The sequence below is a fragment of the Oncorhynchus mykiss genome, chromosome 12 (genome assembly GCF_013265735.2).
Source record: "Oncorhynchus mykiss isolate Arlee chromosome 12, USDA_OmykA_1.1, whole genome shotgun sequence".
Classification (NCBI taxonomy): Eukaryota; Metazoa; Chordata; class Actinopteri; order Salmoniformes; family Salmonidae; genus Oncorhynchus; species Oncorhynchus mykiss.
This window is the reverse complement of record NC_048576.1, coordinates 36871744-36932691: the sequence shown is the minus strand read 5'-3', so window position 1 is coordinate 36932691 and position 60948 is coordinate 36871744. Positions and strand designations below refer to the sequence as shown.

At 41.8% G+C, this 60948-nt stretch overlaps 3 protein-coding genes across 6 annotated transcripts; 1 reads left to right on the top strand and 2 right to left on the bottom strand.

The window, feature by feature from the left end:
* Positions 1-7367: 7367 nt before the first annotated feature.
* On the bottom strand, positions 7368-10316 carry pgrmc1 (progesterone receptor membrane component 1; the record flags this gene model as incomplete). The annotated part of the gene is given in 3 exon segments (NM_001124444.1): positions 7368-8333; positions 8971-9126; positions 9995-10316. Coding segments are annotated over 3 exon segments (546 nt in total). The 3' UTR covers positions 7368-8238.
* A 1192-nt stretch (positions 10317-11508) lies between these two features.
* rab24 (ras-related protein Rab-24-like) lies at positions 11509-17881 on the top strand. 3 transcript variants are annotated; one of them, XM_036936706.1, is made up of 9 exons: positions 11509-11912; positions 12657-12843; positions 12983-13051; positions 13249-13327; positions 13813-13880; positions 13987-14086; positions 14285-14335; positions 14456-14515; positions 14688-17881. In XM_036936706.1, the coding sequence occupies exons 2-9, from the start codon at positions 12730-12732 to the stop codon at positions 14750-14752; spliced, it is 606 nt and encodes a 201-aa protein (XP_036792601.1). In that variant the 5' UTR covers positions 11509-11912; positions 12657-12729; the 3' UTR covers positions 14753-17881.
* A 1961-nt stretch (positions 17882-19842) lies between these two features.
* On the bottom strand, positions 19843-53520 carry nsd1b (nuclear receptor binding SET domain protein 1b). Of its 2 annotated transcripts, none has more exons than XM_021623636.2 (23): positions 53452-53520; positions 50500-51155; positions 47910-48051; positions 47519-47691; positions 45448-47386; positions 45101-45213; positions 44753-45008; positions 44455-44552; positions 41523-41568; positions 41139-41293; positions 40782-40919; positions 34750-34873; positions 34297-34497; positions 31567-31746; positions 31175-31331; positions 30667-30872; positions 30397-30509; positions 29015-29284; positions 28413-28529; positions 25553-25694; positions 24004-24110; positions 23562-23763; positions 19843-23285 (listed from the first exon to the last, which is right to left on the bottom strand). In XM_021623636.2, exons 2-23 carry the CDS (start codon positions 51136-51138, stop codon positions 22660-22662), a joined length of 6144 nt encoding a protein of 2047 aa, XP_021479311.2. In that variant the 5' UTR covers positions 51139-51155; positions 53452-53520; the 3' UTR covers positions 19843-22659. The 2 variants fall into 2 exon arrangements, with proteins under 2 accessions (XP_021479311.2, XP_021479310.2); XM_021623635.2 differs by lacking the exon at positions 53452-53520 and adding an exon at positions 51902-52372.
* Positions 53521-60948: the final 7428 nt, after the last annotated feature.

The window sequence follows — 60948 nt, the reverse complement described above, 5'->3', positions numbered from 1 at the left end:
CCAGGGGGGGAATATGGTAATAGTGAACCTTTACAACTTGTGTAAGAGACTAGATTTGCTGGCCCTTGGGAATGTAGAAGGTCAAGATAGGAGACGTGGGGATTTTAATGCTCATAGTACACTATGGGGAGGGTCACGGACTGATGTAAACGGACAAGTGTTGGAGGAACTACTGGATGAGAAAGGGCTTGTGAGTCTTAATGACGGCCGGGGAACCAGGATTGACCCAATAACTGGAAATGAATCTGCTCTGGATCTTACTCTGATCTCAAGTTCAATGGCAGGCGGAGGTAGATTCCTCCAATACCTCCCAACTACAGTGGGTAGTGATCACTATCCTATCATTTGTACTGTAGGAATGAGGGTGGAGGTTTCAGTAGGAAATGGATTGAGGAGATGGATTTTTGGGAAAGCGGAGTGGCGTCAGTTTCAGGAGTTGAGTGAACAGGAGCTGTCTCAAGTCAATGATGGAATAAGGTGATTCCTATGGGTACAGGGGAGAAAGAGTAACGCAGTCCCATGGTGAAGAGTGTAGGAACAGGGCTTTCAGAATGTTGAAAATGTCCCATAATTACCAGCACCTGATTCAATATAAACAAGCACAAGCAGTATTAAGGAGGATCATTAGGACAGCTAAGAGAGAGTGTGGGCGCCGATTCTGTGGAAACATCGGCAGGACTACTCCTGCAGGAGAAGTATGGGGGATTATTAAGAGGATGTGTGGGGTCAGAAGAGATTGGGATCTCCCTGTGCTGAAAAATGGGGAGATTGTTGCAGTGAGAGATACTGAGAAGGCAGCGATGTTAGCCCAGGCATTTGTGAAGGTGCACAGCTCAAATAATCTGACAGAAGAGGGGTAACGTGGGAGAGATGGGTCAGAGGAGAACATCCGGGGGTTGTGGATCAGAAAGAGATGGTGGGGGATACATTGAACGGCCCTTTTAAGTTGGCTGAGATGAAGAGAGCATTAGCTAAAGCTGGGGTAACATCTCCTCGGGAAGGATGAGATGTGTTACATCATGATGGCTCATCTCAAATCAAATCAAATCAAATCAAATTTTATTTGTCACATACACATGGTTAGCAGATGTTAATGCGAGTGTAGCGAAATGCTTGTGCTTCTAGTTCCGACAATGCAGTAATAACAAGTAATCTAACTAACAATTCCAAAACTACTGTCTTGTACACAGTGTAAGGGGATAAAGAATATGTACATAAGGATATATGAATGAGTGATGGTACAGAGCAGCATAGGCAAGATACAGTAGATGGTATCGGGTACAGTATGTACAAATGAGATGAGTATGTAAACAAAGTGGCATAGTATAGTATAAAGTGGCTAGTGATACATGTATTACATAAGGATACCGTCGATGATATAGAGTACAGTATATACGTATGCATATGAGATGAATAATGTAGGGTAAGTAACATTTATATAAGGTAGCATTGTTTAAAGTGGCTAGTGATATATTTACATCATTTCCCATCAATTCCCATTATTAAAGTGGCTGGAGTTGAGTCAGTGTCAGTGTGTTGGCAGCAGCCACTCAGTGTTAGTGGTGGCTGTTTAACAGTCTGATGGCCTTGAGATAGAAGCTGTTTTTCAGTCTCTCGGTCCCAGCTTTGATGCACCTGTACTGACCTCGCCTTCTGGATGATAGCGGGGTGAACAGGCAGTGGCTCGGGTGGTTGATGTCCTTGATGATCTTTATGGCCTTCCTGTGACATCGGGTGGTGTAGGTGTCCTGGAGGGCAGGTAGTTTGCCCCCGGTGATGCGTTGTGCAGACCTCACTACCCTCTGGAGAGCCTTACGGTTGAGGGCGGTGCAGTTGCCATACCAGGCGGTGATACAGCCCGCCAGGATGCTCTCGATTGTGCATCTGTAGAAGTTTGTGAGTGCTTTTGGTGACAAGCCAAATTTCTTCAGCCTCCTGAGGTTGAAGAGGCGCTGCTGCGCCTTCTTCACGATGCTGTCTGTGTGAGTGGACCAATTCAGTTTGTCTGTGATGTGTATGCCGAGGAACTTAAAACTTGCTACCCTCTCCACTACTGTTCCATCGATGTGGATAGGGGGGTGTTCCCTCTGCTGTTTCCTGAAGTCCACAATCATCTCCTTAGTTTTGTTGACGTTGAGTGTGAGGTTGTTTTCCTGACACCACACTCCGAGGGCCCTCACCTCCTCCCTGTAGGCCGTCTCATCGTTGTTGGTAATCAAGCCTACCACTGTTGTGTCGTCCGCAAACTTGATGATTGAGTTGGAGGCGTGCGTGGCCACGCAGTCGTGGGTGAACAGGGAGTACAGGAGAGGGCTCAGAACGCAACCTTGTGGGGCCCCAGTGTTGAGGATCAGCGGGGAGGAGATGTTGTTGCCTACCCTCACCACCTGGGGGCGGCCCGTCAGGAAGTCCAGTACCCAGTTGCACAGGGCGGGGTCGAGACCCAGGGTCTCGAGCTTGATGACGAGCTTGGAGGGTACTATGGTGTTGAATGCCGAGCTGTAGTCGATGAACAGCATTCTCACATAGGTATTCCTCTTGTCCAGATGGGTTAGGGCAGTGTGCAGTGTGGTTGAGATTGCATCGTCTGTGGACCTATTTGGGCGGTAAGCAAATTGGAGTGGGTCTAGGGTGTCAGGTAGGGTGGAGGTGATATGGTCCTTGACTAGTCTCTCAAAGCACTTCATGATGACGGATGTGAGTGCTACGGGGCGGTAGTCATTTAGCTCAGTTACCTTAGCTTTCTTGGGAACAGGAACAATGGTGGCCCTCTTGAAGCATGTGGGAACAGCAGACTGGTATAGGGATTGATTGAATATGTCCGTAAACACACCGGCCAGCTGGTCTGCGCATGCTCTGAGGGCGCGGCTGGGGATGCCATCTGGGCCTGCAGCCTTGCGAGGGTTAACACGTTTAAATGTCTTACTCACCTCGGCTGCAGTGAAGGAGAGACCGCTTGTTTTCGTTGCAGGCCGTGTCAGTGGCACTGTATTGTCCTCAAAGCGGGCAAAAAAGTTATTTAGTCTGCCTGGGAGCAAGACATCCTGGTCCGTGACTGGGCTGGGTTTCTTCCTGTAGTCCGTGATTGACTGTAGACCCTGCCACATGCCTCTTGTGTCTGAGCCGTTGAATTGAGATTCTACTTTGTCTCTGTACTGGCGCTTAGCTTGTTTGATAGCCTTGCGGAGGGAATAGCTGCACTGTTTGTATTCGGTCATGTTACCAGACACCTTGCCCTGATTAAAAGCAGTGGTTCGCGCTTTCAGTTTCACACGAATGCTGCCATCAATCCACGGTTTCTGGTTAGGGAATGTTTTAATCGTTGCTATGGGAACGACATCTTCAACGCACGTTCTAATGAACTCGCACACCGAATCAGCGTATTCGTCAATGTTGTTATCTGACGCAATACGAAACATCTCCCAGTCCACGTGATGGAAGCAGTCTTGGAGTGTGGAGTCAGCTTGGTCGGACCAGCGTTGGACAGACCTCAGCGTGGGAGCCTCTTGTTTTAGTTTCTGTCTGTAGGCAGGGATCAACAAAATGGAGTCGTGGTCAGCTTTTCCGAAAGGGGGGCGGGGCAGGGCCTTATATGCGTCGCGGAAGTTAGAGTAACAATGGTCCAAGGTCAGTGACATTGCAATTGGGAAAGTATTGGGCCTTTTCAATAAGGGGTGGCAGGAAGGGAAACTGCCTGGAAGTTGGAAGCAGGCAGTAGAGGAACCAATACATAAACCTGGGAAAAACCCCAATACTCCTTCAAGCTGTAGGCCGATAGTGTTGACATCTCACGAACAGTGCCTTGCGAAAGTATTCGGCCCCCTTGAACTTTGCGACCTTTTGAGGCTTCAAACATAAAGATATAAAACTGTATTTTTTTGTGAAGAATCAACAACAAGTGGGACACAATCATGAAGTGGAACGACATTTATTGGATATTTCAAACTTTTTTAACAAATCAAAAACTGAAAAATTGGGCGTGCAAGATTATTCAGCCCCTTTACTTTCAGTGCAGCAAAGTCTCTCCAGAAGTTCAGTGAGGATCTCTGAATGATCCAATGTTGACCTAAATGACTAATGATGATAAATACAATCCACCTGTGTGTAATCAAGTCTCCGTATAAATGCACCTGCACTGTGATAGTCTCAGAGATCCGTTAAAAGCGCAGAGAGCATCATGAAGAACAAGGAACACACCAGGCAGGTCCGAGATACTGTTGTGAAGAAGTTTAAAGCCGGATTTGGATACAAAAAGATTTCCCAAGCTTTAAACATCCCAAGGAGCACTGTGCAAGCGATAATATTGAAATGGAAGGAGTATCAGACCACTGCAAATCTACCAAGACCTGGCCGTCCCTCTAAACTTTCAGCTCATACAAGGAGAAGACTAATCAGAGATGCAGCCAAGAGGCCCATGATCACTCTGGATGAACTGCAGAGATCTACAGCTGAGGTGGGAGACTCTGTCCATAGGACAACAATCAGTCGTATATTGCACAAATCTGGCCTTTATGGAAGAGTGGCAAGAAGAAAGCCATTTCTTAAAGATATCCATAAAAAGTGTCGTTTAAAGTTTGCCACAAGCCACCTGGGAGACACACCAAACATGTGGAAGAAGGTGCTCTGGTCAGATGAAACCAAAATTGAACTTTTTGGCAACAATGCTAAACGTTATGTTTGGCGTAAAAGCAACACAGCTGAACACACCATCCCCACTGTCAAACATGGTGGTGGCAGCATCATGGTTTGGGCCTGCTTTTCTTCAGCAGGGACAGGGAAGATGGTTAAAATTGATGGGAAGATGGATGGAGCCAAATACAGGACCATTCTGGAAGAAAACCTGATGGAGTCTGCAAAAGACCTGAGACTGGGACGGAGATTTGTCTTCCAACAAGACAATGATCCAAAACATAAAGCAAAATCTACAATGGAATGGTTCAAAAATAAACAGATCCAGGTGTTAGAATGGCCAAGTCAAAGTCCAGACCTGAATCCAATCGAGAATCTGTGGAAAGAACTGAAAACTGCTGTTCACAAATGTTCTCCATCCAACCTCACTAAGCTCGAGCTGTTTTGCAAGGAGGAATGGGAAAAAATGTCAGTCTCTCGATGTGCAAAACTGATAGATACATACCCCAAGCGACTTACAGCTGTAATCGCAGCAAAAGGTGGCACTACAAAGTATTAACTTAAGGGGGCTGAATAATTTTGCACGCCCAATTTTTCAGTTTTTGATTTATTAAAAAAGTTTGAAATATCCAATAAATGTCGTTCCACTTCATGATTGTGTCCCACTTGTTGTTGATTCTTCACAAAAAATACAGTTTTATATCTTTATGTTTGAAGCCTGAAATGTGGCAAAAGGTCGCAAAGTTCAAGGGGGCCGAATGCTTTCGCAAGGCACTGTATATATATATATATATATATTTGTGATGTCCCTCTGTGCACCAGCTCATGTGGGAGTAGAGGGGAATGAGGAGGTGGATGTTATCGCCAAGCAGGCTCTTAAACATCCTAATGTTGAGATGGAATTGTCAATCAGTAAAGCAGAGGCCAAGGGATTAATAATAACAGTGGTTAAAAATAAGTAGCAAGAGTTGTGGAACAGGGAGAGTATGGGAAATACCTGTATAAGAGCCAGGAAAAGGTGGGGGCAGGGAGGTCCTCAGGCCGAGAGAGAAGGGAGGAAAGGGTATTCACTAGGCTGAGACTGGGACACACAAAGCTAAATAGTACATTGAAAGTGGTGGGGAAACATCTGACTGGGAGGTGTGATCTGTGATCATTGTCAGGAGGAGTTGGAGACAGTGGAGGATATTCTACTTCAGTCCCAGAAATATGTGAGAGAAAGGGAGCGATTGTTATTAGATTTGAGGAGTAATGGGGTTGAAGAGCCAGGATTACGTGAACTGCTGGGGAAATCTTCAGGTGATGTAGTATTTAATTATGGAGACCTTCACTGTCTCTGGTCCACACTCCAGTCCAGTTGTTGGCGGTAATGCACCTTAACGTTGGTTGCCAACCAATATATAAAATCCACAAGAAGTTTATGTTAGAGCAAAAACCAAGCCATTAGGTTGAAGGAATTGTGTCGAGGCACAGATCTGGGGAAGGGTACCAAAAAATGTCTGCAGCTTTGAAGGTCCCCAAGAACACAGTGGCCTCCATCATTCTTAACTGGAAGAAGTTTGAATCACAAAGACTCGTCCTAGAGCTGGCCGCCCGGCCAAACTGAGCAATTGGGGGAGAAGGGCCTTAGTCGGGGAGGTGACCAAGAACCCAATGGTCACTCTGACAGAGCTCCAGAGTTCCTCTGTGGAAATGGGATAAACTTCCAGGACAACTATCTCTGCAAAACTACATCAATCAGGCCTTTATGGTAGTGGCCAGAAGTCCTGATTAAAAGGCACATGACAGCCCCCTTGGAGTCAGAACATGAGAAACAAGATTTTCTGGTCTGATGAAACCAAGATGGAACTCCTTACGGTGAAGCATGGTGGTGGCAGCATCATGCTGTGTGGATGTTTTTCAGCCGCAGGGACTGGGAGATTAGTTAGGATTGAGGGAAATATGAGTGCAGCAAAGTACAGAGAGATCCTTGATGAAAACCTGCTCCAGAGCACTCAGGACATCAGACTGGGGATCAAACATGATCGAACATCTCTGGAGAGACCTGAAAATAGCTGTGCAGCTACGCTTCCCGTCCAACCTGACAAAGCTTGAGAGGATTTGCAGAGAATAATGGGAGAAGCTCCCCAAATACAGGTGTGCCAAGCTTGTAGCGTCATACCCAAGAAGACTTGAGGCTGTAATCACTGCAAAAGGTGCTTCAACAAAGTACTGAGTCAAGATTCTAAATACTTATGTAAATGTGATATTTTTTTATACATATGCTTAAATGTCAAAATGTGTTTTTGCTTTGTCATTATGGGATATTGTGTGCAGATTGAGGGGGAAAATCTATTTCAGAACAAGGTTGTAACGTAACAAAATGTGGAAAAAGTCAAGGGGTCTGAATACTTTCCGAATGCACTGTAAATATATTTAAAACCAAACACTTTTCGACTTTTACTCAAGTAGTATTTTACTGGATGATATTCACTTTTACTTTAGTGATTTTCTATTAAAGGTATCTTCACTTTCACTCAAGTATGACAATTGGAAAATACTTTCTCCACCACTGAGTAAATACTGTTCAGAATTATAGACTAAAAAAACACCTATTATTTCAGGTGGGCTCCATGCACACAATCATGCCCATCATCAATCCAGAGCTTCGTCACTAGTGTGTCCTGAATATATCATGCTCAGGCCCAACATTCATAAACACACATCAACAAAAAACACTGACAAACACCATACACAGGTTGATTAAACATTTGGGTAGATTTATTTATCATATCAAAATATCAGTGTCATGATCACACAAACTAGGACATTCCTTTGTAATGTATTTTGTAGAGTGTTTCCTGTGTTTACCAGTATTTGAGTCCAGATTCTGGCCAATTCCAGGGAGTATTTGCCATGGCATACATAATTGGTACAGGAAGCACCTTAGTTCACTCAACATTTTTTATATTTTGTGCTACAGTATGAGCATCCTAAAACATACTTCATCCAGTGCAAGCCCTACACTAGCAGTGTGTGGAATTATCAGACCAATTGTGTTATTATTACAAAGTTATGCTGAAAGTGAATGCTAAAGTGATTATATCAAGCACGATCTTCTCTAACGCATATGAGAAACTAACTGCAGTTCAGTCAGACCGAGTATGTGATATTTAGCTATGCTTAGTGATGGATAACTCAGAATTTTTTATAGATACTCTAACACCAGAGCCAAAAAACAAACACAATATTTCTGATGGAATGTTATCTGCTTGTGTTGAAAATCTGTGGTCATCTCATGATTACAAAAATGAAATACGTTCATCTCAATCTACAGTAATAGATCTTCCATCAGCATCTACATGACACCTAATAGTACCTATATAACTTTACAAAGACACCACAGAATTAAGGAATTATTCAAACCTTAACCAAAAATCCACTAGATTTTGGTAAATTAAGGTCTGTAGCATTTGAAATTAGCATAAGAGGCGATGGTCCATGAAAATGTGATAATACAAAAACCATACAGGAGAAAGCATTGCGTTCAAATGCAGCAACACAAGGCAATATCCATCACATTATCCTGAAAAAATTAAGGCATCTGAATTTCCCTTGTGTACTTGAGTTCTAGTCCTTCTTTTTGTCCTTGACCTCCTCGTCATCTGTGTACTCGGTAGGTTCTTCTCCAGCTTTCAGAAGTTTGCCGACGTAGTCATACTTTTCTGTGAAAGACAGGAAGAAGAAGAAAATTACATCGAGTCCCTCAGAGACCTTCACCAGACACAACATCAGAGCCATTATCAAGGACATGGTAATCACTGGGTGGAGATCAGCCTTGGCCCAGAAAGACTCCCATGTGTGGTTTTAAATTCACAGCACTACTCAATGGAATGTAGATAAAAGTGTATCAAAAGGAGTCATTTTGATGCAAAGTACTATTACATTATGCCCTGGCATGGCACTATACTATTGCTTGTGCGAACTCTTCTGTCGTTGCCAAGCCATTCAACTGAGGAACACAGAGGAGCTGACTAAAGCACAAAAAGACTGGATCACACAAACACTAGCTATGCCCTGAGGCACAATACAGAAATGGATTTTAAACACCAATCATTCTAAGCCATCAAAACTGTTCGGGGGCATGAAGAACTTCCACTGGGCCATCATTGTAAATAAGAATTTGTTCTTAACTGACTTGCCTAGTTAAATAAAAACATTTTGTTTTTAAAGACTGTTGAGTGGTGTGTGTGATGTTCACTGCAAGAGGTTCATTCCGCTTGAGATAGAAGTAGAAAATACAGTATCAGAATTTAAACCAGTGTTTTGTAGCAACTTCTATCAACTCCTGCATAAACTCACGAGTGAACTGGGTCTCCCATTCGTTGAGGCTCTCTTGCTGCATGGCGTTGAGGTCCGAGAGGTCGTCGTGGGTGTCTTTCAGGGCCTCCTTCTCCAGACAAAATGTGGCCAGGCCCCTGGAGGCATCTTTACCAGCAAACACTCCATAGGGACCCTCTGGAAACCATCACACAGACATAAAGGTTGATTTGAAATTCAGCCAAGTATTTTATGAACTAAAATGTGATTGTGAATAGACAGGTTCTAATAAACTATCAGTGTGTATACATTGGCCGATGACTACCATTTTCTGAAAGTATGCAGTTTTATAGTGTAAATTAAATTCCACAAGCTCTCCAACAGACATAGCTGACTGTATTCTATGACAGCTTCAGAGATAGCCCCAACAGTAACCCATTTTTTATAGATGTTGAGGCTGATAGAAGGGACAGTCTGAATCTGTGACATGAGAACTAGCATTGCTCTCTAATAGGCCTCAACAAGCCTAACTTTGTGCAACCATCTGGTCTGGCTGAATTTCATTTTAAACCTTTGTGCAAGGCATTCACCTGTGTCAAACTATTTATTTTAAAATGGAATGAAGGCAACTGAAACACAACATCATAAATAAACGAGGAGCAGCAATAAGGGACATAGACTATAATAGACTGAAAATACTGCAATTTATACATATTTTCAGAGAGGGCGTTCCTCAGGAGGGTTGCGTGACAGTGCAGGATCAATCAACTCGGTGAGAGGTTACATGCCAACTAGACTGACTACGTCACTAGCAGCTCGCGTGTTGTGAAATTCAAACCTGGGTAAATGATTCATGAATAAGAGAGAGGTGGAGTGGCGTTTTAGAATGGTCGCAGTTACAATGTAACAACTTAGTAATATACACACATACATATAAATAACACATTTAGTAATACAATCGAAAGACCAGCAAGCCACTTGGCTACAGTTGCGCCAACCATTATTCTAGGCGGAAATAGCCAAGTCCTTGCTCGACGGACAGCACATGAAAACAAACGTATTTTACCTGGCCCGTAGAATTTCTTTCCTCTGGTTACATCGAACACCTTAAAATTGACAGCCATGAGAATTCTTGGATTTTGCAGCCCATCGTACGGTTGCAGCTCAGTTAACGTGAAATCCCTTTTCTTGAGTTTAGGCAGAGGTTCCTCGACCTCGCCCATATCTGCAGGTTTGTCTCCGCGGAAGATTTTGTACAAAAGAAATATACAGAGGCCAAGCAGACTCAAATTCAACGGGGAAGTAAAAATTTCTTGCAAAATTCCTGGATAAATTTCCTCGGCTCCCTCTGTATCAGCCATGTTTGTTTCTCTCTGCTTGGTTGGGACTGTACTGGGACATGAGGCTTTTCGAGGGTGGGATCAATGCACCAATCACAGAGACCAAAAATACACTGTTATGCAGTTTTAACCAATGGGCTTCGTGTTGGAACTGTAGTTTTGAGAAATGTATTACTTAAGAAATAATACCTGAGAACCCGGGAATTATCGTGTGACAACTCACGAGTCCCAAAACAAACCATGATCTCATTAACTATGTACCATATGGACAAATAAGCAGAATGTTTTTATGTAGGCCTACTAATAGCAGAAACTCATTGCACTCGAACGTTGCGACAATGGATGTTCTGATTCCCGGCAGGACACAGCCCTTGGGAGGAGTTGTCACACGATAGATAATACCTGTGTTCGGGGGCATTCTTGCATTTATACACCGTTTTTGCCATTACAAAAAAAGATTAAAAGTGCAGTATCTGCAGTCGACTGTGATATTTTGGACGCAGTAATTGCAGAATAACTACAGTGTAGTTATTCTGCAATTACTGCGTCCTAGTTATTCTGAAATTACTGCGTCCAAAATACTTCACTGTAACTGCCGTTATACTGAAAATTACTGTAGTAAAAAACTGTTATTTTGGACGCAGTATTTACAACATAATGCAGTTAGACTGCACTTTAACTGCATTGTACTACAGTTATACTGCTCTCTGACTGCAGTCTTTTTTCGTAAGGGTGGTAGCAAACTCAGCCTGCACTATTTTAAAAGAGTGCTGGTCGTTAGTTATTTTCTCACGTTTTGAGCCAGTCCTTAATTCTAATCATTATATTCAATCGACGTTGCTATTCTAAGCTAATACTTGACATGTAGCAGAGGTTCAATGATGATGAGAGACAAGAACTACAATAAATAATGATCAATGGGCTTTGTGTTGGAACTGTAGTTTTGAGAAATGTACTACATCAATTTGATGCATATTTCACATATTCATCTATTTTATATAAAATGTTCAAAGCATAAATACATTCAAATCAGAATTTTGGGAGCAACTCATATGACCGTAATTGATTGAAGAATGCTCATCTTGCCTGGTGAGTTGGGCATGTTTTTTATATATTTTTTTATATCAAACAACATTTAACTGTAATTAAAATGATTTGAACCATTTTGTGTTAAAAAAGGGGGACTTTGAATATGACGTCATCGTAATGGTGATTAATGACATCACATCCTGTATATTTATTTATTTATTTAACCTTTATTTCTTCTGTAGAATGTCTCTCCTCTAAGTAGTTCCCCATAACAAAGCCTCTTGCAAGCTAACGAATGAGGTTGAGCCTGCCAGAAATGCATGTCGAGTAAGATTTGCCATACGGCATAGCAATGTCATAGACAATATACAGTACGTGTTAGGGATCTTTCTGTTGCTTGTAATTTTAGTTTGTAGTACAATTGACGTTGCGTAAGCTGACAACAACAAGAGCAACCTCGAGTGGCTCAAACACTGGCTAGCCAGCTAGTTAGATAGCTAACTTTAACTGTAACGAAATGTTCACATAAGAGCTAGCTATTACATTTAGTTTAGTATAATCCGACTCGGTTCTCATTCTTCAATTTGAACACATTTAGCTGAGTTTGCCAAGCAGGTAAGTGTTTTGGTTTTAGAAAACGTTACATAGCAAGTCATCATTAGCTAATGAAACGTTTGATGGCAAACGTTGGCTAGCTAGCTAATAATACTATTGCAACTGTCAAGCTAGCTAGCGAACAGTTAATTCGCATTTTGTGTTATCTTTCAGGTCTGCTAATTGTGTGTACCATTTTGTTGATTGTTGACCTCTCTAACGTTATCGTATTGGTAACATTACGTGTATTTTAACTATCTAGCTACACACCCATGCCCATTTGAACTTGGAAATTGTTGACAGGAGCCACAAATATAATGACATGAAATGTATGCTGCTCTCTTGGAACAAATTCTGCTTTCGCAATTTATGATACAGTTGGCGCGTTCACATACTACTCTGAACTAAGAAACTCGGAGATGTCCGACTGGCTAACTGGTTCAATGCGGCACGTGTATAACTACAACCTGTTAGTAAATCGGAAATGTCAGTTTCCTAGTTCCGACTAGCAGATTAACCCGTCATTCTGTTGGTGCGGTGGGTGGCAGCCACCCATTAAATTGAGTGTCACTTCAAAAAAAAAAAAAAAGTTATTTTCAATTGGAGATTACATTAGGGACCAAGCTTGAACAGACAGTTTAATACCACATTTTACAGCAGTTTTGTTTCTTCACGTAGCATGGGTTTACAGGCCCAACTTAATCTTACTAGCTACTTGTTGCTGAATAAAATACGAATTGTATTGTCTCTCTTTCTGTTGCACAGCTTTTCAGCATCCTGGTCTACCCCTCTCCTGCTCCTGCTCCTCCTCTCCTATCTCATCCTGGTCCTGTGCAGTATGACAATGCGTGTGGATGCCAAAGTAGTTATGCTTGGGAAGGAGAGTGTAGGTAAGACCAGCCTTGTAGAGAGATATGTCCACCATCGCTTTCTCGTCGGCCCCTACCAGAACGTGAGTATCAATTAATTTCCTAGGACAGTGTGTGATACCAACTGGATGTGTGGGAGGCTCTCTCTGCTTGTGTGTGAAGATTCTTTCTCAATATTTGACTGGCTACATTTTTTTCTTGCAATCTGTCTTTCTTCGATAGACTATTGGGGCTGCATTCGTTGCCAAACCAATCCAGGTGGGAGACAAGGTGGTTACCCTGGGAATATGGGTGAGTGACGATGACTGATGTCATCCTACGTAAAATACAATGGCAAATACATTTGCATGAGTCTCTATACGCTTTATGGCACTGTCATGTGAATTATAATCCCTGGAAAATAAATTAATGAATCCATCGTAGCTTGATATGGGGTAGCTACTGGCTATGTGTGGATCACTATAAGTGATTCCTTCTCTGCAACCCAGGACACGGCTGGATCAGAGCGCTACGAGGCTATGAGTAGAATCTACTACAGAGGAGCCAGGGCTGCCATTGTCTGCTATGGTAAATCCTAATCCCCATGGAATGACACTGTCAGTAGCACTCTGTCTAGGTTTATTATTGTTTACTTTTTTGTTATTGTCTACGTTTTATTTTTATTTTGCTACTATGGAGTTCTTATATCCAAAATGTTTCATTGAGGAAATTCTTGTTGAGAGCAATTAACATCTCTGCATGTTGTGAATTGTGCTCACGTGTCCTGCACTCATATAACCCTCATTGGGGGAATTTTCATGGTTTGGAAAATATCTGATGAGGCATTTACCACAGTTGATGACTCAATTTGTTCTGTTTCTTTTTTGGTTGTAGCTGGTTCTGTTTTTAGTGTGGTTTTTATGGGCTGATTTACATTGCAACAGTACTATCTAGTAATAGTAATACAGAATATTCTAGGTTGAATATACTTTTATTACTATGAAAACATATCATGTTTTAGTCAAGTTTTGTGTTTTCATTGATCTTTATTTGTGTGACTTTCCCTCCTGTAGATTTGACAGACACCAGCAGTTTCCAGCGAGCTAAATTCTGGGTGAAGGAGGTGCAAAACTGTGAAGAGGTTAGAGACCCTTTTATAAAAACACAACTCACTTTCCATGATGGGTATTGCCCTGTAAATTATCCTATGTAACTGCTCACAATTTCCTCTATGACCTCAATTGAAGCACTGCAAGATATACCTGTGTGGCACAAAGGTTGACCTGATTGAGAGTGACCGGGGCCTGCGGCAAGTAGACTACCATGACGTTCAGGACTTTGCTGATGGTAAATTGCTATGATAATCATCATCACTAACTCCCACTTAATCATGGAGTCTGAGTGTCTTACCAGACATCAAGCAATCAATCAATCAATCAATCAATCAAATCTATTTATAAAGCCCTTTTTACACTGGCAGATTAGTATAAGGACTGGCTGTTTTAGAGTAGTTTATGTTTATTCTTTCAACATTCTCATCTACAGAGATTGGGGCTCAGCATTTTGAAACATCCAGTAAAACAGGCAACAACGTGGGTAAGTGACACCTCATATGGCCAGTTCATTTCAAATCTAGTGTATAGTCTCATAAAACTACATTTCCCAAAAATATTCATTGCAGCAGTAGACTCATATTCTCTTTTAACCACATTCCAGATGAGCTGTTCCAAAAAGTTGCAGAGGACTTTAATAGCATCTCCTTCCAATTCATGACCGGTGAGACTTTGTCTCTCTTCTTAGATATTGCTTCTATAGTTTAGCTGTCAGTGCACATTTAGTCTGCAATGGTAGTATTACTGTCATGAATTATCATTCTCAATCTCTACTGTGGTGAATAATTGCTCTCCTGAATAGGTCTGGTTGATACTTCTCTGCTCTCTCTTTACAGAAGAGACAGGTATTGACTTGGGTCAGAAGAAGGACTCTTATTTCTATTCCTGCTGCCACAATTAAACCTTTACTAGTAGACAGCAGTCACTTGCCCTAAAACCAACCTGGAAATGTTGGATGGATGCTAGACATCCCACCTGGAGCCTGTTAATTTAAAATCAGAGAAAGAAAGAGAGGAGTCCAAGCAGTACTGTGTTTTTTTGATTGCTTTTTTCAGTTGTGCCATAGAAGGCTAAATGCTCACTGCATTTAAAGGAGTGCTCATAATGATTGGACTTCCCCTCTCTCAGGACAAAATACCTGCCAAGGGGGATATCGGAATGAAGCAGACAAGGAAATAGCACTTCAACCCCACTTTTAAAAAAGCCTTGTTTTCCTTAGTGTCTATCAACTCACCTTAATGCCGCTACACACTTCATGCAAACAGAGCAACGGAGCATCGCATACGATCCATTCCCAAATTTTTGCCAAACAAATATACGTAGAACTATGTGTGACAACTACTCTGTCGCTGCGTTTATGTAGTTGGATAGAGGCCGTATAGGGCCATTTAGGGACAGTTCAAAGTTTACTGGGGGGGGGGGGGGTTAGAGTGTCCAACTCGAGGTGTCAGGAAAAAAAATGTACGACCACAAATAACAATAACTGTGTTTATAAATGTGGATATCGACTTTGCCACTTCAGCATGGTTTTGTGGCACAGTCGATGCACTACGATCAGAGCCGGCTGCAGACAATGCTCAGCTAGCTAGAAATCTAATTTCAATGCACCACACAACCCATAAGCAAAGCATACCCATTTCAGGCGCTTCAAGTTCATGGTTTGTGTTTTCAACACTACAATGAAATATACTGTCAATCTCGACAAACAGAAAATAGGCCTAGATCCTGCCCTACCTTGCAGGCCTACCCAGTATCGAAGGCTTGGCTTGGCAGTCTCCAAATGTCATTACACTTTTTGGTGTTAAACATATGTCTCTTTCCTTTCATCAAATGGCTGCTGCACAGTTTGGATGCTGGAATTACATTTAGGACGAACGTGCGCAGGTAGCCTACTTTTGATTAAAACATTGTGACTGGTTGTGTTTATGCCACACATAAAATTCCATACATTTTAAGAAGTTAAATGACAAATATTTAGGCTACATTGAAGCGTTAGGTTCTAGGTGCGTGAGGAATAGCCACTGGGATGGATCTCTTGAGGCAGAGCACGCGTTAAGCTTTCCTGAATAATGGCCTGCTGGGAGCATATGTGGCCACATTTCTATTAAAGAATGACTTGGGAGAATGATGATCCGCAACAGACAATGCATATCAGTATCAGAACTTAAAATATAGCCAAACTGGCCTGCTACTCTGCCTTTCTATACCTTATTAACAGGCGAGTAGACCCACAAGTGATCCAAATGGAATGAAACATTCAAATCACAGGGCTTTTGCACCATTATTTAAATAACATTTTCACTGCAGTTTATAGCCTAGAGTTGAATTTTGTACTTGAAAACAATAATGCAATATCTCATTGCATTGCGGTGTTATAGGCTAGTCTATGTAGGATAATTGAAACATAATTGTCCCAGAACCAGATGACTAGGGGAGCTTTTTGAGTTGCGTGTCTCATTTCTTCACAGTTCTTTCATGCGCAATGACCCACCTGGCCTCTTTGCTGATAGTGAAAATTGGTGCAACTTTGAATGATTTTATCTGTGGTATGATGCTAGTTAGCCTATTGTAGATCTGGGCAAATGATCCACCTCGCGCTATTGTCACTATGAATGGTGGATAGAAGGCAGTATAGACTGGTATACTATACTGACCTGTGGTATAGTAAAAGGTAGCTCACGGAAAAGCATAGTGCATAAGAGAAGTACCAAAGCAACTTGATATAAGGGAGGCGCATGCAAGCGGATGAGGACATTTGTCTAGGATGGAAGAAATTATATAGTAAAACCTGCTAAGGGACGAATGTAAACCAGGGAAACAACACACTACCCTCCCCTGTGCCCAATAAAAACAACCCTCCCAAAAGCAAAAATAAAGAAAGAAAAAACGTTAGACAACACCCATATTTTGGACCACCCCACCCCAGTAAATCTCAAACTTTCCCTTATATAAATGAATTATGCCAATGACATGTATAGCTTTTATCCCATAATCAAATGCCTTGAGTGAGTGTGCTTTTTAAGTACTTGATTTCAATGACCATTCTGTGGGTTTTGGGGCTTTAAACTATAGACTATTTTCATTGTCTACTCTAGGTTGCAATGGACTTGCCATACTATGTACCTGCACATTTATTGTCATGTAACATATATTTTTCTGTTGTCATAAGCTCTCATACAGTTCAACGTATATGGAATGCACCAACACAGGAAAAAGTTTATGGGTAAATGTTGTAATAAGAGAGTTACGTCGCCATGGCTAAAAGTACTATATAATGCCATTGCAAAAAGAAACCCTATATACAGACAGCTATGTGTAGCTAATGTATTTAATATCCAGCAAGTCACTAACTTAATGTTTTACAGACACCTCATCAAACCGTGGCTGACCATTGTCGTTACTTCACACACAATGGGAAGTTGAAACTTTCTGTGAATGTATTGTTAATGTTTACACTTTGAGACACCTTTGACCTTTTGAGACAGTCTAGCCAATGGCTGATTTTTACTAGATTTTACCAATGTGTGTTCAAATTAGCTTAGTTAGAACTACTATTGAATTTGAGTGCAAAGATAAACGAGAGGAAATACTGAAACCTCACTGAGGGTTTTTCTCAGTCCCACTGAAGTTGTGCATGTAGGAGACTAGTAGTAAGCAGCAGCAATGGTTTTCCCTTGAGTAATGAATCACATATCCATCATTAGCGGTGTATAGCAGGCTCCATTATTGTTTACACACGCAGCATCTTCTATGTTGTCACTCCCCAAGGGCGCAGACCTGCCTGAGAAAGAGGGATAGTTCACATATTTCATTTTCTGAATGGTTTACTAGAAGGTGCAATGTGTACAAGCATGAAGCCAGATGTTGTTTGCAGTCCCACATCTGTCTGAGGCCTTGTAGATAACATGCATATATTTCCAACACTACAGGTCCACAGAGTCTGCTGATATGATCATTCATTGTGTGGACTCCAGTGACTGTGTTTTTTAGCATGTTGTAAATTGGAAAAATAAAGATTCCATTTCTGCAAGTCTCTTTGTCAGTGTGTCTGTGTGACACTTACAGTACATTAGCCTGGTCAACCAGACTGACCGCTGCACGCAATATTGTTTAACTTCACTATATCATATACAGGTGAAGTCAGAAGTTTACATACACTTAGGTTGGAGTCATTAAAACAAATTTTTCAACCACTCCAGAAATTTCTTGTTAACAAACTATAGTTTTGGAAAGTCGGTTAGGACATCTACTTTGTGCATGACACAAGTAATATTTCCAACAATTGTTTACAGACAGATTATTTCATTTATAATGCACTGTATCACAATTCCAGTGGGTCAGAAGTTTACATACACTAAGTTGACTGTGCCTTTAAACAGCTGGGAAAATTCCAGAAAATGATGTTATGGGCTTTATAAGCTTCTGATAGGCTACTTGACATAATTTGAGTCAATTGGAGGTGTACCTGTGGATGTATTTCAAGGCCTACCTTAAAATTCAGTGCCTCTTTGCTTGACATCATGGGAAAATCAAGAGAAATCAGCCAAGATCTCAAAAAAATAATTGTAGACCTCCGCAAGTCTGGTTCATCCTTGGGAGCAATTTCCAAACAGCTGAAGGTACCACGTTCATCTGAACAAACAATAGTACGCAAGTATAAACACCATGGGACCACGCAGCCGCCATACCGCTCAGGAAGGAGACGGGTTCTGTCTCCTAGGAGATGAACAACAGCAAAGGACCTTATGAAGATGCTGGAGGAAACGGGTATAAAAGTTTCTATATCCACAGTAAAACGAGTCTTATATCGACATAACCTGAAAGGCCGCTCAGCAAGAAAGAAGCCACTGCTACAAAACTGCCATAAAAAGCCAGACTACAGTTTACAACTGCACATGGGGACAAAGATCATACTTTTTGGAGAAATGTCCTCTGGTCTTATGAAACAAAAATAGAACTGTTTGGCCATAATGACCATCGTTATGTTTGGAGAAAAAAGGGGGAGGCTTGCAAGCCGAAGAAAACCATCCCAACCATGAAGCACGGGGGTGGCAGCATCATGTTGTGGGGGTGCTTTGCTGCAGGAGGGAATGGTGCACTTCACAAAATAGATGGCAACATGAGGCAGGAAAATTATGTGGATATATTGAAGCAACATCAAGACATCAGTCAAAGTTAAAGCTTGGTCACAAATGAGTCTTCTAAATGGACAATGACCCCAAGCATACTTCCAAAGTCGTGGCAAAATGGCTTAAGGACAACAAAGTCAAGGTATTAGAGTGGCCATTCACAAAACCCTGACCTCAATCCTATAGAAAAATTGTGGGCAAAACTGAAAAAGCGTGTGCGAGCAAGGCCTACAAACCTGACTCAGTTACACCAGCTCTGTCAGGAGGAATGGGCCAAAATGTACCCAACTTATTGTGGGAAGCTTGTGGAAGGCTACCTGAAACATTTGACCCAAGTTAAATAATTTAAAGGCACTGCTACGAAATACTAATTGAGTATGTAAAATTCTGACACACTGGGAATGTGATGAAAGAAATAAAATATTAAATAAATAATTCTCTACTATTATTCAGACATGTCACATTCTTAAAATAAAGTGATGATCCTAACTGACCTAAGACAGGGAATTTTTACTAGGATTAAATGTCAGGAATTATGAAAAACTGAGTTTAAATGTATTTGGCTAAGGTTTATGAAAACTTCCAAGCAACATGTGAGGTGAAACAGGGGTGAGCACAGCGGTCAGTTTTATTAACAAGGCTAACAGTACACTGAGCTAAAACTAAAAACAACTGCTAAAGCCAGTTGCTATAACATAAGCACCTCTAATGTGGATTATTATCTACCCCAGCCCAATGCAATAATTTGTTCATTGTTATTACAGTAAGATTGCTTTTAACTTAAATGTACCTTCTGAAAAATAACAATACAAACTCGGTCCAAAATCAAAATGCCAAAAACAGTTGAAGAAAAACGTTCAGATCATGTGATTGCAACTTAGCTTTTTCTTTATTATGTACAAAGAAATACAACACCTTTCAATCTCCTCACAAGGCAGAAGGATATTATTGAACTCTCAACGGTTACATTTTGAACAGATTAATTACACATGTCTGAATAAGGCAGAGAGGGAAGGGAGTCAGAAGCTAAGAAGCATGACAGCAAAAAAAGAAGCTTTGTTACATGTGTATGAATGTATATAAACAGTGATACAGCCTCCCAACTCTTTGTGCATTATCAGACAACCCTTCAAAGAGGACGGAGGGGTAACTGACCATGTAGAAAAAGATATACAGCTCATTATCGTATCACAAGTTCCAAAGTACTGTGGTGATAGTTGGGAGTTTTGTCTCCCTACTCTACCGATTTCTGACTCATGTGATGTGACCAGAAATGACCCTCGACCTCCTCTTACTGTGCTATCGTAGCCTACTATTATCTGCTTGATGACTGTGATATTGTTACAGCAATATAAAGTGTTATTTACCACATCTGTTGACAGCAACTCAACCAACATGTATTAAAGTTGAAGTGATCTTGTTCGTTGGACAGGTTGATGACAGAGCTGAGACCAGAGAACGCATATCTTCTGGCTCTAGACTTATTTGAAGGTCATGTTTTTTTCATTCATCATATTTAGCTTTTATATACAGGCCCAAATATTCTTCCAACAGATGTATTAATCAGTTAGGATCTTATATCTGTGTTGTTAAAATTCGTATGTGTTTTAGTGCTATTAAAATACAATTATGAGTTACTGTATAACTCCTGGGTGAAGATGTTCAAGTGACAATGGTGCCTGTATCTCTATATTGGAGCAACAGCAGTGGGCACCATGGCGACCTTCACAGTACAGTATATGGATAAGAAGGGACCGAACTGTTTCATACATTTTTCAAATCATAAAAAAAAACTGGTTGGATTTCTATTCAAATGCAAGAAATTGCACATATTTGCATGATGAATTAAAACTAAGCCAGTTAAGTTTTAATACATAAAGGCTGCTAGAGATACTTCGACACGACTAAAGTTACAAGATTGGGCAATATTAATCACTACAAATATTGCTTATTGTAAAGGCATGATGCAAGCTTCAGAAATGGAAACACAACATCCCCATAACAGGGAAATGGCAAATCCACTTCATTCTGTTCTATGGCCCTCCAGAACCAACTTCACCTCCCTTCTTTCATAGAAACCCCAAAACTGATTGACTCAATTGAAAAGGCATAAGTAGAGATGAAAAAACGGACACAACAAAGACAGCGAGACAGAGACAAGCTTCAAGAGGGACAAAACACATAGAGACAAACATACTGTAGTGAAAGCATTTTAGCCGGGGAACAGAACAGATCTGTCATTTTTAGTGCTAAACCAAAGGCAGGAGTATAGCCTTTCAAATGGAAAGTATGGATGATATAAAGAGACACAGCAATGCCACTACTATAAATCAGTCCCGTCTTAATTTGTGCGTTATAAAGGTCTACATAAATATGTCATAGAGAGTATAATTCACACACAAGAGCTAGCTATCTTAGATGTAAGGTTACGTCAAGCAGCGTACTCAACAGCTGAGTACAATGGCACTTTCACATTGAAGGTTCAGTTCAGTTTCTAGACAAAGCTCCACCATGTGAGGAAGCTTGTGTTCCAAGACCTACAGTACAGCCAACTGCACTCAAACAGATATCAGTACAGAAGAGCTAATGGCGATGCAATGCCAGGGTTAGGGGGGAACGCAAAGTGCTGTCATGGATTAGGATGTGGGCATGTTCAATATCAAGCCATCTCCTTGATGTACTACCCACATGTACTAACTAAGCCATTTGATTGCATGTGTATTGTCTAGGTGTCTGTATCATTTGGTGTGGTAAGGCAGGGGGCAGCAGAGACAGTAGATTAATGATCATGAAACAGATACGGATATAGACTGTGCACTGCACAACAATGACAAGGATGAAAGGACTGGTTGATAGTGTGACTAATCATTTCCATGGCTGATGTACTCATTTCACAGCATTACTCATTTGTGCCATGCAGGAGAGTTGCTTCAGAGAGAAACAGTTTGACAGACTCATCTAACACACTATAGGCTACTTGCTCATGAGGGGATATCCGTGCCTTTGACAGCACTGTCCCGCTTCTCTTCAGTCTCCCCTTTGAAAAAGATGTCCCTTCAGATAAGTTAGTTGCTGTGTCCTCAAAAAGGAGGTGCAGAAGTGTAAACATGTTCTAAAACAAAAACCAGCAGCTTTGACAACGAACCATGAAGAGATCCAAATGGGCCTAGCTATATGAATACAGTTCCCATCATACTCCATTGTGCCCTTAAGCACAGATCCAGGATCAGTGTACCCACCCCAAACCCTAACCTTGACTATTAGGGGGAAAACGCTAGACGTGACCACAAATCAGTGTCCAGCAGCAACTCCATCCTACTTCGTTTCGACACACCAGCCCAGACTCCATTGTAACATCCTGCTTTTTCTCGGGGGTCTGACTGAACAAGGCCGTGTGTGAATTCACAGATCTATAAATCCTCTGGACAAGAACAGATCCTTATATACAAAGATGAGTGAATCTACATGATGCTGAGCTCTGGTCCACCCTCAAGAACAAGCAAGTAGCCCTTCTCCCCACATGGTAGACCTTCAGGACAATCACATGCTCACTGGACAATAAGAGCAGTGATTGACGGGGCTATTCTGTGGTTTGGCTAATCAGTGTCCATGTCCCCTCCACCCTGTATGAACTGTGTGGAATGATAAGCCACCATGCAGTTGTTGAAAAATTATGTCTTTACTCTTCTTCCTCTTCCTCCACTTGTTCTTCTACTTCATCTTTCAACTCAAGACCCTCCATCTCGCCATCCTCCAACTCTCCCTCCATCCCCTCTCCATCACCCAAAGGATCCTCAATTTCTTCTTTCTCATCTTCGTAGGAAGAGATGGGTGAGTACTGGGGAAGGAAAAGGTGAGAGCTATCGGGGGCCTCAGAGCTGGCTAGAGGTGTGCTGATGGGGCCAGAGAAGGGGCTAGAGATGGGGCCAGAGATGGGGCCAGAGATGGGGCCAGAGATGGGGCCAGAGCTGGGGAGAGGGGGGAAAGACTCAGACTCAGGACAAGGGCAAGGCTCGGGGTCCCCTGTAGTAGTGACTGTAGCAGCAGCACCAGGGATTACTACGCCAGCCCCCAGGCCCGGTGAGAGAGCACAGATGTCGGGTAGGTGCTCCCTGATCTCCCCTGGCTCCAGGGGGTCTGGTCCACAGGGGTCGTGTTCGCTGCAGGACAGCCGTCCGTCCAGCTTGGAGATGAAGAGCATGCCGTCGCGGTGCAGTGTGCAGTAAGAGCTGGGACACATTTCACAAAAGGAAGCTGCCTCCTTACCACACAGGTCACACTGGTGCCACGGGCACTCCCACCGACCTGCAGCACAGAGCAGGGAGATAGATACAGTATATCAGACAAGGGCAGTCACACACAACTACATCAGCAGTAACACAGAGAAGTAATCAGCTCACTGAGACTGCTAACCAGGGATCTGGCAGACTTCAAACAGTGAAAATGCATGAAATATGTCATGCATATCATTCTCAATCACACAAACCTACAGTAACAGAGGGGAAATATAACAAACCATTACGAGCTATAATACTACGATATCATCTCCTCCTCTGACAGGAATCTAACTGTGCCACTGACCTGCAGGCCTCTTGGCGAGGTTGAGACAGTCTGCGTGGTAGACCTTGGGACAGCCTGGTCTCTTACAGGACACAATCTGTCCCCCGTCCCCACAACTGAAGCACTCGTCCTCCCTCTCCTTGGTCACCTCCATCTTGTTCTTCCGTTTAGCCAGGACCTTCTTCTTCAGTTTGCGGCCCTTGTCGTCTGCTGGAGGGTTGTTCTGGGGAAGGACGAAGTGTCAGGATGTTGATAGAGACACAGAAACCCAAACTGAAGATGGCCCTTTCATTCAATTATCTCATTCCCATTGACATGACTACTCTTTTGAATACTGTATCAAAGGCCTCTTGGATTTGTGGAAAGATAATTTATCATGATTGTTTCTACTATTGATGTATCTTATTCATTCTGTGGATGAATGTCATCAATAACAACATCTGGTTCCAGTGTCTCCTCTCACCTTTGGCCGAACTCCTAGGAAGCCGCTGCAGTTTGGAGCTTCACATTTACACACAGTCTTCCCATTCCCAAGGCACTCCAAGTTGTAGTTGAAAGTCAGCTCTGTGTCTGGAGACAGACAAAACGACCCATAGAGGACAGATATAAACCAGTATCCACAACAAGTGATGGAGAGATGGACATGAACTGCTGATGGAATAACCTATGTAATTACGTGTAAGAAAATTGTTTTGTAAATACACTAATTATGGCCTACTTTGCCCTCACAGTGGTAAATATTATGCAACTTCCTGTTCTTATATACCTGATGCAATGCTACCCTTATACACTATATATACAAAAGTATGTGGACACCCCTTCAAATTAGGGAATTCGGCTATTTCAACCACACCCGTTGCTGACAGGTGTATAAAATTGAGCATACCGCCATGCAATCTCCATAGACAAATATTGGCAGGCTTTACTGAAGAGCTCAGTGACTTTCAACATGGCACCATCATAGGATGCCACCTTTCCAACAAGTCAGTTCGTCAAATTTCTGACTTGCTAGAGCTGCCCCAGTCAACTGTAAGTGCTGTTATTGTGAAGTGGAAACGTCTAGGAGCAACAACTGCTCAGCCGCGAAGTGGTAGGCCACACAAGCTCACAGAATGGGACTGCCGAGTGCTGAAGCGCGAAGCACTTAAAACTAGTCTGTAACACTCACTACCGTGTTTCAAACTACCTCTGCAAAATAACTGTTCGTCAGGAGCTTCATAAAATGGGTTTCCATGACCGAGCAGCCGCACACAAGCCTAAAATCACCATGCGCATTGCCAAGCATCAACTGAAGTGGTGTAAAGCTCGCCGTGGAATCACGCTTCACCATCTGGCAGTCTGACTGGTGAATCTGGGTTTGGCAGATGCCAGGGGAACGCTACCTGCCGGAATGCATAGTGCCAACTGTAAAGATTGATGGAGGAAGAATAATAGGTCTGGGGCTGTTTTTCCTTGGTTCAGGCTAGGCCCCTTAGTTCCATTGAAGGGAAATCTTAATGCTATAGCATACAATGACATTCTAGATGATTCTGTGCTTCCAACTTTGTGGCAACAGTTTGGGGAAGGACCTGTCCTGAATGCCCTCATGCACAAAGCGAGGTCCATACAGAAATGTTTTGTTGAGATTGGTGTGGAAGAACTGGCCTGCGCAGAGCCCTGACCTTAACTCCATCAAACACCTTTGGAACCCCGACTGCGAGCCAGGCCTAATCGCCCAACATCAGTGCCCTCACTAATGCTCTTGTGGCTGAATGGAAGAAAGTCCCTGCAGCAATATTTCAACATCTTGTGGAAAGACTTCACAGAAGAGTAGAGGCTGTTATAGCATCAAAGGGGGGACCAACTCCATATTAAAGCCAGTGATTTTGTAACTAAAATGTTTGACAAGCAAGTGTCTACATCATTTTTGTCATGTACTGTAGTTCTTCTGCCAATGCCTACATAATGAAAAGTGTTGCCAAAAACCAAAGCTGTAATATAGCACAAACTCCTTAAGCCAAAGCTCCGCTCACCTGCAGGGACATCTATGAGAGTGAAGAGTCCCACACGCGTGTCTCCATTCACCGTCCACTTCTGTGTCTCACAGTTGGGCCGGCAGCTGTGGTTCATGAAGCGGGCCTGGTTCCCCTTTGGCCCAGCATCAATGATCCGATCCTAATCAACACACCGACATGGACAACACTGTTCAATCATCATTACTTTTGGGTGTCTTTATGATACCATGCAAAGCAGATGTCATTTTCCGAGATGAAATACAGAAAACCAAAAGAATCCCCTCTCTTGAATGATAGGGCAAAATGTAGCATTCTGCCTAAATAGACATACCCAAAAGTAATAATTTTTCATAAGATGGCCATAAACCTAAATGGTAATGCTGCATAATTTTAGAAAAGTGTAGAACTCACCTCTAAGGTACTTTTTTAAACAAGAAATAGCTGAGGTGTACTCACTTTTGAGGACCTAAGCTCAAGTACATAGTTCAAATATTATGAAATATAAAAAAATATAAATATGACAGGACTGCCAACTTTTGAAGAAAGCCTGGAGTGAGATTTGCTATGTGAATTTCATTAGCCCTGGCACAACCCCTAGATGGAGGACTGGGTGTCCTCCCCCAGGAATATGTTCCTCATTTTAAGCTAACTTCCTGCAATTCTACGATTTTTGACATGGCATAGGCCTATGACCAGGGTGGAAAAGTTGAATGCTTTCAACATTAAATTAACACTCAAAATTGGATGACTTTGTTTCTTTGAGATTATTATTTTTGGGGTGGGAAATTTAAAGTATGCTGACATTTTTTTGTTAACATATTTGTAGGTGGTTTGACGCTTTATTCAGACAGTAATGAAATGAGATAGGGAGACTGGCAAATTCTACAAATAGTGGGAAGGTTGGAAAAAGAGATTGATCCCTGTTCTCATCTGATAAATTACATTTGATTTCTGGAGCATTTAACATGGAATAATATGACTTATTCAAAACTGTCCATGAATGGCTGCATTAATACATAGCGTCATACAATTCATTTTCAAAAGACACAAGTAGTCATATCAGATTTCAAATATGTGATTACACTGTCAAAATTGTGAAGAAGTGTAATAATAAAATATGTGAGGGGAATAACAGTAGTCTTCTTGCTGACAAGCCACACTAATTACCCTATATTTTAGCCCACTATTAAGAATGAGAATTGTTCCACTGATCAGACTAGATCAAGTAAATACTGTAGATAATAAAATCTCCTGAAGACAAGATTACATAAATCTGCCCCTACACACTAACCAGATTATTGGTATAGTTATAGTCTAGAATTTGTATAGTCTAGAATCAAACTTACACTTCTCGGTTCACAGTCTGTTTGACAAAATTATTATCATAGTTACAAATCAGGTCACCCTACCAAACTTCCCTGATAAAACATACTGTAGGTCTTATCCATGCCTACATACTGTAGGCCGTATCGCCATAAATGCTGCACTGCCAAAGCAGACGTCAGATTGACAATGCATTGCCTTTTAGGCTATTACAACAAAAAGGCAGCAGACAGAGCGGCGTTGAGATCCATGATTGTCTGTCTGCTGCCTTTTCGTTGTAATAGCCTAAAAGGCAATGCATTGTCAATCTGACGTCTGCTTTGGCAGTGCAGCATTTATGGCGATACGGCCTCTGCAGAAGTCAGTGCATTCATACTTCTTGCACTTCACGAAACAGCACAGAGCTGTTGATCAGAGCTGTTGTGAAGGAAGTTGTCAAGGAAATGAGTTTGTGTTTCAACAGGACCTCCCGCCCCCACCTACCGTCAACCAATCATGTCAATGCGGAGCTATACAGAGATAAGAAACCCTCCGCACTGTTACCAAATGTGGGAGTTGTACGGCGATGCGGTATGGAGCTAAATGTGGCCTCTGCATGTCCCCGGAGGATCCATGATTGCGTCACACTATCCATACGGAGCCTCCGAACACATTTTGGATTAAGCATAAATTAGCTTTTATCCTAAATGCCAATCACCAAAAGAGGGGACTAATGCAAGTGTGGATTAAATCGACTTTAGTACATGCTGTCAAAAGGCTGCATTCTGCAATGCGGACGGGAGTAACAGCCACCTAATTTTGTTGACAACATTGTACATAAAACAGCGCTACAGTGCAGCTCTTTTTACTCTAATCTTGAGGGGTGTATCTTTAAAACATGCAACCAACCCCCCTGATCCCTTACATAACTAGGCCAATCATATGCTTCAATGTGCCGCGGTTCACAGTGCTGTGGCAAGACAGGACAATGAAAGAGGTTACGCTCGTGATGATGTTAAATTGAATGTGCAGATGCTCCGATTTCAAAACGATTCGGAGCACAGATGAAAGGTTAATGCGCTGACTATGCAATGGACTAGATAAAAGCAGTACTTTTCAATGCGTGAAATATAAGAGGTGTTCCGTGAGAAGAGGGCCAAATGCGGGTCAAATGCGTGTCTCACGGCCACTGCGTTAGAGTTGGCAGCTCTGTATTATAATTTGTTCCCCTATTTAAAAAAAATGGGGCAATAGGGCTTGAAAGGACTGAAATGCTTTCTAAATACAGTAAAACATCAAATTATAAATTACTTACTATAAGATTTCACCTTTCTTATAACTGTAAAATAAATATGAGCATACTTAGTGACAGTACAATATTGTCACTGTTTCATATGGCTGACGACAGAGACTTTTCTGCCAAACGTCCTCTGAGCGGCGTTGAGATACTATTCAAATTTCTGTAATCAGTAGCTGGTTACAGAAATCCTGGTTAAAGGTCATACGATTACAGAGGTAACTTCAGGCCAAGAGACAGTCCCACGAGAGCTCTGAAATCCTGACTCCTGAGCCGTACCTTGTCCAGAGTCAGCATGTAGAAGTTACAGATGTCGTTATCTTGGGCGTGTTTGATCCTGACCCGGCACTCATCCTCATCGATCACTTCTCCTACGTACTCATTCACAAACTCCCCCTGAGAACACAACCATGACCGTCAGCATGAGAGACACAGTGGAACACTCATTCTACTACCAATCATTCTACTTCTCAAATAATTACTCTTGGATTCATCTGAGAGCTCCCTTGGGTTTAACTGACTTTTGAAAGGGTAATTTACATGTAAAGATCATAGCAGATAGACTTGGCAAATCAGTGTTTCAAAGCCATGATGGCCATTGATGACAGGGCTTCAACTTTATGGTTTGATGATTAGATTAACATATCACTGATTACCATTTCAAAAGTCATACTTCATGATTCCTTTAACATCCAAAATATTGCTTACACTTTCTAGAAAAAAAGTCTGCTGGAATCTGTCTGGATTGAAGAAGAATCAAACAAAGCCTGTTTCAAATCCATAGCCTTTTGAAAATATAGTTTAAGCCCCAGGGGATACAGTTTCATGGTGGCACATTGATCTCTACTTTACATGATTAATGGTAAAACCTCTACCATTACCTTCTTGATGTCATGGGCACAGCGAAGGCCCCAGCCTCGTGCCAGAGTCCTGAAGATCTCCACCTGGCTGTACTGGCGTTTGGTGAAGGCCTGGTTCAGGCAGCCATTGCCCGCTGGGCACACCTGGGGGTGGCACTCGTACATCAGCATGCGGTTAATACACTCAGAGTCGATGCCACACGGGTTCTCGTCTGAAGCCTTGCAGTTACAGCGTGGGATCTCTGAAAGGTCGGCCGTGATGAACTGCACCTTCCCGATTGGCCGATTCACCTGAGAGGTTAGGCGAGTGACTTCAGAGGAATGAAGTTGCAAAGGGGGTGTGGTAATACTTCTACAGCTCAAAACTAAAACTTAAAGGACCAACGCAGACTTTTTAAAATCTCAATATCAAATCATTTCTGGGTAACAATTAAGTACCTCACCTTACTGTTTTCAATAAAAATGGTCAAAAATTGTTAGCAATTTGTTAGCAAAGAGCAATTTCTCAAGCACAATTTCTGTTAGTTGGGAGTCTGGGAATGGTCTAAGTGGGGAAGGGAAAACTGAAAACTAGCTGTTATTGGCAGAAAGGTTTGTAACTCTCCTTCTTATTGGTCTATTAACTAATTTACCGTCTGGTGACGTCACCAGGCAGGCCAAAACTTCATCCCTCCAAAACAGGCTGAAATTTCAGGCAGTCTTATCAGACAGCTCTTACACTAAAAGGCCATTATTATAATTTTCACAATTTTACAGTATTATTGCAACGTCATAGTAGAAATACACACTGAGTGTACAAAACATTAGGAACACCTGCTGTTTCCATGACATAGACAGACCAAGTGAATCCAGTTGAAAGCAATGATACTTTATTGATGTCACCTGTTAAATCCACTTCAATCAGTGTAGATGAAGGGGAGGAGACAGGTTAAAGAATGATTTTAAATCTTGAGATATGGATTGTGTATGTGTGCCATTCAGAGGGTGAATGGGCAAGACAAAATATTGCCGTCTTTGAATGGGGTATGGTATTAGGTGACAGGCGCACTGGTTTGGGTGTGTCAAGAACTACAACGCTGCTGGGTTTCTCAACAGTTTCCTTTGTGTATCAAGAATGGTCCACCACCCAAAGGACATCCAGCCAACTTCACACAACTGTGGGAAGCATTGGAGTCAATATGGGCTAGCATCCCTGTGGAACACTTTTGACACCTTTTAGAGTCCATGCCCCAATGAATTGAGGCTGTTCTGAGGGCAAAAGTGGGTACAACTCAATATTAGGAAGATGTTCCTAATATTTTGTCCACTCAGTGTATATTAAACACAGGAAAGTCATGTTTTTGACTTCAATGGGCCTTTAATGTATACATTTTGTGCGGCAAGAGATGTGGCAGTTATGGTACCTTGATGTGTCTGTATGGAGGGGGTTTCTTGTCATTCCTCCTGTCCTCCTGAAGCTGTCTCAGTTCTTTCTCTGCCTGCAGTTTCAGAAACCTGCGAGCAGCTTCCTCCAAAGCTGGGGAAAGATTAACATAAAGTCAACGACAACCGTGTCACAATTCCCTTTGACAAAACACTCTCACTCTCTGCACACACCCACGCTACACACACTTGCACAGCTCAAGCCTCCCCTTCAAATGTCCTCTACTGTCAAACAAAATTGGTGTGAATACCTTTCTTGTAGATGACGTCTACACCTTTCCCCATCTTCTCCTTGTTGTTGGTGTCTACGTCCATGTAGGGGAAGACTCTGGCTTGGTAGGTCCACAGGTAGTCGTTGGAGCCAAAAAAGTGCACAGGGAACTCGCCTACGTCGTGCCTCATACGTAGGATGTTCTCCGGGATGTTCTTGGGATGGTTGACCTCCGCAGGCCACCACCTAGACAGAAGATAGGAAGGGAAAAGACGATATGAACGAGAAAAGGAAATGGGCCATGGCAGAAAAACCACAACCATTTGCAACCACTGCCATATTGTGAAGAGAAATACAGGTGCATTTCAGTTCTCAGTACCTTGGTGGTTTTGTCAGAACACCTAAAGGATGCTTTATGAGGAATGTGGTTCAGGCAGGGGAGGACTTAATATCCTGGATGCCATCTGTTTCGTCTTTAGGCAACTTGTTGTTGTTTTGCCAAACCAATGGTTAGCTAGTGAGGTTGGTCCCCAGGCGGCTGTACTGACCTGTACCGGCCCACTTTGACCCACAGGATGTCCTTATAGTGGGGCTTCTTCCCGGCCTGGCAGTCGTTACAGAACCAGCTGCCCTCGGGCATGTCGATGTTCAGACACTCCCGGTGGAAGGCAGCAGGACACGACTCACAGCACAACAGACTGCCCCCTGGAGCATGGGAGAGGAATAACAGTTTGTCTACTGGACTGGTCTATGAGATTGAAAACTCAGATGAGCAAACAGAGATGTAACTGGGCTGTAGTACATATGAACTCTGATCATGTGTTCTACGAAAATTGTACCCTGATCATGTAATACACATTACATATGTAGGTAAGTGTTTACTGAGTGTATCTATGCATATCGGACTCTAACAACCCAACAAATGTGGAGGCCGGCGTACCTTCAGAGCAGACAAAGCACCAGCTGACGTTGACGTGTTCATGGTTGCGGAATCCCCTGCGGGGGGTGAAGTGGTTGGGACACAGGAAGCTGTTGTTGGCCAGGACCACACTGCCCGCTGCCATGCAGTAATCGTTGGCATGGTACGCCACAGGGCAACGCACACAGCGTGTCAGACGACCTACAGGACACACAACACAGGGGAGACAGAGGCAGAATGAGCTGTTAGTTAGAATATCTAGTACACATACAGTACCCATCGAAAGTTTGGACACACCTACTCATTCAAGAGTTTTTATTTATTTGTTACTATTTTCTACATTGTAGAATAATAGTGAAGACATCAAAACTATGAAATAACAAATATGGAATCATGTAGTAACCAAAATATTGTTAAACAAATTAAAATATATTTTATATTTCAGATTCTTCAAAGTAGCCACCCTTTGCCTTGACGACAGCTTTGCACACTCTTGGCATTTTCAGAACCAGCTTTATGAGGTAATTACCTGGAATGCATTTCAATTAACAGGTGTGCCTTGTTAAAAGTGAATTTGTGGAATTTGTTTCCTTCTTTATGCATTTGAGCCAATCAGTTGTGTTGGGACAAGGTATGGTTGGTATACAGGAGATAGCCCTATTTGGTAAAAGACCAAGTCCATATTATGGCAAGAACAGCTCAAATAAGCAAACAGAAACGACAGTCCATCATTACTTTAACTTCTTATGGGCAGGTGGGACGGTAGCGAACCACCTGGCCAACATCCGGTGAAATTGCAGAGCGCGAAATTCAGAAATACCAAATTAAAATATTTAACATTATTGAAAATATATGTGTTATGCATCAAAATAAAGCTTAACTTCTTGTTAATCCAGCCGCCCTGTCAGATTTCAAAAAGGCTTTACGGCGAAACCAAACCATGCAATTATCTGAGGACAGCGCCATGCATACAAACACATGAAAATCATATCTCAACCAGGCAGGTGCGCCACAAAAGTCAGAAATAGCGATATAATTAGTGCTTTACCTTTGAAGATATTCTTCCCAGAAACATCACAAAACGTATTTTTGTTCGATAATGTCCTTCTTTATGTCTCAAAATGTCAATTTATTTAGCGTGTTTGATTCAGAAATACACCGGTTTCAACTCGTCCAACATGCCTACAAAGTATCTAATAAGTTACCTGTAAACTTGGTCGAAACATTTCAAACAACGTTCCTAATCCAACCTCAGGTACCCTAAAACGTAAATAATCAATAAAATTTAAGACGGAATAAACTGTTTCTAATACCGGATAAAAACAACGTGAAGCGTGCTCCAGTTCATGCACACCAAAACAGAGTCCACCTGGAGTGACACTTACAATACTGCCCCCTACCCAAGAGAGGTTAAGACAGGCAGGTCAGTCAATATGGAACATTTGAAGAACTGAAAGTTTCTTCAAGTGCAGTCGCAAAAACCATCAAGCGCTATGATGAAACTGGCTCTCATGAGGACTGCCACAGGAAAGGAAGACCCAGAGTTACCTCTGCAGCTGAGGATAAATTCATTAGAGTTAACTGCACCTCAGATTGCAGCCTAAATAAATGCTTCACAGAGTTCACCTAACAGACACATCTCAACATCAACTGTTCAGAGGAGAATGCATGAATCAGGCCTTCATGGTCAAATTGCTGCAAAGAAACCACTACTAAAGGACACCGATAATAAGAAGAGACTTGTTTGGGCCAAGAAATACGAGCAATGGACATTAGACCGGTGGAAATCCGTCTTTTAGTCTGACGAGTCCAAATTTGAGATTTCTGTTCCATCCGCCGTGTCTTTGTGAGACACAGAGTAGGTGAACGGATGATCTCTGCATGTGTGGTTCCCACAGTGTAGCATGTCGGAGGAGGTGTGATGGTGCTTTGCTGGTGACACTGTCAGTAATTTATTTAGAATTCAAGGTACACTTAACCAGCATGGCTACCACAGCATTCTGCAGTGATACTCCATCCCATCTGGTTTGCTCTTAGTGGTACTATCATTTGTTTTTCAACGACCCAAAACACAGCTCCAGGCTGTATTTGACCAAAGAGAGTGATGGAGTACTGCATCAGATGACCTGGAATCCACAATCACCAGACCTCAACCCAATTGAGATGGTTTGGGATGAGTTGGACCGTAGAGTGAAGGAAAAGCAGCCAACAAGTGCTCAGCATATGTGGGAACTGTTGGAAAAGCATTCATCGTGAAGCTGGTTGAGAGAATGCCAAGAGTCTGCAAAGCTGTCATCAAGGCAGTGGGTAGCTACTTTGAAGAATCTCAGATATAAAATATATTTGGATTTGTTTAACACTTTTTTGGTTACTACATGACTCCAGATGTGTTATTTCTTAATTTTGATATCTTCACTTTATTCTACAATGTAGAAAATAGTACAAATAAATAAAAACCCATGAATGAGTAGTTGTGTCCAAACTTTTGACTGGTACTGTATATTTACTTCCCACAGCTCATTTCAAGTAGTGGGTCTTTCTATCATGGTGTTGATGTGAACTAGCTGAATTTCTTGTGCAAAATGAAAATTCTTTGAGAAAACATATGTTTGCAAACATTTTTCAGTTTTCCAACTCTAACCTCATCCCGTTCTCCTGTAGAGTTACCAGGGTAAGGTGGTTGCAATTGAGAATATTTGCATAAAATCTAATTAAACTGAACTGTGCTGGGTGGAGCAGAGCAGCACACACCTTTGGGGACGGAGGGGTTGACAGGGTTAGTGATGAAGCAGGACAGACAGACGTGGAGAGAGCAGCGGAAGCCCCCGTGCAGGGGGGCAACGGGAGCGTGATTGGCGATACACTCTCCATGGTAGAACTTCCCACACACTGGGATCATACAGCGCCTCACGTTCTCCCCGGGCTTCTTACACGCAAAACAGGTATGGACACCTAGCAACAAACACATCAAGTTTAATAAACTGGTTTACAAGCCAGAGAGAATGGTGGATGTTAGGATGAGAGGATAACTGAGGGGAGAGAATCAGCAAAATTATGTGTGAAACAATCAGACAGCACACTGATAACTCTATATGCAACTAATAATAGTCTTTCCACAATTTTGTCCAAGTAGGAATGAGGCATAAAAAATATGTTAATGAGGATACAGTGGTTGTGTTTTTACAGAATATATGCTTGACCCACCAGACTTGCACTCCTGGCAGACGAACTTCCCTTTAGGAGGCTCTGTGAGGCCGCTACACTGGAGGTGGAAGGCCCCACAACACTGGCCCTCACACAGCAGAAGCTCCCCAGTCTTCTCACATACCTACCCGTACAGTCCATAAAGGTTTACACAACATTAGAACAATGTACACAGCTGTCTGAAACTTTCTGATGGGCAAAGAGCAAATAGACTCCACAATCACTTATAGCACTTTAACCTTTTCACATGTGAGTTCCAAATATCCCTAACGGTCACCCCAGCGTGAGTTGTTTTATGCACATTCCAAAATGGGATTGTTTCGCAACGCGATAGTTATCACACGCTGCCTGATAATTATCTGTAGGTTATGTTTCAACTTGTCAATTTCTAATTATTTTCTATCAAGTTTTATTCTCTAACAACAGTTTGAATTGAGGTGTGTTCCGCCTCCTCATTAATTCACATAGAAGTATCCCATTTCACTGTTGCAGACAATTTATGTTTGAGGCTTTACTGAGCTGGACAAATTTCTTCAAGGAGAGCCCAAGCACTTCCTCAGTGTTACGCAGATCAAGTATGCAGACATTTACCCAGTCTTGCACAAACTTTTTCCCTCTGGCACATTTTTTGGCTGGCGCTCACAATGCCACTATTGTTGTTTTCCCCAAAAATTATAACTTTGGATATGTGTGTTGCTATCAAAGTTAGTGCCTTATTTTCTGTATAACGTGTTGTCGTTTCACAGTACAGTACCAGTCAAGAGTTTGGACACACCTACTCATTCAAGGGTTTTTCTTTATTTTTTCTTTATTTTCTACATTGTAGAATAATAGTGAAGACATTAAAACTATGAAATAGCACGTATGGAATCATGTAGTTACCAAATAAGTGTTAAACAAATCAAAATCTATTTTATATTTGAGATTCTTCAAAGTTGCCACCCTTTGCCTTGATGACAACTTTAAACACTCTTGGCATTCTCAGAACCAGCTTCACCTCGAATGCTTTTCCAACAGTCTTGAAGGAGTTCCCACATATGCTGAACACTTGTTGGCTGCTTTTCCTTCACTCTGCGCTCCAACTCATTCCAAACCATCTCAATTTGGTTAAGATAGGGTGATTGTGGAGGCCAGGTCATCTGATGCAGGTCATCAGACCAAAGGACAGATTTCCACCCATCTAATGTCCATTGCTTGTTTCTTGGCCCAAGCAAGTCTCTTCTTATTATTAGTGGTGGTTTCTTTGCAGCAATTCGACCAGGGAGGCCTGATTCACACAGTGTCCTCTGACCAGTTGATGTTGAGATGTGTCTGTGAAGCATTTATTTGGGCTGCAATCTGAGGTGCAGTTAACTCTAATGAATTTATCCTCAGCTGCAGAGGTAACTCTGGGTCTTCCTTTCCTGTGGTGGTCCTCATGAGAGGCAGTTTCATCATAGTGCTTGATGGTTTATGCGACTGCACTTGAAGAAACTTTCAAAGTTCTTCAAATTATCCGTATTGACTGAGCTGCATGTCTTAAAGCAGGGGTGTCAAAGTCAAATGGACGGAGGGCCAAATAAAAAAATCAGCTACAAGACGAGGGCCGGACTGTTCGAATGTTCATTGAAAATTTTTTAAATGACGCATATAGTCTAGTGAACCTAATTGAACCTACTGAAAACCTAACAAATATATTACAATATGATCAGATAAATAAAGCAATATTTTCTTATGGCTCTGTCAGTAATCTTTAATTTTCAACAGACACAAAAGACAAATTTCCTTTATATAAATATCCCCATAACATGAACATTAAATGAAAGAAACCGGTATTCAAGGCACCATCAGTAGACTATATTTTCTATTTTAGCAAAAGTGGGCTAAATTTACTTCAAAGAAAAAACAATAATAGCAATTTTCTATCATCCACTCAACTGAAATATTTTTAAAATATAATTGGATTGAAATACAAAAAAATAAAGTGCAAAAATCTATTAATCAAAAACAACACTTTGTTTAAGGAGAAGTAACATGCAGTGAAAACAAATATAACATTTTAACTTTTAAACTTGAACTGAGTAAAAACTCTAAATATGTGATTGCACAGTAATGTTCACTTGTTTGAGGTTGAGGGTGATACTTGGTGGTGTCCCATCTTTTCCACAAGTTCATCAATGTTCGGGGTAAGGCTCTGAGCTGAAGAAATCCTCAGAATTGAGTGGAGGTGTTCAGCAGTAAGTCGACTTCTGTGTGATGTTTTGTTCAGGTTCATCAAAGAAAACAGTTGTTCACACAGGTATGTGCTGCCAAACATAGACAACGTTTGAGCAGCCTGGATGCGCAGCTGGGGCATTGTGCCGGGGAGGAAACGGGCAAACTCCGCAGCACCCACTGCCGCATATTTTTCCCTCAGTGCATCATTGCATTGGAGGTCAATCAACTCCATTTGGAGGTTTGGTGGTGAGCTTTCCACGTCAACAGCAAATGGGTTACCGAGCAGTTCCAACCTGCTTTTTTGTGCTTCAAAGTCAGCAAATCGGCGTCGAAAGTCAGTGGTAAGCATACCTATTTTATCAGCCAACTGTGTGCTCGGGAACGCACTGGTAGAGAGCTTCTCTTTCATGGTCTGGCAGCTGGGAAAGTGGCTCAAATTTTCTTTCCGCATCTGCGTCTCCCACAGAGTCAGTTTGGTTTTAAATGCCTTCACTGTACTGTACATATCAGAGATGACACGATCCCGACCCTGCAGCTGCAAGTTTATTGCATTCAGATGACTCGTAATGTCACACAGAAAAGCCATTTCACACAGAAACATTTAGTCTCGGAGTTGTGTTGTGTCTTTCCCTTTGCTGTCCAAGAATAGACAAATCTCCTCACGAAGCTCGAAACATCTTTGAAGCACCTTTCCCTGGCTTAGCCATCGCACCTCTGTGTGATAAGGCAAATCACCATGCTCCGTTTCTAACTCCGTCAGAAATGCCTTGAACTGGCGGTGATTCAAACCTTTGGCTCTGATAAAGTTAACTGTGCGCGTGATGATGCTCATTACATGCTCCATTTTCAAGGCTTTACCGCACAACGCTTCCTGGTGTATGATACAATGATAAGCTGTCAGCTCACCTGTCGCGTTTTCCTCTTGCATCTTTTCCCGTATCTTCGCCACCAGTCCGCTCCTGTGTCCACACATCGCAGGTGCTCCGGCGGTTGTCAAACCCACGAGTTTTTCCCAAGGCAGCTCCATCTCATTTACACATCTTGACACCTCTTCATACAAATCATGCCCCGTAGTTGTGCCATGCATAGGACGTAAAGCCAAAAACTCCTCTGTCACGCTTAGGCTGGAGTCCACTCCGCGGATGAAAATTGACAACTGGGCAATGTCAGAAATGTCGGTGCTCTCATCCACAGCCAAGGAATATGCAATAAAATCTTTTCCCTTTTTCACAAGCTGCTCTTTTAGATTGATGGACAACTGGTCTACTCTCTCGGCAATGGTGTTTCTGCTCAGACTCACATTTAAAAAGAGTTGCCTTTTTTCTGGGCAAACTTCGTCACAAACTTTAATCATGCAGTTTTTGATGAAATCCCCCTCCGTAAATGGCCGGGCTGATTTAGCGATCTCTTCTGCCAAAATAAAACTGGCCTTGACAGCAGCCTGGCCTTGTGATTTGGCTTTTTTGAACAGAGCCTGTCAAAATTTGAGGCCTCGTTTTAATTCCTCTGCCTTTTGTAGCCTTTGTTCCATGTCCATATTCTTGTTTTTGTCCGCGTGTTTCGTTTCATAATGTCGTCTCAGATTATACTCTTTCAGTACCGCCACACTTTCTCCACACAGAAGACACACAGGTTTTCCAGCTACCTTCGTGAACATATACTCCGACTCCCACCTTGTTTGAAACCCCCGGTTCTCAGTATCCACCTTCCGTTTTGCCATTTTTGATGGGTATCTGAAAGTTAATTTTACTGTGATGCTGACGACTGCTGTGCCAATAAATATTGAAATGAAGCAGCCTACTGCTCGGTGCGTCACCTTTGCATTGTGGGAAATGTAGTATTGGTGCGTGTAAAAGATCTGCGGGCTGCCGGCTTGCTGCGGGCCGGTTCTAATAATAAATCAAGATCATCCCAGGGGCCGTAAAAAACCTTCTTGCGGGCCGGATGTGGCCCGCGGGCCTTGACTCTGACATATGTGTCTTAAAGTAATGATGGATTGGCGTTTCTCTTTGCTTATTTAAGATGCTCTTGCCATAATATGGACTTGGTCTTTTACCAAATAGGGCTATCTTCTGTATACCAACCCTACCTTGTCACAACACAACTGATTGGCTCAAACGCATTAAGAAGGAAATAAATTCCACAAATGAACTTTTAACAAGGCACACATGTTAATTCAAATGCATTCCAGGTGACTACCTCATGAAGCTGGTTGAGAGAATGCCAAGAGTGTGCAAAGCTGTCATCAAGGCAAAGGGTGGCAATGTCGAAGAATCTATAACATAAAATATATTTAGATTTGTTTAACACTTTGTTGGTTACTACATGATTCCATATGTGTTATTTCATAGTTTCTACAATGTAGAAAATAGTAAAAAATAAAGAAAAACCCTTGAATGAGTAGGTGTGTCCACATTTTTGACTGGTACTGTATGTACAGTATATGTAGAGCATCATGTATTTACAGTTTTATTCACATTGACATGTACTTGTGACAAATAATGCATTCCGATTATTGCATAGATTGTAATAGACACCTGCGATATGTGTAAAATACTCTTTTAAGGTTGTACTAATTATGATGAGCTAATGCTAAGCTATTTGCCAGCTATGTGTGGCACCATGTTTGTTGACATTATACAATGCATTCTGGGTGTCACGTAAACATCTGTCAGACCAAAGATGTTATAATGAGATGAAGGAATGGTTCACTTATCTTTCGAGTAAACTTCCGTAATTGAATGGAAGTGATTGATCGTAGACGACACACCACTTCAACATGCTTACTGCAAACAGACCAAACTCATCTTGCCTCCTCTTCATATCTTTGGTTGGAGTGAAAAAACAAACATGGTGGCGCGCACAAACTAAATATCGTCGGATTACTTAAGATTTTTATTAAGGGTTTTACTCAATTATTTCGATCAATGGTGAGCTCACCCATGATGTGATGAATTATAAATAGTAATTGCTATTAGATAATTCTTATTGTGGTTCCTGTCAGCCGAGAGTTAGTGCTAGGACTAATGTAGCCTTCATTTTCCGGCTGAATGATTGTGTTATGACGTTGCTACTTCTGTGAATGTCTGAACATTGCATCCAAAAATAAACTGCTCACATTCAGGACATAACTTTGTGAGGACTGTGTTTGTGCAAAATGTTTCTGTGAAAAAACAGTGTGGCCAGCTCAATCGCAGACTGTTGCGTCAATCCAAACTGGACGTTCTAAATAAGAGTTCTAATCACACCGGTTTGAGCGTATCCTGCAGTGACCACTGTAGAATGATCACACCCGTTTGTTGGTACATGTCAAAGGGTTAAAAAACATAAGGTAACCACTCTTTTTATAGATTTCTTCCCCAATTTTGTGGAATCCAATTGGTAGTCGTAGTCCTGTCCCATCGCTGCAACTCCTCTACGGACTCGGGAGAGACGAAGGTCACGAGCCGTACGTCCTCCAAAAGACAACCCAGCCAAGCCGCACTGCTTCTTGACACAACGTCCGCTTAACCCGGAAGCCAGCTGCACCAATGTGTCAGAGGAAACACTATACACCTGACTAACGTGTCAGCGTGCATTGTGCCCGGCACGCCACAGGAGTCGCTAGTGCACGATGGGACAGGAATATCCCTGCCGCCCAAGCCCTCCCCTAACCCGGACAACGCTGGGCCAATTGTGCGCCACCCCATGGGTCTCCCGGGCGCGGTCTGCTGCGACAGAGCTTGGACTCATACCAGGATCTCTAGTGGCACAGCTAGCGATGCAGTGCCTTAGACCACTGCGCCACTCTGGAGGCCCCTTACCACTCTTATATTGGTGATGTTAGACGTACTCACCTGACACACATTCTCCTTCAATGAGGCCACGCCCCCTCTGTCCACTATGATCTTCTTATTGGGGAAGAGTGTGTCATCGCACTGTGAAGACTCCTCCCTCATGGATGAAAAGCTGTCATCGAAACTGGATGTAAAACCCTGAGGTGCAAATAAGAAGAAAAGCAGCAGGACAGTTCAAGCACCGAAAGCCACATTGCAAGCAATCATGCCGTAACACTATTCGATGCAGAAAGAAAAACATTCAGGTACGTATTGATGCATGTTTTAGTGTTATTGTTTTCTTTTTGGGTCGTTATTTTGTAATTACAATTTTACCATGCAATTTCTATGTTATTATCAGGTAAAACATTGTCTGACCTCTGGGTCTATGGTGTCCCTCCCATCGTCATGGAGATTAGTGTCCTTAGTGGGGGGCGTGGTGAGGTCGATGTCTGACCCCCTCTCCATGCAACTCTGTGTCTGGGGGCAGTCTGGTTGCTTGATCTTTGATTTAAAGGAGTGTTGTCCAGAGCCTGGGGGAAAAAAACAGTCAAGTCAACTTTGACCCCAAGACCAATCAACCCTCTGAATTGACAATCATGAGGTAAATGAAAGCAGTATCACAAAACATTGTGATAAACAGTGTATAGCCTTACATTTCTTAATGCTTTTCCTGTACACATCTTACACAACAGTGGGAAAGACGCTTAAGAACTGTGTAATGCGGACAGTTTGAGGGAGGTCCTTCCTGTGTAGACTGACCTGAATGAACAGCATGGCTTGATGAGCTGGACTTCAGGGACTTGACCTGTAATACACAATTAACCAGTCAACCCCTGCTGTAAGGCCTTCACTACTGTGAAAGTCAATGGACCCATAAGAAAAATCCTTAAAGGGGCAATCTGTAATTGGTACATTTTTTTCTTTACTTTAAAATTAATTATATATAGCATTGTTTCTTGAAGAATGTAAAGTATAAATGCCTCATGAGCTTAATTCAACTGTTTAAGGGGACAATGTGCAGTTCAATCAATAACAAAGCATACACCCCACCACCTTTTTGGGTAAAGAGCTTAGGAATGGAGCTGGAGAAATGTAACCACTAAATTCATAGATGGGGCAATGGATGCAAGGGCTGACCATCTATGAGATCAAAATTATAGTTTTAATCATGTTTTTAAGCTATACAGTGTTTGTTTACAATGACATTGTTTACAAACAGTGGAGGGAAAAAATATATATTTTGGGTCTGATGGGGTTAACCTTTCTGGCACAGGCGTTCCGCTACCGACCCACCTCGACAACATCCGGTGAAATTGCAGAACGCCAAATTCAAAATACAGAAATAGTCATAATAAACATTTATAAAAAATACAAATGTTATACATCGGCTTGAAGATTAACTTCTTGTTAATCCAGCCACTTTGTCAGATTTCAAAAAGGCTTTACGGCGAAAGCATGCTATGCGATTATCTGAGGACAGCGCCCCACTTACAAACATTTTACAACCAAGTAAAGGAATTACAAAAGTCAGAAATAGCGATAAAATGAATCACTTACCTTTGAAGATTTTCATATGGTTGCAGTCACAACAGTCCCAGCTACACAATAAATGTTTGTTTTGTTCGATAAAGTCCCTCTTTATATCCCAAAAACTCAGTTTTGTTGGCGCGTTTTGTTCAGTAATCAACTGGCTCAAAGGCGATCAAAAAATACAGACAAATAAATCCTAATAGTACCGGTAAAGTTTGTCGAAACATGTCAAACGATGTTTATAATTAATCCTCAGGTTGTCAATTGTCTAAATAATCGATAATATTTGAACCGGACAAAAGCGTATTCAATAGAAAGGAAAAACAAAAAAGGGTGCACACTTGGTCACACGCGCAAACCAGCACTGCATGATTCTACAGTCCACTGACAGAAAGGTCTCATTCTTCTTAATTTTTAATCAGAAAACAAGCCTGAAACAATGTCTAAAGACTGTTGACATCTAGTGGGAGCCATAGGAATGGCAATCTGGGCCCTAACACATAGGATACTCTATACTCTCTTCAATTGAAAACTACCCACATCTAAAAAATCCCACTTCCCGGATGGATTTTCCTCAGGTTTTCGCCTGCCATATCAGTTCTGTTATACTCATAGACATTATTTTAAAAGTTTTGGAAACTTTAGAGTGTTTTCTATCCAAATCTACCAATTATATGCAAATCTTCTGGGCCTGAGTAACAGGCAGTTTACTTTGGGCACGCTTCTCATCCAGATGTCAAAATACTGCCCCCAAGCCATAAGAAGTTTTAACCTTTCTAGGGCAGGGGTTCCGCTCGACAACATTCCGCTGAAAAGGCAGTGCGCGAAATTCAAAAAGATTTTTTTAGAAATATGTAACATTCCAACATTAACAAGTCCAATACAGCAAATGAAAGATAAACATCAAAAAATGCTTTACAGTGAAAGCACAACATATGATTAGCCAAGTCGAAAAAACACAGCCATTTTTCCAGCCAAAGATAGGAGTCACAAAAAGCAGAAATATAGATAAAATTAATCACTAAACTTTGATGATCTTCATCAGATGACACTCATAGGACATTATGTTACACAATACATTTTGTGTTTTGTTCGATAATGTGCATATTTATATCCAAAAATCTCTGTTTACATTGGTGCCTTATGTGCAGTAATGTTTTGATTCCAAATCATCGGGTGATTTTGCAGAAATACTCATAATAAACATTGATAAAAGATACAAGTGTTATTCACAGAATTAAAGATAGACTTCTCCTTAATGCAACCGCTGTGTCAGATTTCAAAAAATCTTTACGGAAAAAGCATAATCTGAGAACGGTCGCTCAGAACCCAAAACAGCCAGAGGAATATCCGCCATTTTGGAGTGAACAAAGTTAGAAACAACACCATAAATATTCACTTACCTTTGATGATCTTCATCAGACGGCACTCCCAAGAATCCCAGTTCGACAATAAATGACTGATTTGTTCCATAAAGTTCCATAAGGTCCATCATTTATGTCTAAATAGCCACTTGTTGTTAGCGTGTTCAGCCCAGTAATCCATCTTCATGAGGCGCAGACACTTCGTCCAGACAAAAGTTCCATTACAATCCTTTAGAAACATGTCAAACGATGTATGGAATCAATCTTTAGGATGTTTTTAACATAAAACATCAATAATGTTCCAACCGGAGAATTCCTTTGTCTTCAGAAAAGCACTGGAACGAGAGGTAACTCTGTCGGGAGTGCACGTCATGAGACCAAGGCACTCTGCCAGACCACTGATGCAAAGAGGTCTCATGAGCCCCTCCTTTATAGTAGAATCCTCATTCAAGTTTCTAAAAGACGGTTGACATCTAGTGGAAGCCGTAGGAAGTGCAACTTTATCCATATCCCACTGTGTATTCGGAGGCCAAGCCTCAGATGTCCTACTTCCTGGTTGGATTTTTCTCAGGTTTTCGCCTGCCATATGAGTTCTGTTATACTCACAGACATCATTCAAACAGTTTTAGAAACTGTGTTTTCTATCCGATACTAATACTAATATGATATATTAGCTTCTGGGACAGAGTAGGAGGCAGTTCACTCTGGGCATGCTATTCATCCAAAAGTGAAAATGCTGCCCACTATCCCAAAAAGGTTAATGAACAAAGCACAACTATTCCCTAACCCCTCCATACCTTTTTCTTTGGGATTGTGGCAGCCTCTGAGTATTCCAGAATCTTCAGAGTGGGTTTTCTCTGTCTCTTACGGATGGTTTCCAAGTAAGGAACGTCACCTGCCACAGGACAGTGTTATTATGGACCTTTACACACATCTGGGATAATGAGGTGTTTAGGATCTAAGACCACTACTACAGAGGAGTAATGTAATAAAACCAGTAATTCCTTGGTTTCAGGGCACATTGCTTACGAAAACATTTTGTAATTTTTTGCAATTCAACCAAAGTATACATTTGATATGTAAATGGTTTCTCACCAACATTCTTTGTAAGACTGTCACACAACAGCGAAGGGTCTGCTTCAGGAGGCAGGGTTGGAGTATCTATGGACAGGATAGGTGCATCCTGAGGGGGAGTGTTCTCTATTCGGGGAGGGGCTTGTCCATTTGGGGTCTTGGATGGTTCCTCTGGGGGCAGGGATTGTATTTCAGGAAGTGGGTTCAGAGGGGCATGGTCATGTGTGGGTTTCTCTGATGGTAGGGGATCTGGTTTGTTGCTGTTGGACTGTGCCACCTGGAAAAACATGAAGAGGGTATAGAACTGGTATCATGATACAAAACCCAGAAAATCCAAGAGATGTAATACTGTATGTTTGAGTGAGCTACCTTTCCCAAAGACTGGAGGGCCTTTTTCTGTTTCTTCCTTGTGGAGAATATCTGATCATACTCTTCTGTCCATTCTATGAGTCTTTTGCTTGGTTTTCTAATTCGTTTATGTGCTGATGAAGGACAAGTGTGCAAAAAGTATGAATATGCCACACATGTAAAAACCATGACATTTCATGATCTACAGAATTTGGCATCATGGCCCTGAATCGGACGCTATCACATTATAGCTTTTGATATTTTCATTATGGCATAATTCCCAAAGCAAAGTCAATGCATTGATCAGTCATAATCTCCTTTGGGATACCCTTCTGTCAAACCAAGAAGAAGAAAAAACGATTCCTTACCTGTGGGAGCCTCCTGGCCTTCCCCAGTACTTTGTGTAGTGTTTGCAGAATTGATGGCAGGGATAATCTGCTGGTCTAACCTTGTCTTTGTCTGAAAGGACACCGATGGGTCTGCACCACCCTGCTCCAAAGGCACCATGTTCTGTGGTCTCTCATTCATTAGCCCACTGCAGCCCTCCCCCAACCCCCCTAATGTCCCTGAATCATGGTTAAACCTCTGACAGGCATTGCTAGAAAGATGGTGTGAGGCCTCCATCCCAAGGTAGCCAGGTCCAGGAGACCTCTTACCACATGGCTCTTTTCCATTAGGTTTATTTTTAGTCCCAGACAAGCCTCTCTTTTTGGCTGACCTTTTCAAGTCCTGGTTTATGCTGCCTTCAAGTTGTGGGATTTCTACTTTCAGAGAAGACTTGAGCTTGGGTTTGGCCTTTGTTTTGCCCTTGCACTGTTGACTTTTTCTGAGACTAGGGCCTTGACTGAGTGACTCCTCTCCTAGTAAGGGTGGAATTACTGAAGGCTCCTCTTTTACATGGGCAGTTGGTGGTCTGATTTCCAGCTCCAAGGGTGTACCATGTTTCTCCCTGGTATCGTGCTCGTCCTTCAGCAGCATGAGGAAAGTACTGAACTTGTAGTTAGTGTCTGGTTTAAAAGACACATGTTTTTCATCACCATCACTTGATTCCAGAGACTTGAAGGATAACTCTTTGATGTCTTTGAAGACATCCATGGGAGAGAAGCATGGCGAAGGAGAGGAACAGGAGGAGATGTGAGACACACAGTTCTCTTTCTTTTCCTTCCCAGAAGTTAGAGGTATGAAATCCGCAGGCATCTGGGATACAAAGAAGCTCTCATTTTCTGTCTTAACCTCTGCCTCAAAGTCCTTCGACCTGGTGAACTTTAATGAAGAGCAATTTGGAAAAGCCATGATCTGATTATCGTTGTCAGCCTTTGAAGGTTTGTCCTCTGTATAACAGTTGGTTTTGGTCTCTGGTTTATCAGAGGGCGTGTTTGTGGAAGATGACACCTTCCGCTCAGCTTCCTCCATAGCTTTAAGAGCTCTGGTCATGAGGCGGTTGCTAGCGGGCAGATGCGCAGGCTGCTTGCCCAGGTCCTTCGACTGTTCCGTGAGCTTGGGCACACTTAAGACTGGAGTCTTAAACTGATTACCAGTCATTTCTTTGACTGTTGCATTGGACACTGGAGTCTTCGACTGATCAGCAGGGCGTTCTTTGACTATTACACTGGACACTGGAGTCTTCAACTGATGACTAGAGCATTCCTTGATTGCCACACTGGACACTTGTGTCTGTCTGTTGACAGCAGCTGCAGTTTGAGTATTTTTCTTGCAGGGGCCCTTACTAAAGGAATTGTGTTTAGATATGGAGGTGGTAGTGATGAGTCGCCTGTCTTTTCCTGGTTTGCTGAACCACAGGCCAGTTTGGACTTCAGGCTGCTTCTTCACTTTTTCTACTACTGGAACTGAGGGCTGAGTCTGAGAGGGCTTGGATTGACGCTCAAGTGCTTTAGGACACAAAATATTGGGGATAGAGTCAAGGTCCAAATACGGACATTCTTCGATGTCCCCCTCTGGCTTGTGAGTGCTTCTTAATGTTTCGGTGTTGAAGAACTCATTTTTAGCTTTTGATGCTTTAGTTGGATTCTTCTTCCTCTGAGGCTTCTTGAAAATGCTTCCTTTTGGGGAAGATTTACTTTGTGGTGACACAGTTCCGTTTGTTATGTGACTTGCTGCAGGGGATATAGAGGCAGATGGAATGTAGGAAGGGGGAATTGGAAGGTCCTTGTTCTCTAATGTGGTCCCATCATGGAGGGTTGTATCTATGGAGTCAGGTCTAGAGGGCCCCATTTTGGGCCGCTCTGGGAGGACAGCTTCTGCCTCAGCCACACTTTTTTCCCAAGATGCTTTAAAACGCTTGGGTATCTATGGAGGAAAATAAAGTGTTTTTGTAATCACAAATATTTGTATTTTGGATACATTCAGGTAAAACATGATTGGTTATTGTCCAACATACAAAAAAGCTGAGCCACATGTTTGATTCACATTAATAATTACAGTGTATTTGTAGTCTTTGTCTCTTTGCCTTCCTCTCCTGCGTATCAAGGGGAGCTGTTCAAACTCAAAGCCTCCATGAAAAGTGTGTGTAGCTTTTCCTGCGACCCAGGCCAGTTCCAACGGCTCTCCAAAGGTCCTGATGTGGTACTGCCGACAAGGCCTATCACTGGGCTCTGAAACATCACCACACAGGAGCAAAGGATCCGGTAGATTTCATTTTCATTTAACATTTATCACAAGTATAAAATAAATTTTGCAAGAGAAATGTGTCCATTTCAATGTAAAGTGGATTGTGAAATATAACACTTCAAAGCTAGTACAAATCTGTTCCACAAGATCAGTTTAAAAAAAAAAATGAGTTGTTAAAATAATACCCAGGACCAGGGCCTACCTTTCATTTTGTGGTAGGTTCCCTGTACTGGGTCAACTGTCATCTCACAAGGCCACCAGGGTCTTCGGTTGAACTTTGCCCATATAACTTCACCCTCTAAAAACTTTACAGGTGGAAGGGACTTCTTCTTTGGGCTGTCCATCTGTTGATAGACACCAAATAATCAATATTTAAATTACTTCAAGACATGTTTAAATTAATGTTATATGCAGTACCAGTCAAATGTTTGGACACACCTACTCATTCAAGGGTTTTTCTTTATTTTACTATTTTCTAGAATAGTGAAAACATCAAAACTATGAAATAACAGATGGAATCGTGTAGCAACCAAAAAAATGTTAAACAAATCAAAATGTATTTTAGATTTAAGATTCTTCAAAGTAGCCACCCTTTGACTTGATGACAGCTTTGCACACTCTTGGCAACCAGCTTCATGAGACAGTCACCTGGAATGCATTTCAATTAACAGGTGTGCCTTGTTAAACGTTAATTTGTACAATTTCTTTCCATCTTAATGCTTTTGAGCCAATCAGTTGTGATGTGACAAGGTAGGGGGTATACAGAAGATAGACATATTTGGTAAAAGACCAAGTCCATATTATGGCAAGAACAGCTCAAATAAGCAAAGACAAACAACAGTCCAACATTACTTTAAGACATGAAGGTCAGTCAATACAGAACATTTCAAGAACTTTGAAAGTTCCTTCAAGTGCAGTCGCAAAAACCATCAAGCGCTATGATGAAACTGGCTCTCGTGAACACCGCCACAGGAAAGGAAGACCCAGAGTTACCTCTGCTACAGAGGATAAGTTAATTACAGTTACCAGCCTCAGAAATAGCAGCCCAAATAAATGCTTCACAGAGTTCAAGTAACAGACACATCTCAACATCAACTGTTCAGAGGAAACTATGTGAATCAGGCCTTTGTGGTTGAATAGCTGCAAAGAAACCAATACTAAAGGACACCAATTAGAAGAAGAGACTTGCTTGGGTCAAAAAACACGAGCAATGGACATTAGACCGTTGGATATCTGTCCTTTGGTCTGATAAGTCTAAATTTCAGATTTTTGTTTCCAACCGCTGTGTCTTTGTGAGACGCAGAGTAGGTGAACGGATGATCTCCGCATGTGTGGTTCCAATCGTGAAGCATGGTGTGGGGGTGCATTTCTGGTAACACTGTCAGTGATTTATTTCGAATTCAAGGTACACTTAACCAGCATGGCTACCACAGCATTCTGCAGCGATACGCCATCCCATCTTGTTTGAGCATAGTGGGACTATCATTTGTTTTTCAACAGGACAATGACCCAACACACCTCCAGGCTGTGTAAGGGCTATTTGACCAAGAAGGAGATTGATGGAGTGCTGCATCAGATGACCTGGACTCCACAATCCCCCGACTTCAACCCAATTGAGATGGTTTGGGATGAGTTGGACTACAGAGTGAAGGAAAAGCAGCCAACAAGTGCTCAGCATATGTGGGAACTCCTTCAAGACGGTTGGAAAAGCATTCCAGGTGACTACCTCATGAAGATGGTTGAGAAAATGCCAAGAGCATGCAAAGCTGCAATCAAGGCAAAAGGTGGCTACTTTGAGGAATCTAAAATATAAAGTATATTTTGATTTGTTTAACACTTTTTTGGTTACTACATTATTCCATATGTGTTATTTCAAATTTTTGATGTCTTCACTATTATTCTACAATGTAGAAAATAGTACAAAATACAGAAAAACCTTTGAATGAGTAGGTGTGTCTAAACTTTTGACTGGTACTGTAAGTAAAAAAGGTTTATATCAGAATTTACATGCCAATTTATATACGCAAATGTAAACATATGCAAGCATTCCAATATTTTCCAAGACTATACGGTTGCTGAGTTGCCAGGACCAAAGTCCTGGTAAATTAGGTTAGGTAAAGTTAAATCCCTGCAACTCTATCCTAATTTTCACCAGATGCAAGATAGTGCAAATCCACATCATATTACCAACTATCTTTTAAACATTAAAATGCATATATCAGCTCTGTGCACACTCTCTAGCCTAGATGTCAGTCAACCTTACTAAACTTGTATCAACTGATCATGCATAACATTCCAGCCACTAAACAAAGCTCTGGATATGGCCTGACTAATGACTTTTCTCTGTGCAGGTGTTTTATTAATTTCAAAAGGTATTTCAAAAGGTATAATTTCAACTATTGATTGTAATTCACCATATGATATGCTGGAATTACATGGATCATTTCCAGCTCTGAGGATCTTATCTATTATAGAGGAAGTGACCTCGCTTGACCTTTCTTGCTAATTAGTTAGGATTTAGGCCTATCACTATCTTCATTGACATTTCACATATAATCAAAACCAATAAGCTTGACAATTTATGTTGCACAGTAAAACAGGTGATCTGGACTGAAAAGGAAGTACCCAGGCCAGAACTGTGACATGTTACAGGATTACATTTGAGGGCTGTTGGGTACTGCATGATGTTGCTGTCAATAGCCATGTTGTGTAAAAGGTGCCATTAATGGGGGGACACTAGGGGACTGCAAGCCTTTACCCACAGATAGCCCTGGCTTCAGTAATTTCTTTACCTTCAAGTTAAACAATTCAGGAAGAGGTCCAGGTGACTTTCCAACTTTGCTATGTCTGTCTGTCAGAGGTAAAGCTGTATCCTCATCATCCTCTTCATCATAATCATCATCATCATCAAACAAAGTGGACTCAAAGTGCAGGCAGCCATTCGCAAAAGGGCTATTGCTATCCAGTGAAAAGTCTGGACTAGGTGGGTCAGAGAAGCAACAGTCACTCTTCTTCTCCACACTAGGATTAGTCTTACTGGTGTCTGTGTCTCTCCTGCCTGGCTGGGGAGCTGTGAGGGCCAAGGAATTCCCAAAGTCAGTTTTCCCAACAGCATTTCGGGTGTGCGAGACCTCCCTCTCCCCCTCTCCAACCTGTATCAGGTCTGGGTGGCTGACCGTGGTGGTCAGGTGCTGTAGCCTTCTCAGAGGACTGTAGGAAGAGGATAGGTTCTTGGGCATGAACCCATAGGTGGATGGAGGTTTGAGGGCAGGGCCGGTGGACAGCTGCATGGCACGTGGAGGGTCTAGTCTAGAATTGGGGTTATTGTGCTTTGAGGAGGGAGAGAAGGGGTCATTGGGGGCAGAGGTCACTGTTGGGTCAGTGTGACAGGCCTGAGCATTGCTGATGGGCAGTTCATAGGGCCGACTCATCCTGGTAAGGCTCCATCCTAAACATAAAAAAAACAGAAATAGGCCCAAAAAATATTTTTTTAAAATAAGTGATAGCAACTTTAATTGCATGGATTTGCAATTATTGATCGCATACAATTAGTTTTACTGTTCGTGGTTAGCTATTATAGAAAGTGGCAAAAATGGGGATGGTAATAGTATATTATTGAAAAGTTATTAAAAATGTTATAAAAAAAACAAGTGTTGTAAAATTAGGAAAGTTTTAAATGACTGAATTTCGTTATATATAAAAATGTGATATGGTTATCTTTCCCCACCTAAAAAAAAATAAAAATAAAGTATTAGGCAACAGTGTCAACAGTGTCATTCCACTCCTCGCTACACCGCCAAGAACGTGGAATTGTGGCAACCTATTGCGCGTTTGGCAGGCCGCTGGTCATGTTAAAATTAGACCAGAGTACCTGTAATGACACGCTGTCCTGCCCAGCAACAACGAAGGGTTAAGTTGATTTCAAAAGGCTGATGAAGAAATCGCGAAACCAAGAATAAAATGGACAGCTCCTGACAGCGCCTGTGCATCAACTCTGTGTGCCATGGCTCACGAGGCACCACAGAGATATCGGTTCAGTGCATAGCTGGCACGCGAACATACAGTATCGACACACAGGTTCACACTGCCACACATACGTACAGACTTCCACCGACAGATGTATGCTGTGCACAATGACGGAATGTTTAAACAAATAAAAACGCGTATGACAATGATATGCCGCAAGAATCTTACCATTTAAATGTCGGTCACCGCAAAAACAACTGTCAAACCTTTCATTTCTATCATTAAATATGCTATTTTCGAATTTTGTGAAAGCGGATGAGGAGAATCCCAGCAGCAGCAATACTAGGCCAGGATCCTGTGGACATATACTCTACTTGCGATAGCTCTTACACCACCGGCGGCCCCTTCAAACGATAAATATATGCATGCATTTCACTTACTGAGAGAACCACCCATTTACAGCGACATATCATACAGTGCTATAAGTTTCTAATTCCTTGTTACCTCATATTCAATGCATTATTAAATTATGACTATTTCCTAGCTGTCGACCTGCCCCTTGCAGCCCCTGCCTGCCCGTGTCTGTGTGAGAGCGGACCAATCGGCACTGCCTCCCAACCCCCAGCTTGGAGTATTGCTGAGGCTTTGAGTTCCACCAAAAATATTTGTGATGGAAAAATTACGGGCATATTCCGCTCTACTGGTTTTTAATTATCACATAGATTTTCAATTACTGTCATCCACATTAATCACTATGACATGCCTGTCATGCCTGTCATTTGCTCAATCTGTGCCAACAATGGCATCATATCATACCCCATATCTCATGCGCTTTTAAATTATTGGATTAGAATGTTTTCATGTAAATGCATTCTAATATAGGCTACCCAGAAAACAGATGGCTTCCTTCTCTTTAGACGAGTTGCAAAACCTTTTTCTCAGCTCACCGGGTCCTTCAAAATGGAGTCGGTTCACAAAAAAACAGGCCACAAAGTGTTAATATGCTCGATATGAAGTTCACATCAAAGCGAAAAAGATTGAACCGCAACGCACACATTTCCAATCCATCCAAAACATTCCAAAGCCTCAATGCAAAACTGCATTCATTCATTAAACACCATTGAATAAACCACTTTCCACAATAATATTTTGTGTATATCATATGTCAGGTTACAGAAGAAAGGTTCACGACGGGCAAATGTAACTGGTGTGTGTAGTAGGGGGACAGTGTTCCATAATTCGCAGGCATTTCCATAGACTCCATCATGCCCTGAACGTAAAAAGAGAGTTTGAATCACGTATTGTCTTATTTGTGTGGATTGTTGCAAAGGAAATTATATTGGTAGAGACCGTGGATAGGGGGTGGAGTGGAGTCGTCCTAGATAAATGCACAACCATTAAATATGCAAAGATGTTAATCAAATAACAGTTCTGTATTTCGTGAAGGCAAGCTATGTCTTCACACTCTCCATAAAATTAATATGCGATATTTTTGTTCGAGGGGGAAATCTGAAGCCTCACGGAAGAACTGCGCTGCCTGCTCAGCCTCGCTCGCATGAGCCTGGTGGGAGAGAGGGCCTGCAGTGTACGGCGATGGGCACACACACAGTCAAAATAGCGCCCCGACAGATCAAACACGTTCATGCGTCTACAAGCCCTACTAAACGCGTCTTTCTTTCCTTATAGACTGCACTGTAACGAGAAAAATATATATAACATGATGTAAAGCCTATCTATTTACATATCCGTCAAGAAATCGACTTAAAGTAAACTCTTACATCATCATCTTGTTGTGAGCCGTGTGTTCCTCTGTGCTGTGCTGTCTCTGTGTCTGTGCAGTTCGTAATGTCGGCAAAGTCAGTCATAGCAGAAGACAATGGTGGTTTGAAACAGGAGCACATGAGTTTCTGATGAAGTTAGTCAGTTTTAAGTAAGCCTTTTTATGGACCACTCTATTCTTATCTTATTTTACACCACATGCTGCCATGCCTGATTTATACACCTGTGCTCCTCCACCTCTACCCGAGCTGTTTTCACTCTTCACCTGTACAATGTGGACTCTTACAAGTATCTTATCTGTAAACGAGTTCATCATGCCTCTTTGTGGGAGAGTGATTGACAGGCCCATTCTAAAGTCTGTCACTGCCTATTAGCCTACTTACTGACAGCTTGATTTTGTCACTTATGTTAATGAACTGTCCTCTATGAGTCTATGAAACGACTGTAATGTAATTCAGTCATATGTCAGTATCCATACTCATGCTTTCTTTGGTAACCCTTTACTAAAACTCTCTGTCATAAGGGCTACATAACACTGTTAGGCCTATAACACTTTTAACACAGCCATATGTTATTAACAGTAAGCTTTTGAAGTCAGTTTATAACCATCCTTAGCAGTGTTGTAAGAAAGCGGAAGTTGCCGGTTTTCAGGGATACAGTGTTTCAACCCTAACTGCTGTTTCCCCTGAATAAGGGAAGTGGGGACTCCGCTCTGGCGTATTTCTACGCCTACTACATTAGTTTAGCTTGTATGACTTATGATGACATATGCCACAATGAAGTAATTAGCTAGGTTTAAAATAGCCCAACTGGCTTAGGCAATTCCGACACAGCCAGAAGAGGACTGGCCACCTTCATAGTCTGGTTCCTCTCTAGGTTTCTTCCTAGGTTCTGTCCTTTATAGGGAGTTTTTCCTAGCCACTGTGCTTCTACACCTGCATTGCTTGCTGTTTGGGGTTTTAGGCTGTGTTTCTGTACAGCACTTTGTGAGATCAGCTGATGTAAGAAGGGCTTTATAAATACATTTGATTGAATTAACAGTGTCATGATGACAGTGCAAAGTCTGCTGTCACAAGCGCACACCAACAGTCATGACTGTTAATGACATAAGTCATGTCATTAACAGTGTTATAACAGTGTTATATGTAGTATAAAGTGTAACTCTTTTTTTCAATACACTACTAAACGTATTGAAAACTGTAATTGGCCCATTGATAATTCGAGGTCAGTGGGTCAATCAGATCTAACAGCTATTGGTGGTGGTGAATGCAAAACCCTCAAAAGTAAACAACTAAGTCATGATGCATTGATTATACTTAATACGACCTCCTGATTGCATGAGTGTAATTGTGTAACTGCAAATTAGAGCTTTTAACAGCAGTTACTGCTTAATTTAGGTTTTGTGCTCTGAGGATGGTGACAGTCGCCCCCTCTAATCCACTGTGACGCTGTCACCTTAATGATGATGCCCTGCTCTCCATCACCTTCCCAACCTGCTTATGAGTTATGACTCATCTGGCAAAGAAACAGAACCGGTTGTTATTACAAGTAAATGACATGCCTCAGAGGAGTAACAGTTTCTATTTCTGTCATCTGTCACATTGCTACCAGTGTCTTTGAACAAAACAATCTCTCCTTCTCCTCCATAAGAAGGCTTCATCTGAGCCATAGCGCGTAACACCATAAAGTGTTCTTTAAGCAGACATTTATTCCGGTGGGGAAAGAAGTGGGTAGAACCACCATATGTACAGTAACATGTTGTTGTGTGTAAAAAAACGGTGCATCCATTGCGTTATTATTGTTGTCTATTTGTAAGGTGGATGCAGCAGTTTGTTAAAGCCCTGGTTGGTTTACTCCCAGGCTCGTGCCATGTCGCTCCTGTGGAGGCCAGAGAGAAAGGGAAGAATGGAGGACTTATGGAGGTTGTTTCCTGCGGCCTTGGGAACAGGAACTAGGCCACCGCTTAGTTAGTGGCGCACCATTTCTTCCCCCTTCCACCTGCAGCATTGTGTATGAGACATGAGCCCGTTGGCTCAGAGGACATGCAGCTGTACTTATGAACTTCAGTACTTATGAACATTAGAATCACGAAGGCCCTACAACTCCTACTCTTACTTATTTAAACATCCAATGCAATAGAATACATTTTAGATAAGATCCTTTAAAAAAGTTTTTGCACTTTAATCACAAGTTGTTTGGTTACATAGAAAGCACTATACCTTTTCTGTATAACATGTATCTATTAAATTACACTATTATAGTGAGATTTCTACTATATTGACAAAATACAACCTCTCTCATGCTCCTCAAAAAAGGAAGTAGACACTAGAAGTAGAAAAGGTAGAAGAGCGGACATACTGTACTTGTATGGCGTTTGTATGGCCTATCAGGTCACAAAAAAATTATTTAATTCAAGTTTGGAGGCCAAATGTCCCAGACATTCAGATCTGATCTAATGAGGCCTACTGGGTCTGCGGCCAACAGGCTCCACTGCACTACTCACTCCTTACTCCACCTAGTGGTCAAATATAAGCTTGACCTCTGCCACCCAAAACTCTAAAGCGACCGTTATTGTTTCAGTAGGCCCTATTATGCCCTATAAGGGATGAATAGATATGGCTTTGTTCTCTAAAAACAAAAGCATTCAATATGATATTATCACATAAGTATTAGGAATGTGAAGATAACTAGAGGTAATTGTAAATGTTTACACATTTAACATTTTTATTTGCAACATCGCCGATCTACAGCAGAATTATTTTGAATATTGGGTCCTCGCTGAACAATGTTAATAAAAAAGGAATACAATACATACGCCTACTATACAGATACAACTTTTAATTTAACCTGTAGTGGCATAAGTCTACCACCAAGGGGCAGCACAACACATGGTAAAGGTGGAGGACAATGTCCCATCTGCTGTGTTGCTCTTACCAGTCCAGTGATATGAAGGACAAGACATCATGATGAAACATGAATGAAATAAACACAAATGATTTCAAACCTCATCTATCTACACTTGGAATTGATCTCATTGGCAAATATACATAATATATACTGAACCTTTAGACCCTTTTGCTATAAAAACATCTGTATACAGTATATGCATGTATATATCCATCATGGCAGCCTCCCTCCCTCTGCATAGATGGGGAAATGGAAAGGGGGATACCTAGTCAGTTGTAAAACTGAAAGCGTTCAACTGAAATGTGTCTTCCACACTTAACCCTCTGAATCAGAGAGGTGCGGGGGGCTGCCTTAATCGACATCCACGTCATCGGTGCCCGGGGAACAGTGGGTTAACTGCCTTACTCAGGAGCAGAATGACACATTTTTACCTTGTCAGCTCGGGGATTCACTCCAGAAACCTTTCGGTTACTGGCCCAACGCTCCTACCCGCCAGGTTAGATATCCCCTCTGTAAATTCTATATCCTTACTGTAAATCATATTATACTCCAGAGTTTTATGTTTACTGTATTCATATTGTATGTTGACTATGTTGACTTTATGCCTGTATTCTGTCTGTACAGGGTCTATTTCTGGCATCACCAATTCACTGAGTCAAATTCCAGGTATGTGTAAATGTACTTGGCAAGTAAAGTGATTCTGATTCTGAAAAACACTAAATCCATATACGTTTACTCATGTAACAACACAGAAGTTGGTTTAACAAATAAATGTCAGGTCAATATTGTAAAACAGAATGTGTTCTCAATGACTTACCTGGTTAAATAAATACATATTTTAAATTCCTTTCATTGAAGGCACCAAATTGAAATCAGATATGTGTAATACCTGTGTTGTGTATTATGTGTACTAATGCAATATATACCATTGTAACAAAAATGGATAATAATAATATTGCTTGTGTATATGCCATGTAGATTGATTAGACAAATACATTATTGATCTCACACCAGGAATGATTTGAACAGGGCCCCAATGAATACTTCAGTTCACAAACAACAGAAACGTTATTTCCAACACGACAACATCTGAGTTTAAACTTTCATTAAGCACTGAATAGCAACTATAGCATTAAGCTTTGCACTGAATCACTAATGGGACGATGATTGGGTGTGTAGGCGTGCATATGTGTGTGTATGTATGCAAGCATCCATGCATGTGTGCATGTGAGTGAGTGTGTGTGGGGGGTGAGGTCGCTCGTGAATGAAGTTTTAGGCGTCTCTCTGTCACTATATCACAAAGGAAAGTTTCTGGAGGCCAACGCTGTCCTCCTCTCCCTCCAGGAACCCACTGTGTGGAAGACTCTTCCTGTTGTTTTAAATTCCGCTCCACTCCCCCACTGCTTCCAACCCCGATGATTCACATCCCCAATCCCAGCTGTCAGCTGTCCGTGCTTTTGACAGCTCTCTTCTCCTCTTTCTACCCAACTCTTTCTCTCTCTCTCTCTCTCTCTCTCTCTCTCTCTCTCTCTCTCTCCCTCTCCCTCTCTCTCTCTCTCTCTCTCTCTCTCACCCTTCACATCTCTCCACAGAGAGAACCTTGATTTACAAAGGTGGTTTCATGTAAACTGGGATTTGATTTGATTACAGTTTTTCTCAATCACTAAAACACAATTTCTGAAACCTTGCTCCATTTCCTGAAAACATTAAACACAAAACCTCATCTTCAAGCACTATTTACATAACCTCTGACTCCTCTCGCAAAATGAAACATTCGCCTCAAAACAGTTTTACCTGTGTTCAAAATCAAACACTGCTCTCAAATCATAAATAAAGTGATCAAAATGATATACACTCTCAAGCAGTCAGTAAACAATACACCAAAAAATAGAAAACACATTGTTCAAAACATACAGTTCTCAGGGAGAAGTACATTTTTAATCTAAAAAAATATTCATATTTTTCCGTCATTGTCTTTTGATGAACGAAAACATGTTCTATCATAGTAGCTCAAAATTGATCAGAAATTACTACTCTGCTTTGCTCTTTGCAATTTTGTTTTTTGTTCTTCCTCCTCCTTGTACCCATATTTTTACAGTACTGTACCCTGCATCTCACAAACTTGTCCTTTGTCTCTGTGATACTGTAATTCTTGTTCTTTGTTGATATGAACCTGCAACCAGTCAAAATCTATTGAGCAGTCAGTACTGTTAATAAATGGAAAGCACAATGTTCAGGGCCATACAATTTGTCCATTGTACAGTATACATCATACAATGCACTGTACTACAGTATACAATACTAAAAGGGACAAAAATCAAAGGAGTAAACGTGATCAATGAGCTTCTTCTTGTCTTTGGGCTGGGTCGGGCCAGAGCACTTTGTTGACATCACAAGCAATATTGTCCCTCCTGAGGCAACGGGGGAAGAAGCCTCTTGTGTGCCGTATCCAGCCCAGACATGATTCCTCACCTATATCACCACAGGCTAAATCCATGGCTTGTAGCAGATTTACTCTGGTGTAGGGTTGTCTATCATACACCTTCCATCTCCAAGAGGAGAAAAATTCCTCAATCGGATTCAGGAAAGGCGAGTATGGAGGGAGGTACAAGTTCATAAACTGCCCATTGATGTTAAACCATTCCCTTACCTGAGCAGCTCGGTGGAAACTGACATTGTCCCACACTATCACATAAGTGGGAATGCTATTCTCATTTAGCTCTTGACCCTGCTGCTCTTGAACCTGCTGCTCAAATAAAATATCTCTTAGATTGGCAATAAATCTTAAAAGGTGCTGTGTGTTATATGGCCCAAGTGTAACATGATTGTGACATTGCCACCTCGTTGACGAAGGGACTTCAACAATGGCCCGCTGTCCAATCATGTTTCGGCCTCTCCTTCTCCTCTTCGTTAGATTGAAGCCTGCTTCATCGACAAAGATTAACTTATGGGGTCTGTCCAAGGATTCCAAGTCAAATATTGTCTGTGTAGAAATACAATATACTGTATGTAGGATTTTGTAAGTCGTACAGAGACAGTACTATACTGTAGAGTACAATTAGGCTTCTGATTCCCATACATTGTATGTACTGAAGAGTAATGTCATTCACATAGTAAGTGTTAGTACTGTAGACAATCTGGAATACAGTAAATGTTTCTGAATGCACACTTACTTGCACATACTGAGCTCTCAGTTCTTTCACCCTTGGTGAGTTGCTCTCAAAAGGTACTCTGTATACTTGTTTCATTCGCATCCTGTTACGATGGAGGACACGGTCAAGTGTGGAAACGCTCACACTGTCGATTCCCTGGAAGTGTGTGTTGTCTTGTATCACTCGTTCCTGGATTTCTCTGAGTCGTATTGCATTATCTTGAAGGACCATGCCAACCATAACGGCCTCTTGCTCCCGAGTGAATATAGCTGTCCTTCCACCTGCATGTGGCAGCATTGCAATTCTACAAAAAGTAGTTGTGCAGTTACAAAACATATTCATGCAGTACAATACATATAGTCATGAACTTTACAAATGTCTATTGAAACAGCTGCATATAGTGTAGTACAGTAAATTTGCAATTACAAAAATACAGTAGTACCCTGTACCTGTTCTCTTCTCTGAATGTCCTTACTATGGTGGACACAGAAAATCGGCTCAAATTGGGTTGCACTCTAAGTCCTGCTTCCCTCATTGTCAGTCCATGGACAAGAACATGGTCTATAACTGTTGCACAAATTTCATCAGATATTTCCACTCTTTGTCTTCCACGTCCTCTTCGTCCTCCTCTTCCTCTTTCTTGCCCTCCTCCTCCTCTTCCTCCTCGTCGCCCACCTCGCATACGTACTCGTCCTCATCCTCTCACATTGTTTCTTCTATCCATTCTCAGACTTTCTCCTTCCCACCTTCAACAACCTGTTTGCGCTCTGAACTGGCTTATATTGGTTGTGTCGCATCGTTTGAAACAGGTTAAATCAATTTTGAGTGGTTGTGTTCAATCAATGACATATGTTCTCTATTTGTATTTCATTGTTGCCACTTGTGTTTACCAGTATGGATGACAAGTGCATTAGAGTGCAGAATGTGTTTTGAGAATGAGAATGTGTTTAGAGTTTTGCTAAAAAGTCTAAGTGAGATCTGCAAATTGTGTTTTACCATGTGAAATGGTTTAAGGTATTGACAACAGACGGCATAATTAGCTAAATGAGTCCAGGCAACTGAGAACTTTGTTCAGCCAATGGGTTTTAGTGTTTTAGCAATTGAGAAAAACTGTAATTAGGATCCCCATTACCCGACGCCAATGGCAACAGCTAGTCTTCCTGGGGTTCGACACATAACGAAAAATACATTACAGACAAAATACTTTACAATTTACATGCATTTAAAAACATTAACATGTAGTGTGTGTGTGCACCTATTAGTTACATAGACATGTCAGTACATACACACAACTAGTAGGTCACATGGGGGAGAGGCGTTGTGCTGTGAGGTGTTGATTTGTGCTATGTAAGATTGAAGGGAGTTCCATGCACTCATGGCTCTGTATAAAACGGTACATTTCCTTGCATTTGTTCTGGAGGGTTATGAGTGCATCAT

Excerpts from the sequence above, each read along its gene's own strand:
- nsd1b (XM_021623636.2), bottom strand. The coding sequence starts at position 51,138 with ATGAGTCGGCCCTATGAACTGCCCATCAGCAATGCTCAGGCCTGTCAC. Across the intron at positions 41,294-41,522 it reads AAGCCATGCTGTTCATTCAG|GCTCTGGACAACACTCCTTT; the intron begins GTCAGTCTACAC and ends TTTTTCCCCCAG. Across the intron at positions 30,873-31,174 it reads GTCAAAGTGGGCCGGTACAG|GTGGTGGCCTGCGGAGGTCA; the intron begins GTCAGTACAGCC and ends TCTTCTGTCTAG.
- rab24 (XM_036936704.1), top strand. The coding sequence starts at position 11,593 with ATGAGGTTGAGCCTGCCAGAAATGCATGTCGA. Across the intron at positions 13,328-13,812 it reads GGCTGCCATTGTCTGCTATG|ATTTGACAGACACCAGCAGT; the intron begins GTAAATCCTAAT and ends TCCCTCCTGTAG. Across the intron at positions 13,881-13,986 it reads AGGTGCAAAACTGTGAAGAG|CACTGCAAGATATACCTGTG; the intron begins GTTAGAGACCCT and ends CCTCAATTGAAG.